The 72089-nt window shown below is 45.9% G+C and overlaps 4 protein-coding genes across 6 annotated transcripts; 3 read left to right on the top strand and 1 right to left on the bottom strand.

Moving 5' to 3' along the window:
• The first annotated feature begins 14721 nt into the window (after positions 1-14721).
• On the top strand, positions 14722-20441 carry LOC144480863 (uncharacterized). The gene is made up of 2 exons (XM_078200483.1): positions 14722-14822; positions 18740-20441. The coding sequence occupies exon 2, from the start codon at positions 19086-19088 to the stop codon at positions 19758-19760; it is 675 nt and encodes a 224-aa protein (XP_078056609.1). The 5' UTR covers positions 14722-14822; positions 18740-19085; the 3' UTR covers positions 19761-20441.
• A 16923-nt stretch (positions 20442-37364) lies between these two features.
• Positions 37365-39023, bottom strand: LOC144480901 (uncharacterized). The gene has a single exon (XM_078200529.1). The coding sequence runs from the start codon at positions 39021-39023 to the stop codon at positions 38433-38435; it is 591 nt and encodes a 196-aa protein (XP_078056655.1). The 3' UTR covers positions 37365-38432.
• Positions 39024-40117: 1094 nt separating this feature from the next.
• On the top strand, positions 40118-48497 carry LOC144480773 (uncharacterized). Of its 3 annotated transcripts, none has more exons than XM_078200355.1 (2): positions 40118-40307; positions 44313-45906. In XM_078200355.1, exon 2 carries the CDS (start codon positions 44495-44497, stop codon positions 45698-45700), a length of 1206 nt encoding a protein of 401 aa, XP_078056481.1. In that variant the 5' UTR covers positions 40118-40307; positions 44313-44494; the 3' UTR covers positions 45701-45906. The 3 variants fall into 3 exon arrangements, with proteins under 3 accessions (XP_078056481.1, XP_078056480.1, XP_078056479.1); XM_078200354.1 differs by having other exon boundaries at positions 40238-40406; positions 44313-48497; XM_078200353.1 differs by having other exon boundaries at positions 40248-40523; positions 44313-46583.
• A 3565-nt stretch (positions 48498-52062) lies between these two features.
• Positions 52063-57896, top strand: LOC144480837 (uncharacterized). The gene is made up of 3 exons (XM_078200458.1): positions 52063-52159; positions 53443-53547; positions 56561-57896. The coding sequence occupies exon 3, from the start codon at positions 56908-56910 to the stop codon at positions 57496-57498; it is 591 nt and encodes a 196-aa protein (XP_078056584.1). The 5' UTR covers positions 52063-52159; positions 53443-53547; positions 56561-56907; the 3' UTR covers positions 57499-57896.
• Positions 57897-72089: the final 14193 nt, after the last annotated feature.

The raw sequence follows: 72089 nt of genomic DNA, 5'->3' as shown, positions 1-72089 counted from the left end.
ATCTGCAATGGTGACCCCAGATATAGGTTCATCCTGTGCTTCCAGGGTAGAGGCCATGTGCTGGCTGACCTCTTGCTCAAAACCGGCATAGAATGTATTGAGATCATCAGGGAGAGGTGCGTTGGAGCCGGCGATTGAACATGCCTTCATCTTGTAGCCTGTTATGTCTTGCAGACAAGCGGGGCTCCGTGTGGCTAGCCTAGGACTCTAGCTTGGTCCGGTACTGTCTTTTGGCATCTTTGATGGATCTCTTTAGATCGTATCTGGCTTTCTTGTATAGGTCAGTGTCGCTTGACTTGAATGCCTCAGACCTGGACTTCAGCAAGCAGTGGATATCCCTGTTAATCCATTGTTTCCGGTTGGAAACACACGATTTGCTTCGTTGGCACATTGCCTTCTACACACTTATTAATGATGTCAGTTCCTGTCGTGGCGTACTCTTTCAGGCGGGTTACAGAGTTTTTAAATACTAACCTCAGACTAACATTGCACGACTTTCTTTGATGGATTCTCCCGCTTCAGTTCTTGCTAGTAAGCCGAAGCAAGAGTACTGTCCTGTGGTTTGATTGGCAAAAGTCTGGGCAACGATAGAGCATGTTTGATATTTGTGCAGCAGTGGTTTAGGATGTTTGGGCCTCTGTTGGAATAGGAAACGTGTTGGTGGTATCTTGGTAGTATGCTCTTGAGTTTGGCCTGATTGAAGTCCACAGCAACGATGAACAAAGCCTCGTCTCAAGGCTAATCGTAGTGATGTATATTTCGTCTGGCGTAATCTTCACGTGTGCATTGGGTGGAAGGTGAACTACCATCAGGATAACGGCGGTGAACTCCCGCGGAAGGGAGTAGGGGTGGCATTTTAGCATGAGATATTCCAGGTCTGGGGAGCAGAAAGTTGCTGTGTCGCTACGCCTAGGCACCACAAGGTGTTGATAAAGAAGCAGGCCCACCACCCCTAGCCATGGCTAAGGCCGCTGTACGGTCTATTCGATGGATTGAGAAGCCCACTGGTTTTAGGGCACTGTCCGGTGAAGCAAGAGTCTCTGTGAAACAGAGTACACAGCAATCCCTCAGTTCCCTTTGGAAAGTGAGTCTCGTTCTAAGTTCGTCTAGCTTGTTTTCCAGAGACTGGAGATTTGTAAGGAATAAGCTGGGGGTGGGGGCCTTGGGGCCGCGTTGTTTCACTCTCACTTACACTTTTTCCACGCTTCCTGGAGTGTCTGCCTTTTTCGAGCCTGGGAGACGGTGAGAATGTTTTGCGGTTTTAAGGGTATGGTTTTGTCCAATGAGGTTCTTCACTCTGGTCGGTGTGCGGATGGAGGATTTGTTGCCTTGCTTGCCGTTCCTGTGTCGTGAGCAGTTTTCTCCCGATCGTCTCTCCGAAGAACCCGAATGAATTTTTGACATTTGACAAATATTTCGACACGTTTCTCCAATCAACCCTCGTAAGCGAATTACTCCATTCATGGAAACATCAACACCAATATTTTCCATACCCGTTGAAATGTCATCAGACTCCACTAATTGGTTGATTTCGGAAATAGAAACTTTATTAATTCATTACCGTGCACGGTAAAATGTAATGGTAATTGAGAAGTCAATGCTTGATAAACAGATAATCCATTTTGATGATTAAGAATATACTTCTTCCATCCGTGATGTCTGCCTCCATCTAACGTCCATCTTCATATTATTAAATCAGCTGTTGTTTCTTCAGACCCAGAAAATCGCTTCAGATGCAGAAAATAAGAGTCCATGCATTTTGGTCAATGTGATGATATTATTGTGGTTTTTGCATGTAAGTTAATTCTCCTTCTGTTTAATGCAGCTAATTTAGTGGCGATTGTGATCCTGTCAAGAGGAAAATGTGGTCTTTCGAGATGTATCACTCGATACCTTATCTCCATGAATGTGACAGATCTACTGGTCATTATCACCGCTGTGATATTAAATCGTATCAGTGCCATTTATTTTCCAGGCAGCTTCTTGTCCATCACCCCGCTGTGTAGTGTGAGCACAGTCGTAACTTACGCAGCCAGAGTGAGTGCTGTCTGGTTAACAGTCACGTTTACCTTTGATCGCTTTGTGGCAATATGCTGCCAGAAATTGAAAATAAAATACTGCACCGAGAAAACTGCGGCTGTTGTGATAGGAACAGTCTGTGCCCTGGGCTTTTTAACCAATATCCCCTGGTACTTTATTCACGAGCCTATTTACATGGTTGACAATGTGCCCTGGTATTGCAAACTGAAGGATATCCGGTATACTTCACTGCTATGGACAGCATATGACTGGTTTGATTGTATATTGACCCCGTGTGCTCCGTTCCTTCTAATTCTCCTGTTCAACGCTCTGACCGTCAGACATATTCTAGCAGCCAGTAGAGCCAGGAGGAGACTTCGTACAGACAATGACGGAAAGAATCAGACTGACCCTGAGATGGAGAGCCGGAGAAAGTCCATCATTTTACTCTTCACAATCTCTGGCAGTTTCATCCTGTTGTGGATGACATATGTTATACAGTTCTTGAATGTGCGAATCACAAACGATTATAACATTAAAAGCTTCAGTGATCCCAAATTCATTCTCCAGGAATCTGGGAACATGCTGCAGCTTCTTAGTTCCTGCACCAACACCTTTATTTACGCAGCCATCCAGAAGAAATTCAGAGAAGAATTGAAAAATGCTCTCCAATGTCCACTGAACCGAATTAGTAAACTAACTATTCCGAGAAAATAATGCAGTCCAATAGTTATAATTCTTTACTAAAATTAGTCAATTGTTTCACCTCTTAACAGCACAGGCTTGAAAATAAAAATGGATACTCTCTAATTCATGTCAATGTCTGAGAATTATTATCTCTAATGTAATCACAACCTTTCAAAGTTCATCAGGTGATCGCAAGTTTCTTGATGTGGAGATGTTGTCGTTGGACTGGGGTGGGCACAGTAAGAACTCTCACAACACCAGCTTAAAGTCCAACAGATCTTTTGTTTGCACGAGGTTTCGGAGCTCTGATCCTTCAACAGGTGAGAGGCTGATGAAGGAGCAGTGCTCCGAAAGCTCGTGCTACCAAATAATCATGTTCTACGTTAACCTGGTGTTGTGAGAATTCTTACTGTGCCCACAAGTTTCTTTTTTATAACATAGGTATAAGGACCCCAAGTCTCTAACAAGTGTCCTTCTTCTATTAATGAGGCTAGCCTTCCACGTTGAAGACTATTCGTCCTTTACTTTAGTTCCAACTATCCCAATTTTCTGATGGGTCTCTTCCTCGTACCCATGTTACAAACATCCCAATATAATGACAGCTGTCCTTAATGTGACTATGAATTAAGTAGTATCATTTGCTGGCAGGTCAGTTTCAATTTTACCGTCACTGTCCAGGAATTTCAGCTTTGAGTTCTCCCGCTAATAACATTATAGCGTCAACTCCACTTCTGTTCTACTTCATCAATCAAGTGTCCTGCGACCATGCAAAGTTTGTGGTTATCTTTCTTTCCACGAGCGACCTCGTAACTCTTACTGAATGTCGATTGCTTGTGATTACTGTGATACTCGGTTGTCTATGTCAAAATTGGTCCCTGGGATGAGAGTTTTCTCCTGGGATTGGAGGCTGTGTAAATTGGGCTGAAATTCCCTGGAGTTAATAAAAATGAGAGGCGATCTCACTGAAACCAGCAGTATTCTCAGGTATTGTTTCCACTGGTCGGGAAATCTAAAAGACTGGGGTCCAATCTCAGGATGAGGACCCCCTCGGAGGACTGACACACAACCACATTCAGCCAACGTTCTTATTTGATTGGATTTCTTAACATTAACAGCATATTTGAAATAAACATATTATTGCATGTAATATGTATGAATGAATATTCATTAGCTAAATAATGTTGGTAAGACCAGATATCAGTCGAGCCGGTAACACTTGAGAAACATTTTTATTGTTGCCCAAGGACCCAAGCGAAACTGTGCGACAATCAACGGTAATTGTTTTTAAAAAGTGAAACGCCTTGTGTGGATGGTTTTGAACGACCACTTTTTCGGTGAACAGCCAAACGCACTGACAAATTAGGCCACAGAGAATAACATAACTCGAACCCACCCTATATCAGCGTATCAGCGGGTGCTGTTTATATCCAGCGCCTATTCTCTTCTCGTAAAACATAATCCAGAACTCCCGCATGACTACACAAAATCTAAATAAGCTCCTTTGCCTATTGCACCACCACAATTTTGCTGTGGTGTCGTGGTTATTCCCCTTCTCCTAATATGGAAAAAAAGACCATTTGATCGGGCAGATAGGGACAAACTCTTTCCACTGACTGAAGTCAATAACCGAAGATTGGGATTGAAGATCGTTAAAGAAAGACTGACTTCCATTTACATAGCGCTTTTCCCAATCATTGTACGTCACAACGCGCTTTCCAGGCAACGAAAGGAACGAAAACGTGGGAAAAAAGTGGCAATAAATGAATGAATGGGTCATGCGGATTTGAAACATAGAACATCGAACATTACAGCGCAGTACAGGCCCTTCGGCCCTCGATGTTGCGCCGACCAGTGGTACCAATCTAAAGCCCCTCTAATCTACACTATTCCAATATCATCCATATGTTTATCCAATAACCACTTGAACGCTCTCAAAGTTGACGAGTCCACCACTGCTGCAGGCAGGGCATTCCACGCCCTTACTACTGTCTGAGTAAAGAACCTACCTCTAACATCTGTCCTATATCTCTCACCCCTCAATTTAAAGCTATGTCCCCTCGTGCTAGCGAACACCATCCGAGGAAAAAGGCTCTCACTATCCACCCTATCTAATCCTTTGATCATCTTGTATGCCTCCATTAAGTCACCTCTTAACCTTCTTCTCTCTAACGAAAACAACCTCAAGCCCCTCAGCCTTTCCTCATACGATCTTCCCACCATACCAGGCAACATCCTGGTAAATCTCTTCTGCACCCTTTCCAACACTTCCACATCTTTCCTATAATACGGCGATCAGAACTGTATGCAATACTCCAAAAGCGGCCGCACCAAAGTTTTGTACAGTTGCAGCATGCGCTCCTGGCTCCGAAACTCAATCCCTCTACCAATAAAAGCTAACACACCGTACGCCTTCTTAACAACCCTATCAACCTGGGTGCCAACTTTCAGGGATCTATGCACGTGGACACCCAGCTCCCTCTGTTCATCCACACTACCAAGTATGTTACCATTACCATTACCAAACGGGGATCGCTTGATCGTCAGTCAGATGTTCGACCACTGGGCTCTTAGTTAAGAGTCTAAGGCCCCTCAGTTAGCAGTCTGCGCTTAGGTCCGTCATGTTCTTGGTCCACCGTGGAGGAAGCTCGAGGGGATAGTTTCTATCCCGCATTCTCTCACAATTACTGGTTTCTCTATGGAGTCGGAGAGTTTAGTGTTTCATTCACCGAGAAGTTTTCTTATCATTTGGCTGAGACTTGAATCCACATCTAGGTGATAATTAAGGAAGAACAAGGTGATATTTAAGGAAGAACAAAGAAAACTAGAGGACAGGAACAGTCTCTTCGGCCTTTCAAGCCTACCAACAATGCTGCCCGTCTGAACTAAAGCCCCCTGCCCTTCTGGGGAACATATCCCTCTATTCCCATGCTATTCATGTGTTTGTCAAGGCATCCCTTAAAAGTCACTAGCGTATCTGCTTCCGCTACCTCCCCCGGTGGCAAGTTCCAGACAACCACCACCCTCTCTATTTGTGAGTTTGCACCATTGCCACCCAGATTTTTCCAAGCATTACCATCTTTACCATCAGCTTTTTGAAGTCTATAACTGTCCTTCTCTTTCCCTGCTTGTTAATGACCTGTGTCCCAAGTGGCGAAATGCCACTCAGACACAGAACTACAAATCTCACATCACTGATTCGGGCAGAGCTGTTTTCACTCAGGAACCAATTCACTTTTGATTAACAGGTTATCCAAAACATTAAATCTTAGTATATCGAAGCCAATCTTTGACCCTGAAAGCACTGAACCCTAATCATTAGACCAGCAGAATCTCATCTTCCTGATTCTCCAAGACACTGATTACAGGAACGTGCACAGTGCCAATTATACACAATCACACACTCCTTCCAGTCTTGTGCACGTTGTTACAATTTGATCTTGTTCATCTTTTGACATTACGTCCAGTGTGACGAAAACAGAGAAGTGAAAATCTAATGTTGTTCAACAGATGCATCACAATAAGCTTTCCAACAGGTTGATGCTAACATTGCTCCTTGAATATGGTCAGCTCCAGTTACAGTTAATGCAGCAGAAGGCAACATACTTATTTTGAAAGGAGGAAGCAACAAGGACAATAGCAATATGAATTGCTGTGGGTAATTGAGAAATGGGGCTAACTTTTCTCCCTGCTGTTCAAACTAGCACAAAGATCTCTCCTGGTATCGATCGGATGTAATTCCAGCTCTTCTAAATTCCTGTGCTGCATGAGAGCAGTCAATTGTTAGTCCCTGACTGGGAATCGAACGCGGGCCTCGGGTCTGGCGATTATTGAGCCAATGTGTGTTTGTATGTATGGATGTATTTTGCGAGAAAGATCTTGTTGCCCTGTTCCTGACCTCCATCAGTTCCATGATGTAACGGTGAGATCGCTGCACATTGATTGCAGGCAGTGTTGTTCTCGTCTTCGCACCTCTTGTTTAAATTGGAATAGACGAGTGATTGAAAGACAGCTGTAAGAGGACCCACTGCCATCTGTGGCTTCTCTACCTCTGAGCATTTTTAACGAATTAGCCATTGTCCTCTTGGGCTGATGCAGAGATGCCAGGAGAGTCATTAGCTGCATCGCCTGCAATGTGATTCACAGATTCACGGAATCACAGAGTATTACAGTGTCGAAGTGGCCTTTCGGCTCATCGAGTCTGCAGCGACGCATGAAAGGCCCTGACCTGCCCACCTAATCCCATTTGCCAGCAATTGTCCCATAGACTTGGATGTTTTGGCTTGCCAAGAAAAAAAAAATCCAGCTCTTTTTAAAGGATGTGAGGGATCCCACCTCTACCACCCTCCCAGGCAGTGCATTCCACACTGTTACCACACTCTGAATTAAAAAAATGTTTTTCCTCACATCCCTCCCCCCAAACCTCCCGCTCCTCACTTTTAGATTGTATCCCCTCATTACTGACCCTTCAACAAAGGGGAACAGCTGCTCCCTATCCATCCTGCCCATGCCCCTCATAATCGTGAACATCCCAATCAGGTCGCCCATATTCTCTGCTCCACTGAAAACAATCCAAACCGATCCGACCTTCTTTTGAACTTAAATGTTCCATCCCAGACAACATTCTGGTGAATCTACTGCACACCTTCCAGTGCGTTCACGTCCTTCGTATAATGTAGCGACCAGAACAGCAGATGGTACTCCAGATGTGGCCTCGCCAAAGCTCTATACAACTCCATCATGACCTCTCTGCTTTTGTAATCGAAACCCCGACTGATAAAGGCGAGTGTGTCTCCTACTTTTTCGCCACCTATTAACCTGCCTTTCTGCCTTCAGAGATCTATGGACAAACACGCCAAGGTCCCTTTGTTCTTCCGAACTCCCTGGCGGCATTTCTTTCATAGCATACTTCCTTGTCAAATCACTCCTCCCAAAGTATATCACCTTACACTTTTCAGTGTTAAATTCCATCTTCCACTTATCTGAGCATTTGACCACCTCGTCTATATCTTCCTGTAACTCAAGACACTCAAACACACTGTTAATCACTGGCCAAATCTTTCTGTAATCGGCAAACCGACTGATTCTACGCGTACCGCTGTCCCCCCCCCCCCCCCCCCCCGCCCCCCCGACCACATCACATAGTCATCTATGTCATTTCGATAAATGACGAACAATAGAGGAATTTCCTGAAGTTTCCTGAGTGCTTATATTTCTACTTTCTGAGGATTAAAAAAAACCTTTAGCAAACAAATTTAGCAAAGAAAACCAAAGTTGAATGGGAATTTGAAGTCGGATCGTTGGATTCCGAGGTAAGACTGCTTACCAATTCACCGCAGAACCCAAAACGCAGGAGTCAGCTGGAAATGGGGAATCAAACAATTTGACCTCTTTCATTCAATGTTGCAGCAACAGCAAGTGCGGCAACATGTTGTTATGCGCCACCATTGACATGCGCAAAAAACTCTCAAGAAACTGCCCCCCAAATCCACAGCAAAACATTTCTTCCCAAGCCGTATCGGGAGATATCAGAAGAAATAGCCATGTCTCAAAGGGTCAAATGCCCTGCATTAGTGTCATACAGATGCGGCCCATCGGCCCTTCGCGTCTGCACCGGCCAAGCAACCAGCTCGCCAATATTTGTATCATCTGCAAACTTACTGATGAAGCCTCCTACAATAAAAATCTAAACCATTCATATAACTCACAGATGCAAGGGCCCCAGCAGTCATCCCTTTGTGACCATCTGGACATTGGCTTCCAGTCTGAAAAACTGCCCTGGAATATCACCCTCTGTTCCCTGTCACTCAACCAATTTAGGATCAATCATAGCAAAATTCTTGGGATCCATCAATGTTGTCACACTTACTGTTTCTGCCACATTGAATGAAAGAGGTAAAATGCTTTGAGTGGTCATTTGCTGTTGGGTTCTGTGATGTAACTGTGAGCATTCTGAACTTTGAATCTAGTGATCCGTGTTTAAGTCTCCGCGGAACCTTGTTTTTTTTTTGCCAATGTTGATGTCTGATTTGCTGATGAAGATTTCGTCAAATTTTCTCACACAGTACAAATAGAGAGGACAATTTGTCAGCCAGTTCAATTGCCTTTACAATTTACATTGCTGAGCCTCTGGTGCCAGATAACTGCAATATCAATGATTCTCCAACTTTTCACTACACGTTAACCCCTCTGTTGAAAGAAAGAAGCAGTTGGTGTCAAACAACAACAACCACTCGACAGGAGCCTGGCTATAATTGAGCAAGTGTGCGTGTGTGTGTGTGTGTGTGTGTGTGTGCATGTTTTGGGAGAAATGCCTCGTGGTTTAGGCACGGGCCATGTCGATTCCATTCTGTGACGGTTAGCACTCTGCACTTTGTATCCAGCAATCCGAGTTTGAATCTCGGTGGAACTAGGGTTATTATCGTCCCAACTCGTGTTTAAATTGGGAAATGTGACTCAGTGAATGACACCAGTAGGGTCAACTCCCACCCTCTCTAGCTTTTCTGGCATTGTGGCACAATGGTTAGCATTGCTGCCTCACAGTGTCAGGCACCGCGGTTCAATTCTGGTTTCGGGTGAAACCACTATCCTCATCGTTCCATCGCTTATTGAGATTGGGACACCAGTAGGGGACCCCTGCTCTCTGTGGTTTCTCTGCCGTGGAGCTCTTTTATTCTTGAGCAATCATCCTCCAGAACCGTACAGTGCAGGAAGAGGCCATTTGGCCCATCGAGTCTGCACCGACCACAATCCCACCCAGGCCCGACCCCCATAAATTTACCCACTAACCCCTCTAACCTACGCATCTCAGGACACTAAGGGGCAATTTTAGAATGGCAAATCAACCTAACCCGCACACTGTGGGCGGCACGGTAGCACAGTGGTTAGCACTGCTGCTTCACAGCTCCAGGTTCCCGGGTTCGATTCCCGGCTCGGGTCACTGTCTGTGTGGAGTTTGCACATTCTCCTCGTGTCTGCGTGGGTTTCCTCCGGGTGCTCCGGTTTCCTCCCACAGTCCAAAGATGTGCGGGTTAGGTTGATTGGCCATGCTAAAAAATTGCCCCTTAGTGTCCTGAGATGCATAGGTTAGAGGGATTAGCGGGTAATATGTGTAGGAACATGGGAGTAGGGCCAGGGTGGGATTGTGGTCGGTGCAGACTCGATGGGCCGAATGGCCTCCTTCTGCACTGTAGGGTTTCTATGATTTCTTCTATGATCTTTGGACTGTGGGAGGAAACCGGAGCACCCGGAAGAAATAACGCCAGGAGAGTCATTCGCTGCATCGTCTGCAATGTTATTGGAGTGGAATTTGCTGAAATTTCCTCAGTTTAAAATTCCACTTCCTGAGAATTTTACATAAATGGCCTTCAGCAAATCAATCATCAGCTTTAACAAGGAAAATAAAATGTTTCACTGAGATCTGAACTTCGAGCATAGGATTCGGATTCCCGAGTGCTCACCATTACACCACAGAACAAAGAACACTGCAGCCAATGCATGTGATCTCTTTCATTCAATGTGGCAGCAACAACAAGTGAGTCAATTGATTTGTGTGACCATTTGCAGGTGGTTGCTATGTTCCAGGTTCTTTGGTCGAATGATGAGCTCTCTGAACCCAGCGAACCGAGTTTAAATTTAGGCAGATCCTTGCTTTTTCTTGCTTTTGCTGAGGATTGATTTGTTGAAGGACATTTTGTTTACATTGCTCACAGAGTACGAATCGGGAGGACAATCTTTCAGCCAGTTCAACTGCTATTACAATTCACATTGCTGAGCCTCTGGCGACAGATCCTTGCAACATCAATGCTTTTCTTCAGCTTGTCGCTACTCTTTAACTCCCCTTTTGAAAGAAGGGAGAAGTTGTTGTCACAAAACAACAACTATTCGACTGGAGGCTGGCAATTATCGAGCAGTTGTGTACGTGTGTTTTGTTGTGGGGAAAGGTATAATGTCTTAGGTTAGAGTGCTGTCAGTTCTATGGTGCAACGGTTCACACTGTATTCCCGCTGTCCCAACTCTTGTTTAAAGTGGGACAGATGAGTGAGTGAATGACACCAGTTGGTGGACTCCCTTCCATCTCTGGGCTCTCTGCCTCTGAGCGCTTTGTATTATTGAGCAATTGTTCCTTGGGCTGATGCAATGACGCCAGGAGCATCATTTGTTGCATCGTCTGCAATGCGATTGTGGTGAAATTTGCTGAAATTTCCTCAGACTTTAATATTCCACTTTCTGAGAATTTTAAATTAAATGTCCTTCAGCAAACCAACCTTCGGGTTTAGCAAATAAAAGCAAGATTATGGAAAAGACTAATCATGAACAATCTTGTGCGGATAACACATGAGCTAAACCGTAACAAAATAGTTCAATTACCATTAATCACAATCAACAAGGTGCCACCTCCACAGTGCTCGGGGTTCATGAGCCATGAATTTGTACACGGTCTGCAGCAACGCGCGCCACTGTCTTCAACTTTTAGATTCTTGATACGCAAAGAAAATACATGTTCTCTTTTTTTGACCGATTCCACACTGCTCCGGCCAATCGATATGACCTCCCGGCCTTTTGAGCCCGGCGGTGTCCAAGACGCAGAGGTGCAGTAGAGTGGCTTGGAACTAGCATTAAAGACATTGGGCCCGATCTCACCATTTATAGACGAAGTGCCGGGTGCAAGCGTCAAATAAACCCGAGCCCGGAGACCGCGCTCCAGCGCGCCCATGCGCATTTTTCCGGCGCCGGTCCAGTGGGCGGGGATTAGCACCGCCGGAACGATAGGCGCTTGCGCAGTTCGGAAAAATCTGACAGAACGCGCCTGGGCGCGAAGAAAATGCAGAGATGGTGAGAGCCTCTCTGCCGTTCATCCTCTGGTGGGGCGGGGGGGGGGGGGTAGGAGGGGAGGCGGGGAGGGGGTGTGAAGTATCATCCAATGGGGAGGGCGGGAGGGGAGGGGGTGTGACATCATCCCCTGGGGTGGTGGGAGGGGAGGGGGTGTGACGTCTCATTCCCTGGGGTGCGGGGGGGGAGGGGAGGGGGTGTGTGACGTCTGATCCTCTGGTGGGGTGGGAGGGGAGGGAGTATGACTTATCATCCCCTGGGGATTGGGAGGGGAGGGGGTGTGACGTACGATCCCCTGGGGGGGGGGGGGGGGGGGAGGTGTGACGTATCATCCTCTGGTCGCGGGCGGGGTGGGGGGGGGGGGGGGTGCTCCGCTGCCTGTCTGCAGCCGATCCCTCCTGGCACTATCACTGGTGCACTACCAGCCACAGATTACTCTTCCCTGCAGGTGCGAGAGAGCGGGAGAAATGGCTGTGGCTGGTAGTCTACCAGTGATGGTGCCAGGAGGGATCGGCCGCCCCCCCCCCTCCCCCCGCCCCGACCAGAGGATGATACGTCACACCCCCACTCCACACCCCCTGGGGATGATACGTCACATCCCCTCCACCCCCACCACCCAGAGGATGAGACGTCACACCCCCTCCCCTCCCACCCCCCCAGAGGATGAGACGCCACATCCACTCCCCCCAACACCCAGATGATGAGACTTCACACCCCCTCCCCTCCCACCTCCCCCCCGAGAGGATGAGACGTCACACCCCCTCCCACCCACCACCCAGAGGATGAGACATCGCACCCCCTCCTACTTCCCCCCCCACAAGAGGATGAGACGTCACACCTCCTCCCCCCCCAACCACCCAGGGGATGAGACGTCACACCGCCTCCACTCCCACCAGCCCCCCCCCCCCCCCCCGCCCAAGAGGGCGACGTGGGCCTCTCCTCATCCCACTCCCTCTCCTCATCCCACCCTCCCCACCAGGGTTCCAAATGGGCCCGCCCCCCCCTCCTCCGGCAGACGCCAGCGGACCTGTGTGAAGCCCGTTCACTACAGCCGTGGCTCGAAGTTAGTGTCCAGGAACGTGCTGCAGGCTGTCGAAGGACTGAAGGCGAGCGGGAAGGATGGTGGAGGGAGACCACGATCGAGGTAGGTTAGGGGTGTGCTCTGCCGGGGGACCTGCCTGCCAGAGGGGTCCGATGGGGGAGGGGGCGGGGCTGCCTCCCAGGGATCCGAACCCGGGGGGGGGGGGGGGGGGCGTCTGCCGGGGTGGTTTGAGGGCGTGTCCGCGAAGTGTGGGCCTCTGTATTGCTTGTTTCTTCTGTTTCTCAACTTTTATTTTTGGCCACCTCATCTTTCTGCTTTTTAAAATCTTTCTCAATTTTTCTCTCAGTCTTTCTGTCTCTCCCTTCCTCTGTATCTTTCTCAGGCTCTGTGTGTTCCTATTTAATCGAGATGTTCAAAATCAGGGAGAGTTTCTGATTGATTATAGAAGGAAAAACAGGGAGAAAAGCAGAAAAACCCGGCAGGTCCGGCTGCATCTGTTCAGAGAGTTAACATTTTGAGTCCATATAATTCTTCAGGGCAAGAAAAACATGGGTTATCCATCTTAGATTAGGGAATGTGATGGGGAGATTTAATAGAGGTGTTTAAAATGACAAATGATTTATGATAGTGTCAATGGAGAGAAATTATCTCCCAGCAGGAGGAGGGTCTGTCGATGGAGAGAATCGATTTCCTCGGTGCAGGAGGGTCTGTAAGCAGAGGACACAGAGATTTAATATAATTGACAACAGAATTGGAGGGGGTGATAAGGAGAATTTTTTGCACAATAACTTGATATGATCTGGAATGCACAAACTGATAAGTGCTCGAAGCAGGTTTAATAGTAGCTTTCAAAGGGAATTGGATAAATACTTGCAGAAGGTAAATTGGCAGAGTTATGGTGAATGGGATTAATTGGACAGTTCACTCATCTTTGTGACATTCTGAATGTTTATCCCCTAAGGTTTTAATATTTGATCTTTTCAGTCACAATATGTCTCAAACAGATTAAAACATTGGGTTTGATGAGCTATCACACCTGTTTCCTGTGTGTCTCTGTAACTTAAGAACTGCAGATAACAATGAGAAGGAACTGATTATTTTTAGTTCCTCTAACAGATACACCTCAGATATCAGAAATCCCTGGAGTTCGCCATGTCCTCATTATTCTCGCCTCGACTATAACAGCTCTCAGTCAGGCCGCGTCAGTCACATGTATCTGTCGTGATGTTTCCACTTCTATTTTATCACTCACCTCCCAGTGACACACTGACATAGACACCTTAAAATATCATTGCTCCTTTACAGCTTGTCCTCCTATCATAATCAAATGTTTGTTGGGCCTCTTGTCTCCCTTAATGTCAGATTACCTGCAGTTAAAATGTCCTCAGAGACATTGGAACCGACCTTTGTGATTATTATTAGACGAGATTCCAATCAATCCCAGGAGTTGCAGTTGTAAAATACAGCAGAATTGGAATAACAGACAGGTTATTGTCTGATAATGACAGTGGCAGAGTAACACACACCGGAATCTAAATACATTATATCAATAGACCATGACTCACTCACACTATCAAATGAAACCTAAACTCTGGTTATGGTGCACTAGATACTGACTGTATTACCATTACATTGGATCCAATGCTGTGTTCACTAACATACTGCAACATGACTCTTATTATTTGAACAAACGTTGTATTTGTTACACTCAGAGTAAGTCAGTGCTTTGCTGTGTTGTCTCTGTGTTCCATCCCCACTCTGATTGTATTGGAGCCTGTGTGTGTCATTGTTACACTCGAGTAAGTCAGTGCTTTGCTGTGTTGTCTCTGTGCTCCATCCCCACTCTGATTGTATTGGAGCCTGTGTGTGTCATTGTTACACTCAGAGTAAGTCAGTGCTTTGCTGTGTTGTCTCTGTGCTCCATCCCCACTCTGATTGGATTGGAGCCTGTGTGTGTCATTGTTACACTCAGACTCTGTAACTGTTATTATTGGACAAGCAGCAAGTCACCGTCACAATGCCCGGCTGATTGACAGCTGCGCGGACCAATGGGAAGAGGGGGTAGTGCTGGAGGACCGATCGGGAGCGGTCGGTCCTCCAAGCAATAGGAGCGAATGAGGGGCGGGGCCAGCTTTGACTGGAGCATGCGCAGTGTGAGTAATGGCGATGGGAAACGGCTTTTGTTTTGGGCTCGGAAATCTGTTAGCGGTGATTAGCGGTACGGAGAGAGCAATGGATCGCCCAGGTGGGTGGAAACGCTGCGTAAGCATGTTGTGTAAGCCGCAAACCGCGGAAGAGAACTTCCCGGACCCAGTTTGTACCGAGCAGGGCTGCAGCTCCTCATGTTCGTCCCGGGTTAACGTTCGCCATCTTTATTGGGGGCAATATGCAGCAGTGCGCACGTGCGGCCGCCATGTTTGTAGAGGGCAATGTTGTCAATCAGTGGGAGGAGCTTGTTCCCCAGTGTTCAGAATGGAGACAACTTGTCCATCAAACTGCATCAACCCTCTGAGTCCCAATGTCTTATTGATGAGACAGAGCAGTGACAGAGAAGGAAAAAGAAAGGGAAAGTAAAACAGTAAATGCTGGAAAATCTCAGCAGATCTGACAGCATCTGTGGAGAGAGAATAGAACCAACGTTTTGAGACTGGATGACCCAGAGTCAGAGCTTGTACACGTGTAAACAGAGCATGAAAACCTTGACACCTCCATGTACCCTTGTACACCTCAATCAATCTACTTTGCTCCAAGGAGAACAACCCCAAGTTATCCAGCCTAACATTGTAACTATAATTCCTCATCTCTGGAACCATTTTGATAAATCTCCTCTGCACCCTGTCAAGGAGCCTCACATCCTCCATAATGTGTGTGGTGATCACTGGTTTGCACAGACCCAGGTATTCTTACAATTACTTACAATTGCACAGTGACATCACCCCCACTCCCCGGGGATTTCCTCAACTGGGAGATTTTTCTCTGAAGCCAATGCTTCTGATATCTATCCAGATGCAGGCTCTCGCAGGAGATTTTAATATTAAAATCAGTTAAATTGTTTCAGAGGTGAGTGTTTGTGACCATTCACAGGGGCGGGTTCGCGTCATAAACCAGCTGGTCGCCTCCATGCTGTGGTATCGGCTGGTCCCTTTGACCCCTCCTCCTGGCTTTGTCGCCGATATCCAGAGAACCCTCCTGCGGTTCTTCTGGGGCAATCGACTACACTGAGTCCCTGCTGCGGTTCTGCATCTCCCGCTTGAGGAGGGCGGACAAGGTCTGGTGTGCCTCCGCACTCAGATAGCGACCTTCCGCCTCCAGGCCCTGCAGAGGTACCTTTACGTTGAGTCCCCTCCACAGTGGTGTGCCATGGCGACGTATTTCTTCCGCCAGTGGCACGGCCTCAATTATGATGTGCAGCTCCTGCATATCGAATTGGGGCGTGCTTCGACCGCCCTGCAGGAGTTGCCCGTCTTTTACCAGGACCTCCTCACTGTCTGGAACACGGTCGCCTCGTGACGCAGCTCCCCCCCGTCAGGAGTAGCGGCTCTCGTGCGAGAGCCGCTGCTCAGGAATCCGCTCCTCCAGCCGTATGACTTCAGGTGGCTGGCGGAGAGGAGGGCTGTGGACGCCAGGGTGACCAGGATCGGGGACGTGCTCGATGGCGGAGGGGCAGGCTGGATGAGTCCCCGCGTGCTGGCTGAGCGCGCGGGGACGACCGTCCGGCGCGCGACCAAAGCCATCCTAGACCTTAGGACGGTCGTGCTCGGCCCCGAAACTGCACGCAAACTCGATGCGACGCAGGCGTGCGGTGGGATCCCGCCCGAGCGTTCCCCTGTTTGGGCGGAATTCCACATTGGCCCAAAGCCTCAGCCCCCCTCCTCGGGTGAGGTGCCCCACAGCCTGAGCCGCCTCGCGGAAATGTCCTCCGTGCCTTTTTCTACCACGCGGAGGCGTTTCCTGTGCGGGCTGCTGCTGCACACCTTCCACTACCGCCTCCTCGCCTGTCGCCTGGATACACCTTGGCGGGCCTTGTTGCCGCCGGGCGGCGGAGGTCCCCGCTGGAGGTCCCTCTACGGAGGGATCTCCCCCAATTACGTCGGGGACCTGGGGTGGAGGGTGATGCATGCAGCAGTTCCGCACAACCGTAGGATTCACTGGTTCACGGGCTCCGAAGACTGCCCTTTCTGTGGCCTTGTGGAGTCCGTGGACCATGTCTATATTTTGTGTCTTAGGCTGCACTCCCTTTATGTTTTCTTAAAGAACCTTTTATTGATGTTTTGTTTGCACTTCAGTCCCACGCTCCTGATATACGGACACCCGGTGTGGAGAGGGTCGGGTCGGGATGGCGACCTCCTCGTGAACCTGCTCCTGGGCCTGGCGAAACGCGCCATTTACCGGTCCAGGCAGCGGGCGATCGAGGGGGCCGTCCATCCTGACTGTCTGCCCCTCTACCGCGGCTACGTTCGCGGCCAGGTGTCCCTGGAGAGGGAGCATGCGGTGTCCACGGGCGAGGTTGACGCTTTCCGCGCCCGCTGGGCACCGCAGGGGTTGGGGTGCATTATCGACCCTGACAATCACATTATGATTTGATGTTTTTAAGTTTCCTTTGTACTTTGATTTTTGTTCGGGCTGTTCTCCCCCTCCTTTTGGGGAGCTGCCCCTTTTACTTTGTCCTGATTTAACTTGAGTTTGTTTGTTTGGTTTGCCCTTAAAAGAGGCCAACATCTGTGAGTAAAACACTTTCTTTTATCCCCCTTTCCATTTCTTTTCTCATTCTGGGATTCAATTTATAACTTCCAGTTCACCACTCGCTGCCTAAATAAAAGTTCTCCTCACATTCTTCATGAATCTGTAACCAGGTCATGCAGTGTATTACACACATCATCAGGCTGCTCATTTATGTCCAAATGTAAAACTTTCACGTGGCTGTGAGATGGAAGATTTTCAGCTCTCTGTGTCCAGGAAAGGATGATGTGGAGATGCCGGCGTTGGACTGGGGTGAACACAGTAAGAAGTCTCACAACACCAGGTTAAAGTCCAACAAGTTTATTTGGTAGCAAACACCACTAGCTTTCGAAGCGCTGCTCCTTCGTCAGGTGAGTGGAAGTTGTGTTCACAAACAGGGCATATATAGACACAAACTCAATTTACAAAATAAATATTTACATGAACCCCCACGACTTGCCTGGGCTTGCAAAATCTCACTAACTGTCCTGGCTGGAGACAATACACATCTCTTTAACCTGTGCTTCACCCTCTCTCCACTCACATTGTCTGTTCCTTTAAGACTTGATTACCTGTAAAGACTCGCATTCCAACCATTATCTTGTAAATTGAGTTTGTGTCTATATATGCCCTGTTTGTGAACACAACTCCCACTCACCTGATGAAGGGGCAGCGCTCCGAAAGCTCGTGGCGTTTGCTACCAAATAAACCTGTTGGATTTTAACCTGGTGTTGTGAGACTTCTTACTGTCCAGGAAAAGAAGCAGTGAGCATGGATCTGTCAATCATGTCAATTATATATTTTCAGTCATTCATCTCGTGCTTATTCGAGTCACTGGTCTTTGGATTTGTCTTCCACAGGGATCAATGGAAGCTGAGGGTTATTGAATATATTCGAGGATGAGTAAGACAGATTTTACATTGATAAAGGAGTCAAGCATTACGGAGAACAGTGGGAAAATGGAGTGAAAGTTAAGATGAGAAGGGATTTCCTCACTCAAGGATGTGGTGAAATGTTTGAATTCTGCATCCCAGAGGACTGTGGAGCCTCAGCCATCAAGTATTTTCAAGAGAGAGATTGATAACTTTTGAGGCATTGAGCAACCTGGGGGATAGTGCGAGAAATAGTGCTGAGGTAGATCAGCTAATTCTCAATCGATGGGCTGAATGGCCAACTGCAGCTCCTGTTTCTTATGATTTGTGTGTGGTGGACAGGAAGCAGTGAGCATGGATCTGTCAATCAGCCTCAATCAGCACCTTCAGGAGAATTGGGAGGGTGAATATTAGATACAGCAGAGTGAGAATGGAGGGAGAGTGTGTGGAACGGAGATTTACAGCTTTTGGGGAATGAGAGAGGAAAGAATGTTCCATAGAAACTAGGATTGTCTGTTCTGAATTTATATCCTGTCCTGACACTGATGACTTTTGTAAACTCGTTTTACAGGATATTGAAAGAGGAATCACAGACCGAAATCTCAAACGTCACGTCTAGATCTGACAGAGTCATATTCCTTGGGAGCTGAATATCATCGGCCTTTGAATCCAGAAGGAGAAATGTTTGGCCAGTCTGTCAATTTGAAAAAATTTCAAACATCAGTGTGAAAAACACCAACACACTGCCACACTCGAGTGAGAGTGTTCCAATGCACTGACTAAAGAGCTTTAACCAGTTACACAGTCTGAATAAATATCACACCATTCACAGCAGGGAGCGACCGTAGTCGTGTTCTGTGTGTGGACAAGGCTTCAACTGATTGTCCACCCAAGAGAGAGGCAAGGACACCTGCACCATGGAGAAACCATGGAAATGTGCGGATTGTGGGAAGAGATACAAAGTCCCATCTCTGCTGGAAGCTCATCGGCGCAGCCACACTGGGGAGAGGCCATTCACCTGCTCTCAGTGTGGGAAGGGATTCACTCTATTATCTATCCTGCAGAAACACCAGCGAGTTCACACTGGAGAGAGGCCATTCACCTGCTCTCAGTGTGGGGAGGGATTCACTCAGCTATCCAGCCTGCGGACACACGAGCGAGTTCACACTGGGGAGAGGCTGTTCACTTGCTCTCAGTGTGGGAAGGGATTCTCTCGGTTATTCTGCCTGCGGACACACCAGCGAGTTCACACTGGGGAGAGGCCGTTCACTTGCTCTCAGTGTGGGAAGGGATTCAGTCGGTTATCCCACCTGCAGACACACCAGCGAGTTCACACTGGGGAGAGGCCGTTCACCTGCTCTCAGTGTGGGAAGCGGTTCAGTGATTCATCCAGCCAGCAGAGACACCAACGAGTTCACACTGGGGAGAAACCGTTCACTTGCTCTGTGTGTGGAAAGGGATTCTCTCGGTTATCCAGCCTGCAGACACACCAGGGAATTCACACTGGGGAGAGGCCGTTCAGCTGCTCTGTGTGTGAGAAGAGATTCAGTCTTTCATCCCAGCTGTTGAGACACCAGCGAATTCACGAGTGATTCCAGGTGTTGGATTCTGCTGTTATTGTTTCTGCTCTCAATTACATCCAGGACTGCATTTTGTTCATTCTCACAGTTGGTCAATGGGGAGGGTCGGAGGGTTTCTTTCTGCTGGACTGGCCGGTCTCATGACTTTGCCCCCAGTGGGCTGATGCTCTTTGAGTCTTGTTGCGAATACCTGGTTTCAAATTTCACAAGGATCACAGAGTGACAGGGTGTGAGGAAGTTCAGAGATATTTAGTCAGCATTTCTGTTTGAAACCCCCCACATGCCCATCCAATTTCCTTTGTAATTGTTTATTGTCTCCACTTCCTCCACTCTCGTAGGCAGCGAGTTCCAGGTCATTACCATTCGCTGCATCAAAATATTCTTCCTCACATCCCCCCCTGCATCTCTGACCCAAAACCATAAATCTGTGTCCCCCTCATCCCTGTTCCATCAGCTAATGGGAACAGCTTTTCTTTGTCCACCTTATCTAACCCTGTCAGAATCTTGTCCACCTCTATCAAATCTCCCCTCAACCTCCTTTCCTCCATGGGGAACAACCCCAGCCTGACATTGACAATAAAGAACAAACTAACAGAATATGTTAATACCTGAAATCAAATGGGAATGTTTAATTTCTGTTTTAAAGATATTGTGAATATATTGTCCTGGACAATAAAGGAATTGGAATAACTCACCTTGGGTGCAGTTAATGAAATATATCACCTGGGAACCCGCTTACATTCTAGTGAAAGTGTGGAATGTGTAGCTGGAAATCCCTTCCTAACAGCACTGTGGGTGTACTTACACCTCAGGCATAGTAACAGTTCAGGAAGGCAGTGTTGGGGTTGACCATGGCCAAGGCAGCTACATACAGCCACATATTCTGTTATAATTGAAGGACAACAGATTGAATGTGAGGCATTATGGGACTGGACTATCTTGACCACATTCCTGTGACTGCTCAGTTTCTGCAATCACGGACCATTAAAGCTGCTTAGCAGGGCCCCAACAGAGGACCTGGTGAGAATATTTACTCAGAATGAGTGAGAATTAAACTTATTCCAGGACCGGCTGGTGTTCAGCGTCCGAGATACCTGAATCCACAAAGAGGGGTCTGACCAATCAACAAACAGTGATAGATCGTTGGTTAAGAAGTTAAGAAGCATTTTCAGGCATTGTTTAAATTGTTTTATCACAAATTTGTGATGAGAACTGTGAGGGACTTGTGACCTGATAGTCACTGAAGTGACGGTATACTCCAAATAGCACTGGACTGAAAACCAGACCTCTGAGAATAGATTTTAATGAATGGTTATAATCCTACCCAAGCATGGCCAGTGAAAAATCAGAGCTCGAGTGATCAAGAATAATAATGTGATAAGGTGCGAAGGAATAAGATCTCACCGTGTAAAAATCAATTTGGGATGACATTTGTATCACATAGGAGTCAATGAATGGAATACATTGGGTATTGCACATCCCCGAACCTGGCCTGATTGAACACATGAATGGGCTATTGAAACAATGAATCAAGCTTTTGACCAGTGACCACACACTCAAAGAGTGGCACAGGCCTTATATAATTTGAATAATAGCCACAAAAAGGAGGGGTATCACGGTGACACAGTGGTTAGCACTGCTGCCTCACAGCACCAGGGTCCTGGCTTGTGTCACTGTTTGTGTGGAGTTTGTACATTCTCCCCGTGCCTGCGTGGGTTTCGTCCAAGTGCTCCGGTTTCCTTCCACACTCCAAAGATGCGGGTTAAGTTGATTGGCCGTGATAAATTGCCCTTCAGTGTCAGGGTGTTATAGGTTATGGGATCCGGAGAGCAGGATTTGCATCCTTTCCTTGTAATATTGCCACTTTGCCTGATCAATTAAACATCTGGCTCTGTGTAAACCAGGGTCAGATTACCCGGGTCAGAGGTTTGATGGACAAGTTGGCTCCATTCTGAACAATGGGGAACAAGCTCCTCCCACTCATTGACACCTTTGCCCCTTACAAAGATGGCGGAAGGCATGAGCCCTGCTGCTCATTGCCCCCAATAAAGATGGCGGTCGTTAACCCGAGCCGAATACTGGACTTTGCGGCCCCGCTCGGCGCGAAACATAAAATCCTTTTTTGGGGTTGGGCCTGAACAACATGTTTACAAAAACTGTTCACCCACCCGCCAGATCCACTGTTCCCACGTTCCGCAATTTTCCTTTTACCGTTTGTGGATTCGATGAAAAACCGTCCGTCCGTCGCCATTACTGCGCTACTGCGCATGCTTAAGATCTCGCCCCTCTTTCACTCCGATTGGTTGGAGGACCAGCCGCTCCGCTCGGTCCTCCAGCCCCGCCCCCTTTCCCTATTGGTCTGGAGCTGCCGTCAATCAGTCCCCAGGCATTGTGACGCTGAGCATGCGCAGTGCGGCTCATGTCCCAAGGACAGGCGCTTGTTTGTCTGATCTTCAGGCGGGAAGGAGGCGGATAAGCGGAGGCAGCGTTAGGGGCAGTGGGTGGGAGGGGAGGCTCCACACACCCAGTGGAGGCTTCAACACCCGCAATAAGGAACTAGCGGCACCGCCTCAACACCCAACACAACGGCAGCTGCAGCGCTTTCTCCCGGGGCCAGGCCCCAGTGGACAAATGTGGCTTCAGGAAGGAAATGCAGCAATGGGTTTGTTAATGAGAATCATCTTTAACTCACTTTACTGACCCTGGAGCAGGAGGAGAGAATGGGGGGAATTTCTGTCCTGCACTCACACTGATGGATTTTGGAACCTCCTTTTACAGGGAGTTCAAAGGGGAGGATTTACACACAGAAAACTGAAATCTAACAAGACATCAAGATCTGAGAGAGTCACTTGATCAATCAGAACCTGGATATTACGGACCCTTGAGTGGAACCATTCAGCTCTGGGTCATTCCTATTCTCCATTGGGGTGCACTACACCAGTAATCCAGAGGACAAGAATAATGTTCTGGGGATAATGGTTAAAAACATACCAGGATAGCTGGTGGAATTTAAATTCAGTTAATAATCCGGAATTCAATGCGAGTCTCAGTATTGGTAACTGTGAAGCCATTGTGATGAGTTGAGGGAAAGTGCGTGGAATTGGAATTTGCAGCTTTGGGAAACAAGAGAGAAATAAGTATTCCCCACGAACTAGAATGATCTGTTCTGAATTGGACTGACCTGTATGAACTGGATTTACAGGGTTACAAGTAGAGGATCGACAGACAGGAAACTCAAATCAAGCATCACTTCAAGACCTGACAATGACTCAATTCATCAGGATCTGAATACCATCGGCTTCTGAATGTGGAGGGAGAAATGTTTGTGTGTTCTGTCTGTGGGGAAAAAAATCAAACATCAGCATAACTGGAAAAGCACCAATCCCCCCCCCCCCCCCCCCACCGCCCGCCCGCCCGCCCCACACACACACACACAGTGTTCCAGTGCAGGGACTGTGGGAATTGTGTGGAAATTCACTGACGCACTCACACTGGGGAAAGACTGTTCACCTGCACCATGTGTGGGATGGGATTTTCTCATTTATCCAATCTGTAGACACCAGCGGAGTCACACTGATGTGAGATCTTTAAATTTTATAACTATGAGAATAGCTTTGAAAGCAACAATATTCTGCAGGAACACCAGCACACTCATGCTGGAGTGAAGCCATTCACTTGCCCTATGTGTGGGAAAAGATTCATTCATTAACCAGTGAGTTCTTATTGGTGAGAGACCATTCACGTGCCCTGTACATGGGAAAGGGTGTACTCAGTCATCTCATGTTTAAAGTTTATCTATTAGTCACAAGTAAGGCTTACATTAACATTGCAATGGAGTTACTGTGAAATCTGAGACACCAGTTAGATCACAGGTGACTGTAGATATTTTACTGGGGATTAGAAGGAAAGGATTTGCAGACAGGAAATTATCTGCTGATTTTACAGTCACTTAATTCATCAGGACTTGAATTTGAATGTGGAAGGAGAGATGTTTGTTCTGTTTGTTGGAAAAGATTTTGAACATCAGTGTGACTGGAAAAGTACCGAGACACACACACACACCCGAGTGAGAGTGTTCCAGTGAACTGACTGTGGAAAGAGTTTTAACCACTTACACAGCCTGAAAAAACATCACATCATTCGCAGCGAGGAGAAACCATACACGTGTTCTGTGTGTGGATGAGGCTTCAACTGATTATCCAACCTGGAGAGACACAAGGACACCTGCACCATGGAGAAACAGTTGAAATGTGGGGACTGTGGAAAGGGATTCAGTTACCCTTCTGAACTGGAAACTCATCAACGCAGTCACACTGGGGAGAGGCCGTTCACTTGTTCTGAATGTGGGAAGGGATTCACTCGACTAACCCACTTCACTGCACACCAACTTGTTCACACTGACATGAGACCTTTTAAATGTTCTGACTGTGAGAAGAGTTTTAAAACCAAATACAATTTTTTGGCACACCATCGAGTTCACACTGGGGAGAGATGGTTCGCCTGTGCTGAGTGCGGGAAGGGATTCACTCAGTTATCCAGCCTGCAGGCACACCGGCGAATTCACACTGGAGAGAAACCATTCATGTGCACTGAGTGTGGGAAGAGATTCACTCAGTTATCCCACCTTCTGACACACCGGCGAGTTCACACTGGAGAGAAACCATTCACCTGTCCTGAGTGCGGGACGGCATTCGCTCAGTTATGCAAAATGTTGGATCACCAGCGAGTTCACACTGGGGAGAGACCATTCACCTGCTCTGTGTGTGGGAAGGGATTCACTCAGTCATCCAGCTTGCTGAGACACAAGCGCATTCACACTGGTGTGAGACCATTCACCTGCTCCGAGTGTGGGAAGGGATTCACCCAGTCTGCCCAACTCACTTCACACCAACGTGTTCACTCTGACACGAGACCTTTTAAATGTTCAGACTGTGAGAAGAGCTTCAAAGGCAAAATGGATCTGCTGATTCACCAGCGAGTTCACACTGGAGAGAGACCGTTTATCTGCTGTGTGTGTGGGAAGCGATTCACTCAGCATTCCCTCCGGCTGAAACACCAGCACAGTCACACCAGGGAGACATTATTCATCTGCTCAGTGTGTGGGAAAGGATTCACCCGTGCGAACACCCTGCAGAAACACCAGCGAGTTCACAAATGATTACAGGAGTTGGTTTCTGCTTTTATTGCTGCTGTTAATCACAAGACTGAACCATGCTCATTCTGACAGTTAGAGGTTGTTTCGGTTGAAGTTGAAGTTAATAATCCTTGTAACTACACTGGAGTTTAAGATTCTGGCTATAGATTAAATCAACTTTGTGTCAATCACACATGTTTGCGTCCTTGATTTCTCTAAGGTAAGAGGAGACTGATTGATGTCCTGTTGCCGACTGTTCCATTGTTGGTTCTTTTCTGATACGTTTTGGAAGATATGGCAAACGAAAGAGTAAGGAATGAGAGAAAGGTAAGAATTTGGGAAATGATAAACAGACTGTGACAGGAAGATAATGAAAGAGCAAATTATAGATTACATCAGTAGATGTGGTTAGACGCTACAAAAATATTAAAGGGACAAAACTAAAGGCTCTGCATCTAAACACACGTAGCTTTTGAAACACAACTGATGAACTGACTGCAGCACAAATATAAGGAAAGAATTATGAGTTGATAACCATTAGAGAGACATAGAGTGGGGCCTGAATTTGTTCCTATTCATTCATGGGATGTAGGAGTCGCCGGCTCACCCAGCATTTATTGCCCACCACTAATTGCCCCTGAGAAGTCACTGGTGAGCTAAATATGTGTATGTGACATTTAGGAGGGACAGGAGTCTGGGAAAAGGTGGAAGGGTGTCTCTGTTGATTATTGGCAGTATTAGCACATTAGAGAGGGATGACCTAAGTTCAGAAACCAGGATGATGGAGTGGTTTGGTTTGAGATGGGGAAATGGTAAAGGCAAAATTCACTTGTGGGAGTGAGTGATGGACAGGCTTTCTAACTGTAACGACACGGTAGGACAGAGTACAAAGGAAAAGGTAATGGCAGTTTGTGGTAAAGCTACGGCAATAATCAAGAGGGATTTTAATCTATAAACTGGGAAAGTCAGCTGGACAAAGGTCATGTAGATGAGGAGTTCATAGAATGTTTTGGGGATAGTTTCTGGGAAGAGTATGTTTGAAAGCAGGCTTCACTCGCACTGGTATTATACAACAAGACGGGATTAATTGATGACTTCACAGTGAAAGCATCTCTAAGTAGCAGTGATCTTAATATGAATCGCTGGCTATGGGCGAAGTGCTGATAGATGTGATTAGATGGGAGTTCAGGTGTTTCTCGTGTGTTGGTGCAGACTCGATGGGCTGAAGGGCCTCTTCTGCACTCTATGATTCTATGAATGTATTGGAGATGAGGTAATGCTGCTTAAAGAGTTAAAGGTCTGTTTCAAGAACCATCTTGTGTTTACAAGTTGAGCTCTATTCGTGGAGATACTGAGTTCCCCTGGGGCAGGATTTTGGGAAGTTACTGTTAGTTCAGGAACCTCAGGAACATTCACACTTTTACCTGGGGTGATCCCCCAATTGAGGTGGTGAAACTTCCTCGTGTATTTCACAGGTAAATCTTTTTCTTTTAAATAAACATTGTTATTATTTGCCATTTCAGAGTCCTGTCTTGCCTGATGGTAAACTCTCTTTTGAACTGAAGTGTTTTAGAGTCAGTCTGGAACTGAGTAATTAGGCTCAAGCAACCAAGTTAAACTGAATCTAAATTTTAATTGTCTGCCCATTAAACTTGACAGAGAATCTCGAGATGATGCAAGAAAGTTCACAAGAATTATACCAGAACTGAGAGTGTTTTCAAGTTAATGGAGAGATTAAACAAGTTGGGGATGTTTTCATAGAATCATCGATCCCAACAGTGCAGAAGGAGTCCCATTGAGTCTGCACTGACTCTCCGATGATGCATCTACCTCATGCCCTATCCCCGTAACCCCATGTATTCACCCTGCTAATCCCCTAATCTACACATCTTTGGACACTAAGGGGCAATTCACTATGGCCAATTCAACTAACCTACACATCTTTGGACTGTGGAAGAAAATTGGAGACCTGGAGGAAACCCACACAGGCAGGCAAGAGACAAATGTGCATATCCCACAGACAGTCACCCAAGGCCTGGGTTCCTGGTGCTGTGAGGTAGTAATGCTAGCCACTGTGCCACCATGCCGCCCTATTCTCTGGAAAAGCCAAGGCTGAGTGCTGACCTGATCGAGATTATGAATGGATGCGACAGGGTTGAAGTTATCAAGTCATCACTGTCAGTACAGGATAAAAATTCAGAACTGACAATTCTGGTTATCATTAGGCATGTTTCTCCCACCCAAACTATAAATCTCTGTCCCCTCACACACACCTTCCTCTCTGTTGATTCATCCACTAATTCATCCTTTTCTATTCCTCCTGCTTTTTTTTTCAATTCCCTTCCCTGCTGCCATCAGATTTTTGAATGGACCTACCAGACATTAAATTAATCTTTCTCAAAACCCCAGCAATGACTGTAACATTACGTTCTGCACCCTCTCCTTTCCTTCTCCCTATGTACTCTGAATGGTGTTGTCAGTATAGCGTGCAAGAAACAATACTTTTCACTATCCTAATACGTGTGACAATAATGAATCAAATCAATTCTTCTCCGCTTTATGTGCTAATTCTCAGTTTAAATTTCAGCCTACCTCTTGCCCTCCCTAGTTTGTTACCCAAAAATGTCAATCTATATGCCTGAAGGTGAACTGTTTTGCTAAGTAGGCGTCAATATATAAGCTTGTGACTACCCACTTGTGCCTTGTGTCAGGGTGCAGTCACTGCCACCGCCACCTTTTATCCCAATCCCAGGAGTTTGGAGACTGTGGTCTGGTACAGTAATGGCGGCTGCATCGCCCACAATGCCCCGCGTTGGGGAAGTCGCTCTATCAACCGGGCGGCTCGAATCTGCGCATGTCCAAGGGATCAATCTGCGCACATGCAGAAATGTTTCTGAACCCTGCTGAGGTGTTGACCAATGGAAGGGCTTGGAGGACCAAAAGGCCGCTGGTCATCCAGCCAACCAGAGCGCGCGCTTTGTGATAATGAGGTTTGAGTTTCAGACCGACTGAAACTTCCATCTGTCGCCACAACCGCGGCTACGTTCGCGGCCGGGTGTCCCTGGAGAGGGAGCATGCGGTGTCCACGGGCGCAGTTGACACCTTCCGCGCCCGCTGGGCACCGCAGGGGTTGGGGTGCGTTATCAACCCTAATAATCACATTTTAATTTGATGTTTTTAAGTTTCCTTTGTACTTTGATTTTTGTTCGGGCTGTTCCCCCTCCTTTTGGGGAGCTGCCCCTTTTACTTTGTCCTGACTTAACTTGAGTTTGTTTATTTGGTTTGACCTTAAAAGAGGCCAACATCTGTGAGTAAAACACTTTCTTTTCTCCCCCTTTCCATTTCTTTTCTCATTCTGGGGGAAATTGGGGACTTGCAGCAACTGAAGGGAAAGGAAGTGAATCCAGGGAGGCTGCAGACTCTGGAAAGGTTGGCCCAGGTCTCTCTCTCTCTTAAAGATATTGACATTCTTTAACTCCCTCAGCTTCACACATTTATTTGTCTGGCTAAAACGGTGGCATCTTTCCCAATGTTCACAATTAAAGGCTGGTTTCCCCAGGAGATGGTTGACATTTAAGGGGACAATGTAATAAGGTATGACAGATATGGGTATGTTTGGTGTAATCTGGTGTAAATTTATGATTCTTTGTGGGGCAGTAATTTTATGTGGGACAGAGTTATGTCTAATTTTGCTATTAGATGCATATTAGATATATTATTTATGGTTCTGTGATAAATTTCATTTATTGTTATTTCAAGTTTGTAATATAGCACTGTCGTGACATACCTTTCCAGTCATTGATCCATTACAGCACAGAATATGTCCATTCGAGTCCGTGCTGACCCTCTGTAGAGCAATCTAGTCAGTCCCATTCTCCCTCTGTACCCCTGTATCTCACAAGATTATTTCCTCCAATGTCCAGCCAGTTCAGTTTGAAATCTTGGATCATCTCTAATTCCACCATTCTCATAAACAGCGAGTTTGTGTTTGTGAACACTCAGCACCTCAATGAAGTTCTTAATGACCTGGTCGTGAATCTTTTTTGATTTGATTTGATTTATTATTGTCACATGTCTTAGTATACAGTGAGAAGTATTGCTTCTTGCGCACTATACAGACAAAGCATACCGTTCATAGAGAAGGAAAGGAGAGAGTGCAGAGTGTAGTGTTACAGTCATAGCTAGGGTTTAGAGAAAGATCAACCTAATGCAAGGTTGGTCCATTCAAAAGTCTGTTGACAGCAGGGAAGAAGCTGTTCTTGAATCATTTGGTACGTGACCTCAGACTTTTGTATCTTGTTCCTGATGGAAGAAAGTGGAAGGGGGAATGTCCAGGGTGCGTGAGGTCTTTAATTACGCTGACTGCTTTGCTGAGGCGGTGGGAAGTGTAGACTGAGTTAATGGATGGGAGACTGGGTTGCGTGATGGATTGGACTACATTCCCGACCTCTCTGATCAAGTCCTCTCTGACAATCTCTGATCAAGTAATGCAGCAGTGTTTATTAAACATATGTTTTCCTCCAGAATCTGTACCTCTGTGTTTGTATTTAGTCTAGCAGTCTGCAACAAGGTTTTCAGGTCTCCAGGTCAGGAAGCAGTGAGCATGGGTCTGTCAGTCAGCATCAATCAGCATCTTCAGGAGAATTGGGAGGGTGAAATCAGGTACGGCAGAGTGAGAGTAGGGGGAATGTGTGTGATTGAGATTTGCAGCTTTTGGTAAACAAGAGAGGAAACAATATTTAACTGAAAATGGAATTGTGTATTCTGAATTTCTCTCCTGTATTGACAGGGATGACTTTTGTAAATTCCTTTTACAGGTTTTGAGAAGGAGAAGATTTGCAGACAGAAATCTCAAAACCAAATCATAGAGATCATAGAATCCTACAGTGCAGAAAGAGGCCATTCAGCCCATCGAGTCTGCACCGACCACAGTCCCAGCCAGGCCCTATCCACATATCCCTACATATTTACCCACTAACCCCTCTAACCTATGCATCCCACGACACTAAGGGGCAATTTAAGAACATAAGAAATAGAAGCAGGATTAGGCCATCTAGCCCCTCGAGCCTGCCCCGCCATTCAATAAGATCATGGCTGATCTGAAGTGGATCAGTTCCACTTACCCGCCTGATCCCCATAACCCTAATTCCCTTACCAATCAGGAATCCATCTATCCGTGATTTAAACATATTCAACGAGGTAGCCTCCACCACTTCAGTGGGCAGACAATTCCAGAGATTCACCACCCTTCTGAGAGAAGAAGTTCCTCCTCAACTCTGTCCTAAACTGACCCCCCTTTGTTTTGAGGCTTTGCCCTCTAGTTCTAGCTTCCTTTCTAAGTGGAAAGAATCTCTCCACCTCTACCCTATCCAGCCCCTTCATTATCTTATAGGTCTCTATAAGATCCCCCCCTCAGCCTTCTAAATTCCAACGAGTACAAACCCAATCTGCTCAGTCTCTCCTCATAATCAACACCCCTCATCTCCGGTATCAACCTGGTGAACCTTCTCTGCACTCCCTCCAAGGCCAATATATCCTTCCGCAAATAAGGGGACCAATACTGCACACAGTACTCCAGCTGCGGCCTCACCAATGCCCTGTACAGATGCAGCAAGACATCCCTGCTTTTAGATTCTATCCCCCTTGCGATATAGGCCAACATCCCATTTGCCTTCTTGATCACCTGTTGCACCTGCAGACTGGGTTTTTGCGTCTCATGCACAAGGACCCCCAGGTCCCTTTGCACAGCAGCGTGTTGTAATTTTCTTTCCATTTAGATAATCCAATTTGCTATTATTTCCTCCAAAGTGAATAACCTCACATTTGTCAACGTTATACTCCATCTGCCAGATCCTCGCCCACTCACTCAGCCTGTCCAAATCTCTCTGCAGACCTTCTACGCCCTCCACACGATTCACTTTTCCACTTATCTTTGTGTCGTCTGCAAACTTTGTTACCCTACACTCAGTCCCCTCCTCCAGATCGTCTATATAAATGGAAAATAGTTGAGGCCCCAGTACCGATCCCTGCGGCATGCCACTAGTTACCATCCGCCAACCAGAAAAGTACCCATTTATTCCGACTCTCTGCTTCCTGTCGGATAGCCAATCCCCAATCCACGCTAACACCCAACCCCCAATTCCGTGTGACCCAATCTTCTTCAGCAACCTTTTGTGAGGCACCTTATCAAACGCCTTTTGAAAATCCAAAAACACCACATCCACCGGTTCCCCACCGTCAACCGCACTAGTCACATCTTCATAAAAATCCAACAAGTTCGTCAAGCACGACTTTCCCCTCATGAATCCATGCTGCATCTGCTTAATCGAACCATTCGTATCCAGATGGCCTGCTATTTCTTCTTTAATGATGGATTCCAGCATTTTCCCAACTACAGACATTAAGCTACCGGCCTGTAGTTACCCACCTTTTGTCTATTTCCTTTTTTAAACAGCAGCGTAACATTAGCCGTTTTCCAATCCGCCGGCACTACCCCAGAATCCAACGAATTTTGATAAATAACCACTACCGCATCCACTATTACCTCTGACATTTATTTCAGTACCCTGGGATGCATGTCACGTCAAGACCTGACAATTTCACTCCATTTAAAAGGACCTGAATATCATTGGTCTTTCAGTCTAGAATTGAACTGAAGTGTGTACAGATGGAGGAGGTTGATTGAATCATTATATGAGTGTGTATGAAGAAAGTGTGTATAAAGAAATGGTGTTCTGTCTGCTTCAGAAGGTTCTAAACAGCAGTGTGACTGGAAAAGCACCGATACACACGTATCCGAGTGACCTGACCTGACTGTGGAAAGAGCTTTAACCAGTTACACAGCCTGAAAATACATCACACCATTCACAGTGAGGAGAAACCATACACGTACATAGAACATTACAGCGCAGTACAGGCCCTTCAGCCCTCGGTGTTGCGCCGACCAATGAAACCAATCTAAAGCCCATCTAACCTACACAATCCAATATCATCCATATGTTTATCCAATGACCGTTTAAATGCCCTTAATGTTGGCGAGTCCACTACTGCTGCAGGCAGCGCATTCCACGCCCTTACTACTCTGAGTGAAGAACCTACTGATGCACTATCAATCGAGCCGAGACTAGTTGTGAGCAAGACAAATAGGCTTTTATTGGCAAGAACTTGGAGCCATCCCTGTCGGTGATCTGGTCTGAACTGAGAGCAAGGGGGGTGGAGCCACCGCCTTTATACCCAGACCAGGGGGAGGAGACTTGGGCGGAACCAACAGGGATGTGCCACATATACAGGTACTGAGAAATACTAACTACGGTGGTTAACCACTACAGATAACATATAACAGTGGTTTACCACACCTACCTCTGACATCTGTCCTATATCTATCACCCCTCAATTTAAAGCTATGTCCCCTCGTGCTAGCTATCACCATCTGAGGAAAAAGGCTCTCACTGTCCACCCTATCTAATCCTCTGATCATCTTGTATGCCTCTATTAAGTCACCTCTTAACCTTCTTCTTTCTAATGAAAACAACCTCAAGTCCCTCAGCCTTTCCTCATAAGACCTTCCCACCATACCAGGCAACATCCTGGTAAATCTGCTCTGCACCCTTTCCAATGCTTCCACATCCTTCCTATAATGTGGCGTCCAGAATTGTACGCAATACTCCAAGTACGGCTGCACCAGAGTTTTGTACAGCTGCAACATGACCTCCTGACTCCAAAACTCAATCCCTCTACCAATAAAAGCTAACACTCCATACGCCTTCTTAACAACCCGATCAACCTGGATGCCAACTTTCAGGGATCTATGCACATGGACACCGAGATCTCTCTGTTCATCCACACTACCAAGTATCTTACCATTAGCCCAGTACTCTGTAATCCTGTTACTCCTTCCAAAGTGAATCACCTCACACTTTTCCACATTGAACTCCATTTGCCACCTCTCAGCCCAGCTCTGCAGCTTATCTATGTCCCTCTGTAACCTGCAACAACCTTCCGCACTGTCCACAACTCCACCGACTTTAGTGTCATCCGCAAATTTACTAACCCATCCTTCTACGCCCTCATCCAGGTCATAGAACATAGAACATAGAACATTACAGCGCAGAACAGGCCCTTCGGCCCACGATGTTGCACCGACCAGTTAAAAAAAAAAAAAAACTGTGACCCTCCAACCTAAACCAATTTCTTTTCGTCCATGAACCTATCTACGGATCTCTTAAACGCCCCCAAACTAGGCGCATTTACTACTGATGCTGGCAGGGCATTCCAATCCCTCACCACCCTCTGGGTAAAGAACCTACCCCTGACATCGGTTCTATAACTACCCCCCCTCAATTTAAAGCCATGCCCCCTCGTGCTGGATTTCTCCATCAGAGGAAAAAGGCTATCACTATCCACCCTATCTAAACCTCTAATCATCTTATATGTTTCAATAAGATCCCCTCTTAGCCGCCGCCTTTCCAGCGAAAACAATCCCAAATCCCTCAGCCTCTCCTCATAGGATCTCCCCTCCATACCAGGCAACATCCTGGTAAACCTCCTCTGCACCCTCTCCAAAGCCTCCACATCCTTCCTGTAATGTGGGGACCAGAACTGCACACAGTACTCCAAGTGCGGCCGCACCAGAGTTGTGTACAGTTGCAACATAACGCTACGACTCCTAAATTCAATCCCCCTACCAATAAACGCCAAGACACCATATGCCTTCTTAACAACCTTATCTACTTGATTCCCAACTTTCAGGGATCTATGCACACATACACCTAGATCCCTCTGCTCCTCCACACTATTCAAAGTCCTCCCGTTAGCCCTATACTCAACACATCTGTTATTCCTACCAAAGTGAATTACCTCACACTTCTCCGCGTTAAACTCCATCCGCCACCTCTCGGCCCAACTTTGCAACCTGTCTAAGTCTTCCTGCAAACTACGACACCCTTCCTCACTGTCTACCACACCACCGACTTTGGTGTCATCAGCAAATTTGCTAATCCACCCAACTATACCCTCATCCAGATCATTAATAAATATTACAAACAGCAGTGGCCCCAAAACAGATCCCTGAGGTACACCACTTGTAACCGCACTCCATGATGAATATTTACTATCAACCACCACCCTCTGTTTCCTATCCGCTAGCCAATTCCTGATCCAATTTCCTAGATCACCCCCAATCCCATACATCTGCATTTTCTGCAGAAGCCTACCATGGTGAACCTTATCAAACGCCTTACTAAAATCCATATATACCACGTCCACTGCCTTGCCCCCATCCACCTCCTTGGTCACTTTCTCAAAAAACTCAATAAGGTTAGTAAGGCACGACCTACCTGCCACAAAACCATGCTGACTATCACCTATCAATTCATTACTCTCCAAATAACTATAAATCCTATCCCTTATAATTTTTTCCAACATCTTGCCGACAACAGAAGTGAGACTCACCGGTCTATAATTCCCGGGGAAGTCTCTGTTCCCCTTCTTAAACAATGGGACAACATTCGCTAACCTCCAATCTTCTGGTACTATACCAGAGGCCAACGACGACCTGAAGATCAGAGCCAGAGGCTCTGCAATCACTTCTCTTGCCTCCCAGAGAATCCTTGGATAAATCCCATCCGGACCAGGGGATTTATCTATTTTCAGACCCTCCAGAATATCCTGCACATCCTCCTTATCAACTGTAATACTGTCTATTCTACTCCCTTGCAACCCAGTGTCCTCCTCAGCTATATTCATGTCCCCTTGCGTGAACACCGAAGAGAAATATTGGTTCAATGCTTCACCAATCTCCTCCGGTTCCACACATAACTTCCCTCTGCCATCTATAACTGGCCCTAAACTTGCCCTAACCAACCTTCTGTTCTTGACATACCTATAGAACGCCTTAGGATTCTCTTTAACCCTATCCGCCAAAGTCTTCTCATGTCCCCTTTTAGCCCTTCTAAGCTCGCTCTTCAACTCCCTCTTAGCCAATCTAAAGCTTTCTAGTGCACTACCCGAGTGCTCACGTCTCATCCGAACATAAGCCTCCTTTTTCTTTTTAACCAACAAAGAAACTTTTTTGGTGCACCACGGTCATGGGAGCATTCTGGCCAAGTTTGCCGATGATACAAAGATAGGTGGAGGGGCAGGTAGTATTGAGGAGGTGGGGAGGCTGCAGAAAGATTTAGACAGTTTAGGAGAGTGGTCCAAGAAGTGGCTGATGAAATTCAACGTGGGCAAGTGCGAGGTCGTACACTTTGGAAAAAAGAATAGAGGCATGGACTATTTTCTAAACGGTGACAAAATTCATAATGCTAAAGTGCAAAGGGACTTGGGAGTCCTAGTCCAGGATTCTCTAAAGGTAAACTTGCAGGTTGAGTCCGTAATTAGGAAAGCAAATGTAATGTTGTCATTTATCTCAAGAGGCTTGGAATACAAAAGCAGGGATGTACTTCTGAGGCTTTATAAAGCACTGGTTAGGCCCCATTTGGAGTACTGTGAGCAATTTTGGGCCCCACACCTCAGGAAGGACATACTGGCACTGGAGCGGGTCCAGCGGAGATTCACACGGATGATCCCAGGAATGGTAGGCCTGACATACGATGAACGTCTGAGGATCGTGGGATTATATTCATTGGAGTTTAGGAGGTTGAGGGGAGATCTGATAGAAACTTACAAGATAATGAACGGCTTAGATAGGATGGACGTAGGGAAGTTGTTTCCATTAACAGGGGAGACTAGGACGCGGGGGCACAGCCTTAGAATAAAAGGGAGTCACTTTAGAACAGAGATGAGGAGAAATTTCTTCAGCCAGAGAGTGGTGGGTCTGTGGAATTCATTGCCACAGAGGGCTGTGGAGGCCGAGACGTTGAGCGTCTTCAAGACAGAAATTGATAAATTCTTGATTTCTCGAGGAATTAAGGGCTATGGGGAGAGAGCGGGTAAATGGAGTTGAAATCAACCATGATTGAATGGTGGAGTGGACTCGATGGGCCGAATGGCCTTACTTCCGCTCCTATGTCTTATGGTCTTATGGTCTTATGTATTGGATAGGCACATGGAGCACACCAGGATGATAGGGAGTGGGATAGCTTGATCTTGGTTTCAGATAAAGCTCGGCACAACATCGTGGGCCGACGGGCCTGTTCTGTGCTGTACTGTTCTATTTATAAAAATGACAAACAGCAGTGGCCCCAAAACAGATCCTTGCGATACACCACTAGTAACTGAACTCCAAGATGAACATTTCCCATCAAACACCACCCTCTGTCTTCCTACAGCTAGCCAATTCCTGATCCAAACCGCTAAATCACCCTCAATCCCATGCGTCCGCATTTTCTGCAATAGCTTACCATGGGGAACCTTACCAAACGCTTTGCTGAAATCCATATACACCACATCAACTGCTTTACCCTCATCCACCTCTTTGGTCACCTTCTCAAAGAACTCAATAAGGTTTGTGAGGCACGACCTACCCTTCACAAAACCGTGTTGACTATCCCTAATCAAATTATTCCTTTCTAGATGTTTATAAATCCTATCTCTTATAATCCTTTCCAAAACTTTGCCCACAACAGAAGTAAGGCTCACTGGTCTATAATTACCAGGGTTGTCTCTACTCCCCTTCTTGAACAAGGGGACAACATTTGTTATCCTCCAGTCTTCTGGCACTATTCCTGTAGACAATGACGACATAAAGATCAAAGCCAAAGGCTCTGCAATCTCCTCCCTAGCCTCCCAGAGAATCCTAGGATAAATCCCATCCGGCCCAGGGGTCTTATCTATTTTCACACTTTCCAGAATTGCTCACACCTCCTCCTTATTAACCTCAATCCCATCTAGTCCAATAGCCTGTATTTCAGTATTCTCCTCGACAACATTGTCTTTTTCCTGCGTGAATACTGACGAAAAATATTCATTTAACACCTCTCCTATCTCTTCAGACTCCACACACAACTTCCCACTACTGTCCTTGATTGGCCCGAATCTTACCCTAGTCATTCTTTTATTCCTGACATCCCTATATACGTGTTGTGTGTGTGTGGACGAAGCTTCAGTTGATCATCAATCTTGGAGATTCACAAGGACAGCAACACTATGGAGAAACCGTGGAAATCTTGGATAACTGAATGAATCCTTTCTCACATTCAGCGCAGGTGAATGGTCTCTCCCTGGTGTGAACTCGCTGGTGTGTCCACAGGGTAGATGAATCTTTGAATCCCTTCCCACACTCAGTGCAGGTGAATGGCCTCACCCCAATATGAACTCGCTTGTGTGTCTGCAGGTGTGATGACTGAGTGAATCTCTTCCCACATTCAAAGCAGGTAAAAGGTCTTTTCCCAGTGTGGATGTGTCGGTGAATTTCCAGTTGAAATGGGGCTTTGAATCCCTTCCCACAATTCCAACATTCTGTAATCCTTCAGTTTTTCCTCATGCCATTCAGAATGAATTTTATTAACTCTTTTAGAGGGATATCAACAACTTCTTCATTTTTGATCTTTATTTTATGAATAGATTGAATCTTCTGCACAATTTACAAACCACATCATTTTGAGGTTTTAAATGATCAACTGTGAACAGTTGATTTGATTGAACTCCTGTTGTTATATCCTATATTATCTCAGCACTGACAAGCACATTTAATTCAATGTTTAGTGTTAACAACCCTTCAAAGTCACTATGAGGCCTTAAGTCTTTTGTCTATTACTGGGGTGGATACATCAGCATTTTTATTTGAATCAATTCTTTAACTGGAATACAAATCGTTGAGGAGTTTTTACTCATGGATAACTTCTGAACAATGGTAACTGTTCCTGGTTGTGGTTTATCAGGCTGATTCCTGGGATGGCAGGTCTGTCATATGAGGAGAGATTAAGTCGGTTAGGATGATATTCATTGGGGTTTAGAAAAGTGAAAGGGGATCTCATAGAAACATATAAAATTCTAACAGGATTAGACAGGGTAGATTCAGGAAGAATGTTCCGGATGGTGGGGGAGTCCAGAACTGGACTGAGGTGAAGAGAAACATCTTCACCCAGAGGGTGGTGAATCTGTGGAATTCATTACCATAGAAAGTAGTTGAGGCCAAAACATTGTGTGATTTCAAGAAGAAATTAGATATAGCTCTTGGGGCTAAAGGGAGCAAGGGATATGGGGGGGAAGGCGGGATCAGGATATTGAAATTGATGATCAGCTATGATCGAAATGAATAGTGGAGCAGGCTCGATGGGCCGAATGGCCTACTCCTCTTTCTATTTTCTCTGTTTCTAAAGACTATACTGTGAACTACGTCATTTCCCAGTATAAAATCTACATGACTAATGGGTAACTTGGAAACAACACGAACAATAACAGATTCCTTTACCAAAGAGTCAGTGCAGATTTGATGGGCCGAAAGGCCTCCTTCTGCACCATAGGGATTCGATGGTTCAACTCATAATTTCAATTCACTCAAAACAATTACAGACACACACCTCCCATCAACATCCTGTATGAATAAACATGTTTCAGTCCTGGATGCGATTAGCAGCAGGAACAACAACAGAATCCAACTCATGCAATCACTTGTGAACTCGCCTGTGTCTCAGCAGGAGGGAGGACCAAGTAAATCTCTGCCCACAAACAGAGCAGGTGAATGGCCTCTCCCTGGTGTGAATGCGCTGGTGCTCCTGCAGGATAGATAATCTGCTGAATCCCTTCCCACATGCAGAGCAGGTGAACGGTGTCTCTCCAGTGTGAATTCGCTGGTGTATCAGCAGGTTGGATGACTGTGTGAATCTCTTCCCACACTCAAAGCAGGTGAATGACTTCTCTCCAGTGTGAACTCGCTGGTGTATTAGCAGGTTGGATGACTGAGTGAATCCCTTCCCACACTTGGAGCAAGTAAATGGTCTCTCCCTGGTGTGAACTCGATGGTGTGTCAGCAAGTTGGTTGACTGAGTGAATCCTTTCCCACACACAGAGCAGATGAATGGCCTCTCTCCAGTGTGAACTCGCAGGTGTGACTGCAGTGTGGATGACTTGCTAAATCCCTGCCCACACGTGGAACAGGTGAATGGTCTCTCCCCAGTGTGAACCCGTTGATGAGTTTCCAGGTCAGACGGGCAACGGAATCCCTTCCCACAGTCCCCACATTTCCATCTTTTCTCCATGGCGCCAGTATCCTTGTGTCTCTCCGGGTTGGACAATCAGTTCAAGATTCATCTGTACACAGAACATGTACAGTTTCACCTCACTTTGAGTGGGGTGATATTTTTTCAAGCTGTGTAACTGGTTAAAGCTCTTTCCACAGTCAGTTCACTGGAACGCGCTCACTCCGGTGTGTGCATGTGTCTCGGTGCTTTTCCAATCACACTGATGTTTGAAATCTTTTCCCAGAAAGAACAGAGAAACATTTTTCCTCCCACATTCAAAGGTTGACGGTGTTCATATGCTGATAAATTGAGCAACTGTGAAATACTAGTAAGAATTTTGATTTGAGTTTCATGTCTGTAAAACTTCCACTTCAAATATTCTGCAAAAGAAGTTTACAAAACCACTGTCATCATAGGAAAACAAATCAAAACAGATAATTATAGTTTTTCTGGAACATTTTTTTCTCTCTTGTTCCCCCAAATCTGTAAATCCCCATCCCACACACTCTCCCTCCTCCCTGGGCTGAAATCCAAACCCATCTCACCATTTCTTTCCTCCACTCCCAGTTTTCTCCCTCCCTCTCCTCTGTCTGGGTTCAGTTCTCCAGCTCCTGTCTGCAGACTGACAATAAAACCAATGGGTCTTATTGGGGGTGTTGGGGCCTCCAGCGGGTGTTTGTGAATCCTCCCCGCCCACCTCCCAGGGTTTCCTTCCTTCCCAGAGATCAGAGTCCTCATTGATTTGAGGCCAAAAATATCTTATTTATTGTCCCCCTCCCCCATCCTCTGATGTGAACCATCCTCCAGTGGCTGAGCCAGGATGGGGCCGTTAACCTGGGCCTGTTCCCGGGAGGGAGGGAGGGAGAAGCCCCGCAGCTGCAAACCAGGGAGCTGACAATGATTCTGAAGGGTTTGCGGATCCACAAAGTGTTTCCAAATCCTCCCAGCCACCGCCTAACGCTGACTCCGCTTCTCCGGGACAAACAAGCGCCAAGGACAGCAATGACACAGCGCATGCTCCACATCACAATGCCCGGGGATTGATTGACGGCAGCTCCGGACCAATAGGAAGAGGGGGCGGGGCTGGTCCCCCAACCAATCGGAGTGAATGAGGGGCGGGACTGGAGGACCGAGCCCCGGAGCGGCTGGTCCTCCAACCAATCGCACTGAATGAGGGCCCGGACCAATAGGAAGAGTTCTCTATTCTTTGCATGGGAGAGATGCACATGCGCAGTAAGCAACGGCGTTCGCAGTGCGGGTGACAGCAACTGGAGAGAAGTTCCTCTGTCTCATCAGCAGCCGGTAAGGATGCAGAAACATAGAGGGAGCAATGGAACCGGCGGATGGACGGAGAGGGTGTCTAAGTATCTGCTGAAGGCCTCAAACCTCGAATATGAGCCCGTAGGTCCCGTGTTTGCAGCTTCAGGTCTTTTTCCCGAGACGAAGCTCAGGTTAACGGCCGCCATCTTGATCCAGCGGAGAGCAGAGCGCACGCGTTGGTGGCTTGGTGACGCAACCGTGAGTGGGCGGGTCTTTGTGTTTCTGCTCCCACCGGGTCCTAATGCACCCACCGGGTCCAAATGCATACCAACAATGAACAATAGATTTTCAAACAGCTTCACCCACTCCCAGGCTGCACCTGACGTTTGCAGCCGAGAGAAGTTAATGGGTCATGTACATATTCAGTGTGAGGGGTTGCATCCCTGAGTACTTACATGAAGCGGTTACACGGCTTTTGTACTCGTTGGAGTTTAGAAGGTTGAGGAGGAAATTATTGAAACTTACAGGATACGGCGAGGCCTGGACAGAGTGGACGTGGAGAGGATGTTTCCACTGGTAGGAAAAACTAGAACCAGCGGGCACAACCTCAGACTAAGGGGATGATCCTTTAAAACAGATGAGGAGGAATTTCTTCAGCCAGAGAGTGGTCAATCTGTGGAACCCTTTGTTGCAGAAGGCTGTGGAGGCCAGGTCATTGAGTGTCTTTAAGACAGAGATAGATAGGTTGTTGATTAATAAGCAGATCAGGGGTTATGGGAAAAAGATAGGAGAATCAGCCATGATTGAATGGTGGAGCAGACTCAATGGGCCGAGTGGCCCAATTCTGCTCCTATGTCTTATAGCCTTTTCATTACACTTCAGCCCCAGGCTCCTCATGTTTACATAGAAGCGGAAGTAGACCATTCAGCTCTTTGAGCATTCCCTGCCATTCATTATAGTCATGGCTGATCCTCGAATTCAATACCGTAATCCCACCCCCCACCCCATAATATCCCTTTAGCCCCAAGAGATATATCTAATTGAAATCAGGCTCTACTTCCACTTTTGAGGAACGGAGTCACAACCCACTGAGAGAAGAACATCTCATCTCTCTCTATGGGCAGCACTGTTTTTTAAATAGTGACCCCAAGATTCTCCCATAAGAGTAACCAACAGTTCAAGCAAGTTTTTAGAAGGTATTTTGAGAGACAGAATCTACAGGCATTTAGAGACACAAGGACTGATTAGAGACAGTCATGTGAGTGGCATTTAGAGACAACATGGCTTTGGAGTGGAAAATCATATCTCACAAATTTGATTGAGTTTTTTGAATGGGTAACCAAGAAGGTAGATGAGGGCAGTGCAGTTGATGTTCTCTACATGACCTTTAGCAAGGCCTTTGACAAGATACCACATGGTAAATTGTTGCATAAGGTTAAATCTCACAGGATCCAGGGTGAGGTAGCAAATCGGTACAAAATTGGCTTGATGACAGAAAAAGTCTCACAACACCAGGTTAAAGTCCAACAGGTTTATTTGGTAGCACAAGCCACAAGCTTTCAGAGCACTGCCCCTTCATGACAGAAGACAGGATGGTTGTAGAGGATTGTTTTTCAAACTGGAGGCCTGTGACCAGTGGTGTGCCTCAGGGATTGGTGTTGCGTCCACTGTTATTTATCATTTATATGAATGATGTGGATGAGAATTTAGGAGGCATGGTTAGTACGTTTGCAGACACCAGGATTGTGGCATAGTGGACAGTGAAGAAAATTATCTCTGATTGCAATGGAATCTTGATCAATTGGGCCAGTGGGCTGACGAATGCCAGATGGAGTTTAATTTAGATAAATGCGAAGTGATGCGTTTTGGTAGATCAAACCAGGGCAGGACTTACTCAGTTAATGGTAGGGCATTGGGGAGTTATAGAACAAAGAGATCTAGGAGAACAGATTCATAGCTCCTTGAAAGTGGAGTCACAGGTGGACAGAGTGGTGAAGAAGGCATTCGGCATGCTTGGTTTCATTGGTCAGAACATTGAATACAGGAGTTGGGACGTCTTGTTGAAGTTGTACAAGACATTGGTAAGGCCACACTTGGAATACTGTGTGCAGTTCTGGTCAACCTATTACAGAACGCATGGTATTAAACAAGAAAGAGTGCAGAAAAGATTTACGAGGATGCTACAGGGACTTGGTGGTTATAAGGCGAGACTGGATAGACTGGGACTTTTTTTTCTGGAGCGCAGGAGGCATAGGGGTGATCTTATAGCAGTCTATAAAATAATGAGGTAGATAGATAGATAGTCAATATCTTTTCCCAAAGGTAGGGGAGTCTAAAACTAGAGGTCATAGGTTTAAGGGGAGAGATAAAAAGAGTCGAGAGGGGCAATATTTTCATACAGAGGGTGGTGAGTGTCTTGAGCAAACTGCCAGAGGTAGTAGTAGAGGCGGGTACAATTTTGTCTTTTGAAAAGCGTTTTGACAGTTACATGGGTATGATGGGTATAGAGGGATATGGGCCAAATGCGGGCAATTGGGACTAGCTTCGGGGTTAAAAAAAGGGGCGGCATGGACAAGTTGGACTGAAGGGCCTGTTTCCACGCTGTAAACCTCTATGACTCTATGAATCTCTGCATCCAAGACCTTTCAGGATGTGAAAGGTTTAAATTAAGTTGCCTCTTACTCTTTTAAACTCGAGCAGAAGCTAAACTTGAGCAGAGACTGTCTCACTGCTCCTCATCAGACAATCCACCTATTCCAGGTGTTAGTCGACTAAACCTACTATGAACTTCTTCTAATGCACTTATATTTTTCCTTAACTAAGGAAATCGAAATGTAGACATTGCTCCAGATACAGACTCACCGTGTGCAACTGAAACATAACTTCACTGCTTTCACTCCATTCCCCTCATAACAAATAATAGCTTTCTGAATTACTTGTACCTGGATTTTCTATCGTGATGAATTTTGGATATTTTTTGTTAAGGGGGTGAGAAAGGGAGGATTTACACACAACAAACTCAAACCAAGAGAAAATGTTGTCTCTTCTGATATGGGCTTTCTGAATGGGATAAGTAGGTAGATGTGAATGGAATGTTTTCACTTGTTGGTTTTTCCATTACTGGGAACCATGAACAGACAACAAATAAATCAAACAGGAAAATAGAAGATGTTTCTTTCTTCAGACAGTTGTTAGAATATGGAACTCACTGCGACTCGAAGTGGTTGACACAAATACTTTAGATGCTTTCAAAAGGAAAATATACGAGCCTATGGGAGAAAAGGGATTGGAAATTTCAACTGAAAAGCTGAGATGTGGTGATCAGAATGAGAGGAGACTCATGTGGAGTATAAACTCCAGTACAGACTCAATAAACCGAATGGCCTGTTTGTGTATTGTCACAGACAGAACAAACAATTCTCCTTCCCTGTTCAAAGACAATAACAATCAGCTCCTAATGATCCGAGTGACTGTCAGATCTCAACGTGATGTTTGGTTTGTGTTTTCTTGCTGTAAATCCTCCTTTCCAATATCCTGTAAAGGGAGTTTACAAAAGTCACCACTGTCAGTCCAGGATAGATATATTCATAGAATTCCACAGTTCGGAAGGAGGCTATTTGGCCCATCAAGTCAACTCTCTGACAGAGCATCCCACCAAGGCCCCAACAACATAACCCAACTTATTTACCCCACTAATCTCCCTAACCTACACACCCTGGGGAAAAATGGATAATTTAGCATGAAATCCACCTAACCTGAATATCTTTGGACTGTGGGAGAAAACTGGAGCACCCGGAGGAAACCCACGCAGACAAGTAGAGAATGTGCAAACTCCACACAGCAGCGCTCCGAAAGCTGGTGGCTTTTGCGACCAAATAAACCTGTTGGACTTTAACCTGGTGTTGTTAGACTCCTTACTGTGTAAACTCCACACAGACAGGTAACCAAGGCCGGAATCGAACCCAGGTCCCTGGCGCTGTGAGGCAGGAGGACTAACCACTGTGCCACCGTGCCAGCCACGTAATTCTTTGTAAACTTATTTTGCAGGAAATAGAAGAGGAGGATTTGCAGTCTGGACAATCAAATCTCACGTCAGACAGAGTCAATCAATTCATTGGGATTTGAAGATTTGTACATCTGAAGGGATTTAATTGACCATCTCAGTTGGAAACTGGTGAGAATCTGTTTCCTTGCTCCTCCTGTGGGAAGGGATTGATCAGCTGGAAAACATGCTGACACGACAGCGAACTCGCAATAGTGAGAGTTCATTCACCTGCTCCGTGTGTGGGAAGAAATTCATGTGTTCGTCCAACCTGCTGGCTCACCAACTCGATCACATTATTCAGAAGCCTCTTCAAAGCTCTGACTCTGGGCAAAGCATTGAAACTTCTGAGGAACAGGCCCAACACCAGCTCCTTCACACTGACGAGAGACCGTTCAGCTGCTCCCACTGCGGGAAGAGGTTCAGCCAGTCCTCCCGCCTTGCAGAGCACCAGCTCCTTCACACACACGAGAGACCGTTCAGCTGCTCTCACTGTGGGGAGTCATTCAGCGACTCAGTGCATCTCACTGAGCACCAACAAGTTCACACCAAGGACAGGCCATTCAGCTGCTCTCAGTGTGGGAAGAGATTCACTCAGTCCTCCCACTGCACCGTTCACCAACAGATTCATTTTCAGAAGAGACATTTTAAATGCTTTAAATGTGAGAAGACCTTCAAAAGAAGGATTAGTCTGCTGAGACACCAGGGCACTCACACTGGGGAGAGGCCATACGTTTGCCCTGTTTGTGGGAAAGCATTTACTTGTTTGCAGCATCTGCTAAGTCACCGGCCTATTCACACCGGGGAGAAGGCATTCAGCTGCTCTGTGTGTGGGAAGGCTTTCACGGAGTCATCCAGCCTCTGGAGACACCGCCGCATTCACACAGGGGAGAAGCCGTTCTCCTGCTCCATTTGCGGCAAAAGATTTGCTCAGTTTTCCTCCTGCAATCAACACCAACACATTCACTCTGATAAGAGACCTTTTCAATGCTCAGAATGCAATAAGACCTTTAAAAGAAGTGATGATCTGCTGAAACACAAACGCATTCACACCGGGGAGAGGCCGTTCCTGTGCTCTGTGTGTGGAAAGGGATTCGCTCAGTCGTCTGGCCTGCTGAGACACCAACGCATTCACACCGGGGAGAAGCCGTTCACCTGCTCTGTGTGTGGGAAGGGATTCACTGATTCATCCTATATGCTGAAACACCAGCGAGCTCACACTGCGACAGAACCGTTCACCTGCTCCCTGTGTGGGAAGGGATTCACTGATCCATCCCGCCTGCAGAGACACCAGCGAGTTCACACTGGGGCAAAACCTTTCAACTGCTCCATGTGTGGGAAGGGATTTAATCAGTATTACAGCCTGCTGAAACATAGACGACTTCATGTGTGACCGGCAAAGTTGGATTCTGTTGTTTCTGCGCCCTGAGATAAACAATAACAATTGGATGAATAGGGGAGGCAGCGGCACAGTGGAATTATCACTGGACTCAGGGTAAGGCTCTGGGGACCCAGGTTCGAATCCCACCACAGTCGATGGTGAAATTTGTATTCAATTAAAATCTTCAATTAAAAGTCTAATGACAAACCTCAACCTTTAATCAATTGTCGTAAAAACCCATTTGATTCAGTAACGCCCTTTAGAAAAGGAAACCTGCCGTCCTTCCTTGGTCAGGCCTACATGTGACTCCAGACCAGCAATGTGGTTGACTCTCAAATGCCCTCTGAAATGGAGGGCAGTTAGGGATGGGAAAGAAATGCTGGCCCAGCAAGTGACGCCTACATTCCGTAAAAATGAATTTTAAAAAGTTCCTCAGTATCTCAGTAACCTCCTCCAGCCCCACAACACTCTGTGTAAATACAAGTTGTTGATGATTATGCCCTGAGATAGATAACGTGAACCCGATTCCCCTCGTCCGCCAACTCGGCAACTTCTTCACAAAAAGTAAAGCACATGGGATTGGGGCTGTTGTACTGAGATGGGGAGAAAACTGATTGGCAGACAGGAGACAAAGAGTAGGATTAAACGGGTCTTTTTCCAACTGGCAGGCAGTGACTATTTGGGTAACGCAGGATCAGTGCTGGGGCCTCAGTTACTCACCTGCCATAGGTCTTGTTTTTTTTTCCCCTGTTTATTATGCATCATTTTTAAATTGTTGCTTCCTAATAATCTAATTTAAAACCATGGATAAGCTCAAACCACTTTTGGAAAATCTGTGACTCTTTAATCAAGAATCTTCCTGACTACTGCATACCATTCTGGTCACCGTATTATTAAAAAAATATCCAGGCACTGGAAAGGGTGGAGAAGATTTTAATGATGAGATTTTAATGTAGAAGGCAGCTCACCACCACCTTCTCAAGGGCAATCAGGGATTAGCCATAAATGCTGGCCAAGCCAGCAATGCCCACATCCCATAAATGATTTTCAAAACGTGTGTGGTTTTTTTATCAGGAAAGGATTGACAGGCTAGTTCTTCTTTCTTGAGAAATGAAGGCTGAGGGGTAACCTGAGCAGAGGTCCTCAAAATTATAAAGGGTTTAGATACAGAAATAGTGTTTCCTCTTGAGGGGAAGAGCAAAAAGTAAAGTTTTTATTTATTCGTCACAAGTAGGCTTAGATTAACACTGCAATGAAGTTACTGGGAAACTGGAGACAATCAATATAAAACAGTCACTAAGAAACCCAATAGGAAATCCAGGATAAATTTCTCTACACAAAGAGTGGCGAGAATATGGAAATCACAACTACAGGGAGTGAAATGAACAGTATAGATGTCTTTCAGGGGAATCTCAACAAGTACTTATGTATGATTTTATAGTTCATTCAGGATTTATTTCAAAAAGACTAAAAACAATAAAGTGACAGGAGAAAATTTGCAGGGTGTGAGACTCTGTGTGTGAGGGTGTCTGTGAGTCCGTGTGTTGCTTTTCATTGGTGTCACAGAAACCTTCCTCTTTCTGAGCAGACAATCTGGCCCCTGAATGATGTGAATTGTACAACTCAGAGATTCTCCATTCAGAATGACCATGTGCTGTGTAAAACCTGACATCTCCACAACCAGATGCCACTTCTCCTGGAACAACGTGAAGTGACTACAATTTTCTAGATTGATTTCTTTGCTCTCACATATTTTCTCAGTTCATAAATTCCATCACGACCTTTAAACACACCGATGGTCTCCACTTTAAATACTTCCCTCAGTCTTACCAACATATAGCAATTGGATTGCTGATATTACAGGAATCCATTCTGAAATTCTGTAAATCTGATTCCCACCTAACACCAACCCATATCCCCATCTGAGTTCCAGATTTTAATGAGATTTCTTAAAACACAGGCAGCCTGGCAGCACAGTGGTTAGCATTGCTGCCTCACAGCGCCAGGAACCCGGGTTCAATTCGTGCCTCAGCTGACTGTGTGGAGTCTGCACATTCTCCCTGTATCTGTGTGGGTTTCCTCCGGGTGCTCTTATTTACTCCCACACTCCAAAAATGTGCAGATTAGATTGATTGGCCATGCTAAATTGGCCCTTAGTGTCGGGGATTAGCAGGATAACTACATGGGTGACGGGGATAGGGCTGGGGGTGAGATCGTTGTTGGTATAGGCTCAGTGACCTCCTTCTGCACTGTAGGGATTCTATACTGTCTGCCCTATCATTACATTGGATCCAATACTGTGTTCACTGACACACTGCAGCCTGACTTATATTTGGAATAAACACTATGTTTGTTAAATCCAGAGTAAGTAAACTAAGCCAATCCATGACGAAGGGTCATTCAGACTCGAAATGTTGGCTAGAATCTCTTTGTAAGTCTCACAAACTCCCCAGCCTTCAGGAGAACAGTGACCACGACACCACACAACCCTGCCACAGCAACCTCTGCAAGACGTGCCGGATCATCAACACGGCTGCCATCATCTCACGTGAGAACACCATCCACCAGGTACACGGTACATACACTTGCAACTCAGCCAACGTTGTCTGCCTGATACGTTGCAGGAAAGGATGTCCCGAGGCATGGTACATTGGGGAGACTATGCAGACGAGACGACCACGGATGAATGAACAGCGCTCGACAATCACCAGGCAAGAGTGTTCTCTTCCTGTTGGGGAACACTTCAACAGTCACAGGCATTCATAGAATTCGGCCTCTGATCTTCGGGTAAGCGTTCTCCAAGACGGCCTTCATGACACACAACAACGCAGAGTCGCTGAGCAGGGACTGATAGCTAAGTTCCGCACACATGAGGACGGCCTCAACCAGGATCTTGGGTTCATGTCACACTATCTGTAACCCCCACAACCTGCCTGGACTTGCAAAATCTCACTTTCTGTCCTGGCTGGAGGCAATACACATCTCTAACCTGTGCTTAATGCTCTCTCCACTCACATTGTCTGTACCATTAAGACTTGATTACCTGTAAAGACTTGCATTCCAACCATTATTTTGTAAATTGGGTTTGTGTCTTTATATGCCCTGTTTGTGAACAGAACTCCCACTCATCTGATGAAGGGGCAGCGCTCCGAAAGCTTATGGCTTGTGCTACCAAATAAACCTGTTGGACTTTAACCTGGTGTTGTGAGACTTCTTACTGGGCCTACCCCAGTCGAACGCCGGCATCTCCACTTCATGGAATCTCTCTCCACAGTTGCTGTCAGACTTGCTGAGGTTTTGCAGCATTTTCTGTTTTGAAGTCAGTGCTTTGCTGTGTTGTCTCTGTGCTCCATCTCCACTCTGATTGTATTGGAGCCTGTGTGTGTCATTGTTACACTGAGAGTAAGTCAGTGCTTTGCTGTGTTGTCTCTGTGCTCCATCCCCACTCTGATTGTATTGGAGCCTGTGTGTGTCATTGTAACACTGAGACTCTGTCACTTATTATTGGACAAGCAGCAAGTCACCGTCACAATGCCCGGCTGATTGACGGCAGCGTGGACCAATGGGGAGACAAGGGGCGCGGTTGGAGGTCCGAGTGGGAGAGGCTGGTCCTCCAACCAATCACAGTGAATGAGGGGCGGGGCCCGCTCTGACTGGGGCATGCGCAGTGTGGGTAATGGCGACGGAGACGGGGCTGTTTTTTCGGCTCGGAGATAGGTTAGCGGTGATTGACGGTACGGAGGGGGCGAGGGATCTCGCGGGTGGACGGAAACGCTGCGTAAGCAGGTTGTGTCAGCCGTGAACCTCGGTAAAGAGCTTCACGGACCCAGTTTGTCCTCTTTTTAGGTCAAACCAAACCAAGTAAACAAACTCAGATTAATTCAGGACAAAGTAAAAGGGGCAGCTCCCCAAAAAGGAGGGGGAACAGCCCGAACAGAAATCAAAGTACAAAGGAAACTTAAAAACATCAAATTAAAATGTGATTATTAGGGTCAATAATGCACCCCAACCCCTGCGGTGCCCAGCGGGCGCGGAAAGCGTCAACCTCGCCCGTGGACACCGCATGCTCCCTCTCCAGGGACACCTGGCCGTGAACGTAGCTGCGGTAGAGGGGAAGACAGTCAGGATGGACGGCCCCCTCGATCGCCCGCAGCCTGGACCAGTAAATGGCGCGTTTCGCCAGGCCCAGGAGCAGGTTCACAAGGAGGTCGCCATCCCGACCCTCCCCTCTCCGCACCAGGTGTCCGTAGATCAGGAGCGTGGGACTGAAATGCAGACAAAACATCAACAAAAGGCTCTTTAGGAAAACATAAAGGGAGTGCAGCCTAAGACACTCAACATAGACATAGTCCATGGACTCCACAAGGCCGCAGAAAGGGCAGTCTTCGGAGCCCGTGAACCAGTGAATCCTACGGTTGTGCGGAACTGCTGCATGCATCACCCTCCACCCCAGGTCCCCGACGTAATTGGGGGAGATCCCTCCGTAGAGGGACCTCCAACGGACCCAGTTTGTACCGAGCGGTACCGCAGCTCCTCATGTTCGGGCCGCGCTCACGGCCGCCATCTTTATTGGGGGCAATATGCAAGAAGGCGCATGCGCAGCCGTCATCCTTTTAGGGGGCAATGTTGTCATTGAGTGGGAGGAGCTTGTTCCCCATTGTTCAGAATGGAGACAACTTGTCCATCAAACTGCATCAACCCTCTGAGTCCCAATGTCTTATTGATGAGGCAGAGCGGTGGCAGAGAAGGAAAGAAAGGGAAATAGCTTTGACAAAGGGTCATCCGGCCTCAATGTCAGCTCTTTTCTCTCCTCACAGATGCTGCCAGACCTGCAGAGATTTTCCAGCATTTTCTCTTTTGGAAAGGGAAATAAATTCTGCTTTCCAGATCCCACTATATCATGAGATGTATTTCCCATTCATCTTCTGTTCCACCATCCTTTTAGGCAGCGAGTTCCAGATCATGTGCTCTCCCTACCCAAGTATAAATCTTCCTCAAATCCCTGCTCTGTCACTATTCAAATAATGTCCTGTATATTACACTTTTATCCAGTATTATAGACATCTGTCTGGCAGCCTGCATGGAGATTTTCAGCTCCCTGTGTCCAGGACAGGAAGCAGTGAGCATGGATCTGTCAATCAGCCTCAATTAGCATCTTTAGGAGAATTGGGAGGGTGAATATTAGATACAGCAGAGTGAGAATGGAGAGAGAGTGTGTGGGATGGAGATTTACAGCTTTTGGGGAATGAGAGAGGAAAGAATGTTCCATAGAAACTTGAACTGTCTGTTCTGAATTTCTATCTTGTACTGACATTGATGACTTTTGTAAATTCCTTTTACAGGATATTAGAAGGTGAGGATTTACAGACAGAAATCTCAAACCAAACGTCACATCAATATCTGACAGAGTCCTCAATTCGTCGGGACCTGAATATTATCGACCTTTGAATCCAGAATGGAAATGTTTCTCTGTTCAGTCTGCTTCAGGAGATTTTAAATTTCAGTGTGACTGGAAAAGCACCGAGACACACACCCGAGTGAGAGTGTTCCAGTGCACTGAGTGTGGAAAGAGCTTTAACCAGTTACACAGCCTGAAAATACATCGCAGCATTCACAGCGGGGAGTGGTGGGTGCCTGGAACTCGGGGGAGGTAGTGGAAGCAGGTACGGTAGTGACTTTTAAGGGGCGTCTTGACAAGTACATGAATACGATGGGAATAGAGTGATATGGTTCCCAGAAGGGTAGGGGGTTTTACTTAAATCGGGCAGCATGGTCGGTGCAGGCTTGGAGGGCCAAAGGGCCTGTTCCTGTACTGTAATTTTCTTTGTTCTTAGTACACAGGCCAATTTATCTTTCTAGGGGTGAGTGTGTCTGAGAGGTGTGCAACTGGAAAACATTTTCCATTCACCTCCTGCACTGCTGCAGTATATAGATATTGTTCTCACTCTGCCAGCAAGGCTGTGGGATTAATTGGATAGATCTTAAAGACAGCCCGATTGGGCAGGATGAGCAAAATGGTTTCCATCTGTGATGTATCATTCCATAAAACAGAATATTCAGCATCAGGGGAAAGAAAGTGAAAGAAACCAGTCTCTGTGGGATTTACCCAACCAGTATGAGCACCTTCAGGAGAGCAGAGAGGGGAAGAAACCAGTGGGAAAAGTTTTTAAAACTCGGGGTATTCCCACAGGAGAGCACTGGTTTAAATCAATTTTAGAAATGGAGAATGGCAGTGCACAAATTCCGAGGAATACATTTTTTTAAATTATTTGATCTTAATTGCACAAGATAATTTTCTATTATCGTCTTTGACAATGACGCCGTTAATTCCCAGCTGCCCCTGCGGGTGTGACAGTGTCCTATTCATTCCACAGGAGCCTATTGCGCAGGCGCAGTGCTATATCTGGAGCGTGCGCAATGTCACTTTGCTCGGAGTCTTGCGAGTGCGGGAGTTGGCACATTTTTCTGCGGGTGAGTCGGTTGGGCTGTGGGAGAAATGGAGCCGGGAGTCGGGATAGGGAGGGAGGTATGGCTTCGAAACACCCGCTGTAGGCCGCACGGCCCGAATAGACCCTGCAGGTCCCGAGTTTACAGCTCCCAGGCTTTTATCCCTGGAACAGGCCCCGGTTATCGGCCGCCATCTTGTTTCAGCGGAGACGGAGGGCGCATGCGCTGCTGTCTGTGACGGGTCATAATGGGCGTGGTTTCAGGGGTTGGTTCAGAACCTCGATCTTCAGAGGGACAATAGGTAGCAGGGCGCATGCGCAGCTATCCAAGAACAGGAGCCAGTCATTGGGCCCATCGAGCCTGCTGCATCATTCAATAAGATCATGTCTACTTTGCTACCCCCACCCCGTCCATACCCTTGGCTTTCTTGTGGATCAAAACCTCAGCTTTGAATATATTCAATGACCTGCCTCCAATACTCACTGGTGAAGACAGAGTTCCAAAGATCAACAACCCGCTGAGAGAAAAGATCTCTCTTCATCTTAAATTTGAGATCCTTTATTTTTACTTGATTTCCACACCAGAGGAAACATCCTCTCAGCATCTACCTTGTCAAGCACCTTATATCATATGAATCATAGAATCCCTACAGTGCAGAATGAGGCCATTTGGCCCATCAGGTCTGTACCGACCACAATCCCACCCAGGCCCCAGCCCCACAACCCCATGCATTTACCCTGCTAATCCCCCTGACACTAGGGTCAATTTAGCATAGCCAATCCACCTAACCCACACATCTTTGAACTGTGGGAGGAAACCAGAGCACCCGGAGGAAACCCACGCAGACATGGGGAGAATGTGCAAACTCCATACAGACAGTGACCCAAGGCCGGAATTGAACCTGGGACCCTGGTGCTGTGAGGCAGCAGTGCTAACCACTGTTCCGCCCTTAAATTCCCAGATGTTTCATTAAGATTACTTCTCAGTCTTCTGAACTCCAAAGAGTAGAGGCCCAAGCTGCTCAACCTGAAAGATAAAACTCCTCATTTCAGGAATCAACCAACTGGATCTTCTCTGAACTGCCTCCACTGCAATTTTGTCCCAGCTGAAGTAATTCTGTGCCAGGTTAAAGGAGGAGTGAATGTTTTGAATCTCTATCCTGGACAGATGCTGATGGATTTTGGAAACTCCTTTTACAGGGGATTAGAAGGGAAAGATTTACACACAGCAAACTCAGACCAAAAGAAATGTTTGTCTGTCTTGAATTTCTAACCTTGAATTACACCTATAACTTTCCTCATTTACAGGGAGAAGATTTGAAGATTGCAAAATTTTTCCCGGACATCAATCTCTCTGAGATCTTTTCAGCTGCTGCAGATTTTAAAATGTGAAAACAGTGAAATTGTTTTGAGGTGAGTGTTAGTGAGCATTAATTTAAATTTAGAGCATGCTCTGATTCCATGGATCTCGGGCTATTGTGACTCCTTTACCATGGATGGGGAGGCAATGGTGCAGTGATAGTGTTATTGGATTAGTAATACAGGGATCCAGGTCAATGCACTGTGAACCCTGGGTTCGAATCCCACAACGGCAGATGTTGAAATTTGAATTCAGTAAAAATCTAGACTTAGAAGTCCATTGATGACAATTGTTGTAAAAATCCATCCAATTTAATAATGTCCTTTAAAGAAGGAAATTACCACATCCCCCAGCAATGCAAACCACTCAGTTCAAGGGCAATGAGTTATGGGCAATAGATGCTGATGCAGCCAACACATAGAGTCATAGAGCAATATAGCACGGAAACTGGCCCTTGGGCCCAACTGATCCATGCCAACCATGGTGCCCTCCCAGCTAGTCCCAGTTGTCCATGTTTGGCTCATATCCCTCTAATGTAATGTTGTCATTTATCTCAAGAGGCTTGGAATACAAAAGCAGGGATGTACTTCTGAGGCTTTATAAAGCACTGGTTAGGCCCCATTTGGAGTACTGTGAGCAATTTTGGGCCCCACACCTCAGGAAGGACATACTGGCACTGGAGCGGGTCCAGCGGAGATTCACACGGATGATCCCAGGAATGGTAGGCCTGACATACGATGAACGTCTGAGGATCGTGGGATTATATTCATTGGAGTTTAGGAGGTTGAGGGGAGATCTGATAGAAACTTACAAGATAATGAACGGCTTAGATAGGATGGACGTAGGGAAGTTGTTTCCATTAACAGGGGAGACTAGGACGCGGGGGCACAGCCTTAGAATAAAAGGGAGTCACTTTAGAACAGAGATGAGGAGAAATTTCTTCAGCCAGAGAGTGGTGGGTCTGTGGAATTCATTGCCACAGAGGGCTGTGGAGGCCGAGACGTTGAGCGTCTTCAAGACAGAAATTGATAAATTCTTGATTTCTCGAGGAATTAAGGGCTATGGGGAGAGAGCGGGTAAATGGAGTTGAAATCAACCATGATTGAATGGTGGAGTGGACTCGATGGGCCGAATGGCCTTACTTCCGCTCCTATGTCTTATGGTCTTATGGTCTTATAATCCTTTCCAATTCATGTAATTATCCAAATGCTTTTAAAAATGTTTAAACCTGCTGTTTGAACCTGCCTCAACCATTTTCTCTGGCAGCTCATTCCATGTACACACCACCCTTTGCATGAAGAAGTTGCCCCTCAGGTTCCTTTTAATCTTTCCCCTCTCATCTTAAACCCATGCCCTCTAGTTTTCAATTCTCTTACCCTGGCAAAAAGACAATGTGGGTTCATCCTATCTATGCCCCTCATGATTTAATACACCTCAATATAGTCACCCCACATTCTCCTACATTCAAAGGAATAAAGCCCTAGCCTATCCAACCTCACACGATCATTCAGGCCCATTAGTCCCGGCAACATCCTCATAAATCTTCTTTGCACTCTTTCCAGTTTATCAATGTCTTTCCTGTAACAGGGTTACAAAAACTGTACACAGTACTCCAAGTGCAGCCTCACCAATGACTTATACAACTATAACATAATGTCCCAACTCCTATACTCAGTGCCCTGACTGATGAAGGCCAGTGTGCTAAATGCCTTCTTCACCACTCTGTTTACCTGTGCCGCCACTTTCAATGAACTATGTACTTGTATTCCTGTGTTCCTCTGTTCCTCAACACTCCCCAGTGCCTTACCATTCACTGTACAAGTCCTACCCTGGTTTGACTTTCCAAAATGCAACACTCACACTTAAGACCATAAGAGATAGGAGCAGAAATAGGCCACTCGGCCCATCGAGTTTGCTCCGCCCTTCAATCATGGCTGATATTTTTCTCATCCCCATTTTCCTGCCTTTTTCCCATAACCCCAGATCTCCTTATTAATCAAGAACCTATATATCTCTGTCTTAAAGACAGTCAATGACCTGGCCTCCACAGCCTTCTGCGGCAAAGAGTTCCACAAATTCACCACTCTCTGGCTGAAGAAATTCCTCCTTATCTCTGTTTTCAAGGATCGTCCCTATAGCCTGAGGTTGTGCCTCTGTACTCTGTATTATCTGTACTGAAATCCATTTGCCAATCATTGGCCCACTTTCCTAACCAAACAACTGATCAAGATCCCCCTGTAATTTTTGATAACCTTCTTCACTATCAGCGATTCCTCCTAATTTAGTATCGTCTGCAAACTTGCTAACCATGCTTTTTATGAATTTTTAAACGACCATCCATTTCTCTGTTTCACCTCTGCCCTCCCTGATCAGCTCTCTGCCATTGTCTACCTTCCTCTGCCTCTAATAATGGGTGTATTTTAACTATTATTTCCACAAGCTATGTCTTGATGAGGTTTTTACCACTTCACAACTCTATTCACTGCTGAGTGACCAGCTTAGTCTTACAATGTTCAGGAACTGTTTCTCTTCCACTGGAGATCATTTCCCTTCCACTTCTGAGCTTATATTAACCAACAAAATCTGATACATTTTTATTCCCTGTAATTCATTCTGCCCACCCTGAAACGTTAATCTTCTTTCTGTCTAAAAGGATGGTCTCTTTCCTAATGTTCACAATTAAAGGGCAGGAGATGGCTGATATTTAAGGGGACAGTAAATTAATATAGGACAGAGATATGTCTAGTGTTATTATATGGTACCCAGATTAGATAAATTATTTATGTTTCTGTATTTATTATTATTTCTTGCATTGTAATATAATGCTGTAGCGATGTTATACATTTCCAGTCATAAAGTCATTACAGCACAGAAGGAATACATTTGGTAACTCGAGTCCATGCTGACTCTCTGTATAACATTCCAGTCCCATTCCCACTCTATATCCCCATTCTCCTGAAAGTTTATTTCCTTCAAGTGCCCATCCACTTTCATTTTTAAATAGAATCCTGTTCTGACTTTCTATCCTGTACTGACACTGATGACTTTTGTAAACTAATTTCACAGGACATTGAAAGAGACACAGCCCGAAATCTCAAACGTCATGTCAGATCTGACAGAGTCATATTCCTTGGGAGCTCAATATCATCGGACTTTGAATCTCGAAGGAGAAATGATTGTCCGGTCTGTTGATTTGAAAAGATTTCAAACATCAGTGTGACTGGAAAAGCACCAACACACTGCCACACTCGAGTGAGAGTGTTCCAGCGCACTGACTAAAGAGCTTTAACCAGTTACACAGCCTGAATAAATATCACATCATTCACAGCAGCGAGAGACTGTACCCGTGTTCTGTGTGTGGACGAGGCTTCAACGGATTGTCCACACAAGAGAGAGGCAAGGACACCTGCACCATGGAGAAACCATGGAAATGTGCAGACTGTGGGAAGAGATACAGATACCCAAATGAGCTGGAAGCTCATCGGCGCAACCACACTGGGGAGAGACCATTCATGTGCTCTCAGTGTGGGGAGGGATTCACTCAGTCATTCAACCTGCAGAGACACCAGCGAGTTCACACTGGGGAGAGACCGTTCATGTGTTCTCAGTGTGGGAAGGGATTCATTCAGTCATTCAACCTGCTGACACACCAGCGAGTTCACACTGGGGAGAGGCTGTTCACGTGTTTTCAGTGTGGGGAGGGATTCAGTCATTTATCCAGCCTGCGGAGGCACCAGCGAGTTCACACTGGGGAGAAGCCATTCACCTGCTCTCAGTGTGGGAAGGGATTCACTCGGTCATCTGACCTGCGGATACACCAGCGAGTTCACACTGGGGAGAGGCCATTCATCTGCTCTCAGTGTGGGAAGGGATTCGCTTGTTCATCCAACCTGCGGGCACATGAGCACATTCATACTGGGGAGAGGCCATTCACCTGCCCTCAGTGTGGGAAGGGATTCGCTCAGTCATCCCACCTGTTGAGACACCAGCGAGTTCACGAGTGATTTCAGAGGTTGGATTCTGCTGTTATTGTTTCTGCTCTCAATTACACCCAGGACTGCATTTTGTTCATTCTCACAGTTGGTCAATGGGGAGGGTCGAAGGGTGACCCCCCTGCATCTCTGACCCAAAACCATAAATCTGTGTCCCCCTCATCCTTGTCCCATCAGCTAATGGGAACAGCTTTTCTTTGTCCACCTTATCTAAACCTGTCAGAATCTTGTCCACCTCTATCAAATCTCCCCTCAACCTCCTTTGCTCCAAGGGAACAACCCCAGCCTGACATTGACAATAAAGAACAAACTAACAGAATATGTTAATACCTGAAATCAAATGGGAATGTTTAATTTCTGTTTTAAAGATATTGTGAATATATTGTCCTGGACAATAAAGGAATTGGAATAACTCATCTTGGGTGTGGTTGAATGGAATATATCAATCTGATATCCACCTACAGTCTAGTGAAAGTCTGGAATGTGTAGCTGGAAATCCCTCCCTAACAGCACTGTGGGTGTACTTACACCTCAGGCATTGTAGCAGTTCAGGAAGGCAGTGTTGGGGTTGACCACGGCCGAGGCAGCTACATACAGCCACATATTCTGTTATAATTGAAGGACTGCAGATTGAATGTGAGGCATTATGGGACTGGACTATCTTGACCACATTCCTGTGACTGCTCAGCTTCTGCAATCACGGACCATTAAAGCTGCTCAGCAGGGCCCCAACAGAGGACCTGGTGAGAATATTTACTCAGAATGAGTTAGAATTAAACTGGGGTGGCACGTGGCACAGTGGTTAGCACTGCTGCCTCACAGCGCAAGGAACCCGGGTTCGATTCCCAGCTTGGGTCACAGTCTGTGTGGAGTTTGCACATTCTCCCCGTGTCTGTGTAGGTTTCCTCCAGGTGCTCCGGTTTCCTCCCACAGTCCAAAGAAGTGCAGGTTAGATGGATTGGCCATGCTAAATTGCCCCTTAGTGTCAGGGGGACTAGCTAGGGTAAATGAATGGGATTATGGGGATAGGGTTGGTGGGACTGTGGTTGGTGCAAACTTGATGGGCCGAATGGCCTCCTTCTGCACTGTCGAGATTCTATGAGATTATTGCGGGACCGGCTGGTGTTCAGCAGCTGAGATCCTGGAATCTGTAAAAAAGGGGGCTGACTAATCAATAAACAGTGGTAGGTAGCTAAGAAGTGAAGCGTTTTCAGGCATGTTTACATTATTTTATCATAAATTTGTGATAAGAACTGTGAAGGTCTTGTGACCCGGTAGTCGGTGAAGTGACGGTACACTCCAAGTAGCACTGGACTGAAAAGTGGACCTCTAAGAGTGGATTCTAATGGTTATAATCTTACCCAAGCATGGCCAGTGACAAATCAGAGCTCGAGTGGGCACCAGACAGATTTCTTACCTGTCTTTTGGAAACTAAGAACAAGAAACTTAACGATAAAACGATTTGAGAATAGAGCCAACATTTTGAGTCGAGGTGACACTTCATAGGAGCTCTGATGAAGGGTCTTCCAGACTTGAAACGTTGGCTCGATTCTCTCCCTACAGATACTGTCAGATCTGCTGGGATTTTCCAGCATTTTCTGTTTTTGTTTTACTTTTATAATAAATGATTCGGTCTGATTGGAATCCCCACGATCCTCCCGCAAAACAGAGAGAAAGTGGTGGCAAAAGGAGAAAAAGGATATGGATGATAGAGTCTGGGTTCTGATTCTCCGAGCCCATGTAGAATTAACAAAATGAGTGAACCAGTTTATAAAGAACAGAAATTACCCATCCCTAACAAAAACTGATCAAATTAAAATAGGTTGAGAATATAACAAAAAAATTCATAGATGAAGTTTAAAATCAAGTTTCTTTTGTTGTTAGAGAGGGGATTTTTTACAGTAACTTCATTGCAGTGTTAATGTAAGCTTACTTGAGACTAATTATAAACTTTAAATTTTTTAAAGTTATTTTGTTAGAGGGGTTCAGAATACCTTGAGATTAAAAACTAATAAAGGCTATTGAAACAGGGTGGACTGACTTAGACTAATGTAGAATAAGGACCACAATGTGCCTTATTTATATTATACAAAGGTACTGTCTGCATAGAGACACATATAACCACTGGTAGAGAATTTAAACATGTATTTCAGATTTAAATATACTTTTTGTACTAAAATGTATACCTTGGCCAAACTGCAGACTGCCCTAAAGCATAATGGGATAAAAGCTGAGTGAGACAGGCCACATTCTTTCAGAACGGTGAAGCCACAGAACACAGTTTTTATCAGTATGAGTTATAGAAAATACTTGCTTCCCAGACATTAGAATGAATAGAATTATTCATTTTTTACTGATAAGGGATGGCTCAGCAGACAGTGGAAAGGAACTTTTGAACCCTATAAGCTCTGTAATAGAAGTTATCACAGAGTTACAGAATCCTACAGTGCAGAAGGAGGCCATTTGGCCCATCAAATCTGCACCAACCAGAATCCCACCCAGGCCCTATCCCCATTTACCCTAGCTAGTCCGCCTGACACTAAGGGGCAATTTAGCATGTCTAATCCACTTAACCGGCACATCTTTGGATTGTGGGAGAAAACCTGAGCACCCAGAGGAAACCCACGCAGACACGGGGAGAATGTGCAAACTCCACACAGACAGTGACCCAAGCCGGGAATCGAACTCGGGTCCCTGACGCTGTGAGGCAGCAGTGCTAACCACTGTGCCACTGTGTCGCCCGTGCTGAGAGTCAGTTAGAAAGCAACCTTTGAACCCTCTGGACCTACGTAAGTGAATGTTGCAAAGTAACAGTGGGCAGGAACTTTCAGATTCTACAGACCAATGAATTCCCATTCTTCCAGAAGATAGGATGTTATTGGCCAAGGTAAATATTGTGCATGAACATGATTGGAGCATCCAGTTAGGATGGCAGAGTGGGAGGATGAAATGAACTTTCAAAATAGTATAACTACATGGCCAATGTATTGTAACTTTAGAAAGGAATTGGACTGCCCAGCTGCCTTTCTCAATAAGTAATGCCTTTAACCAGTATACTGTCTTTTGCAAATCTTTGTATTAACTGGGTTCAGCTCAATACTTAGCCTCCGAGAAAAACCCCCATCATATGTAAAGTGAAGTAATTGTGGGCCAAGTTTTTTCTGCTCACTCCCGACCCCTTTAGGTTCTGTAGAAAAGTTAACCCTTTCAGCAGACAGTTCATTTCTTTGTAAATCACCTGGAAACTCATGTGTCTATTTTAGTTTTTGATTGAGGATTTATGGGAACCAGTGAAACGTGGAAATTTTAAGCGGAGCCTGGAGGAATTTGGAAGAACTGTGAGGATTTTATCGTGTTGTCACCTCAACCCCAGATAAAGAACAAAGATTTTGCAGCTGGCAACATGTTTGGGATTTTAAATCAACAAAGACTTGATGTTTCCGATAAAATCAGGCCTTGGAAGTTGGCTAAAAAAAAGTTTAAGTTATAATGAAGGGGAATGAAGGATCTTGTGTCTTATTTTAATCAAGGAGTTGTGAACTTAGACCATAAGACATAGGAGCAGAAATAGGCCACCAGACCCATCGAGTCTTCTCCGCTATTCAATCATGGCTGATATTTTTCTCATCCCCATTCTCCTGCCTTTTCCCCATAACCCCTGATCCCCTTATTAATCAAGAACCTATCTATCTCTGTCTTACAGACACTCAACGAACTGACCTTCACAGCCTTCTGCGGCAAAGAGTTCCAAAGATTCACCACTCTCTGGCTGAAGAAACTCCTCCTCATCTCTGTTTTAAAGGATCATCCCTTTAGCCTGAGGTTGTGCCCTCTAGTTCTAGTTTTTTCCTACTAAGTTTCAATAAGATCTCCCCTCATCCTTCTAAACTCCAATGAGTGCAGGCCCGGAGTCCTCAACCATTCTTCATACGACAAGCTCTTCATTCCAGAGATCATTCTTGTGAAGCTCCTCCAGATCCTTTCCAAGACCAGCATATCCTTCCTTAGATGTGGGGCTCAAAACTGCTCACAATACTCCAAATGGGGTCTGACCAGAGCCTTATACAGCCTCAGAAGTACATTCCTACTCTTGTATTCTAACCCTCTTGACATGAATGCTAACATTGCATCTGCCTTCCGAACTGCCAACTAAACCTGCACGTTAACTTTAAGAGAATCTTGAACAATGACTCCCAAGTCCCTTTGTGCTTCTGATTGCCGAAGCATTTCCCCATTTAGAAAATAGTCGATGACTCCATTCCTCCTACCCAAGTGCATAATCTCACACTTTTCCACATTGTATTCCATCTGCCACTTTGCCCACTCTCCGAGCCCATCAAAGTCCTTCTGCAGCCCCCCTGCTCCCTCAATACTACCTGTCCCTCCACATATCTTTGTATCATCTGCAAACTTAGCAACAGTGCCTTCAGTTCCATCTTCCAAATCATTAATGTATATTGTGAAACGTTTGTAGTGCTCTGTCGCTTCAAGAAGCTATAGCTGTGAGAGAGAATGCTGAGGATTCATTGTTTGAAATTTACGAGCTGTGAGAACCTGTGTGTTTCATTTGTTTTATGTGGATGTTTGTAGATGTGTTTTATCATTGTTTTGGGCTACATTTGTTAAGGTTTATCTTTCTGGGGAATTAACCTTATCTTGAGTCTTTAATTGAAGGCATTTCTGGAAGTTTCGAAACAGAACCACAAGAACGCTTAAGGAATTAATTTTGGTCGTCGTTGTTGTAAAGCACATGCTAAGTTTCTCTGCTTGTGCATGGATGATATTTGTGGGTTGAATGCTTCAAGCTTTCAGGTTTTCTGTCTGTGATTTAAATCAAACAGATTACAGGGATAGGGCAGGGGAGAGGGCCTGGGTAAGGTGCTCTGTTAGAGAGATGGTGCAGACTCGATGGTCCGAATGGTCCCTTCTGCACTGGAGGGATTCTATGATTCAATGAACACAGGAATGGTCAGAATTATTTCACATGTCCCAAATTTTAAATAACCATTACAATTAAAACTCTCTCATACTCACATGTCAAACAGATTTAAATCAAGGACGTGTAATTAATAAAGCTTTTTTTCACAAAAGTTGTGAACCTAGAGCCACATTTACTGGCCAGAGACATGATTCCAGGATACTTTGCTAAACATGTGGGAATTTTAATCCGGATTCAAACTCACACATGTGAGTATGAGAGAGTTTTAATTGTAATGGTTATTTAAAATTTGGGACATGTGAAATAATTCTGACCATTCCTGTGTTCATTGAATCATAGAATACCTCCAGTGCAGAAGGGACCATTCGGACCATCGAGTCTGCACCATCTCTCTAACAGAGCACCTTACCCAGGCCCTCTCCCCTGCCCTATCTCTGTAATCTCACACATTTACCATGGCTAACCTATCTAACCCACACAGCTTGGGAGACGAAGAGGGAATTCAACATTGCAAATCCACTGAACCTGGGCATCTTTGGTCTGTGGGTGGAAACTGGAGCACCCGGAGGAAGCCCACGCAGACACAGGGAGAACATGCGAACTCCACACAGACATTCACCCAAGGCTGGAATTAAATGGGTCCCTGGCGCTGTGAGGCAGCAGTGCTAACCACTGTGCCACCATGTCACCCTATAGTTGAGGCCAAAACATTGTCTGATTTCAAGAAGATATGAGATATACTCTTGGGGCTAACGGGATCAAGGGATATGGGAGGCGGGTGGGGGGGCGGTGGAATCAGGAAATTGAATTCGATGATCAGCCATGATGAAGATGAATGGTGGAGCAGGCTCAAGGGGCCGAATGGCCTTCTCCTGCTTCTAGTTTCTATGTATCTCTCCACTGTGCCAGCATTCCATCCAGTGGCACAGTGGTTAGCACTGCTGCCTCAAAAAAACAAATACAGCAATGGCTTTGGCATCTGCTACAATGTGACTGACAGATTGACAACGGAGTCAAGGGCATCAGGAGCAAAAGATACCCTGGGAGGTGGAGAAGAATGTGACGGAGATTACGAGCGGGTCCTTGATAGGTTTTCTAAAGAGATTCAGAAAGGAAATAGCGAGTTGGAAAAAGTCCAGAATAAATTAATTTCCAGTTACATTGGAAACCTGTTGCCTCACAGCTGAGTACAAAATATAAAGAGTTGAGGGAACTGGTGGATAAGCTGCAGAATGGAGCTGATTGCTGGCAGGAGAGCACGTCTGACCTGGACAATCAGTTACATTGGGAACAGGGGGCAGATGATAGGGTGAGTGGAGCTCAGAAAAATCTACTGCTGTTCGGCCAAACTCTGGAACAAGATATTGATTTACAGTCAGAAAATATCAGATCAAGTGAAGAGTTAGAAAATGCCGTGGGGACTTTGAGAAAGGTAATTCAGCCACAAAGTGACACCTCCCTGAGACAGACCACTCCCCATGTTTAGCTAACATCAAACAACCTGAGACACAAATCAGACACCAGTGAGCAGATGTAGTTGTTTTCTCCAAAAAAAAGAATCACTGAAAGCACTCCTCCCTCTCCTCTGCCTCTCCTGTGTGATAAGGGAATGCAGGTGTATGAGGTTAGCCATGACTTCTGCACCGTCATGATCCACAACGCTTACTCCAAGTTGGTTTGCTCAGTTGAAGGAATACTGTACATTTGAGTCATAATTGTTGAAGCAGGGTGTTGTTTGAAAGCATCATAGATTCGAAGAATTAGTTTGGAAAGGGAATAAAAATTAATTTAATTTGAACTGCCGTGTGTTTCTGTTTGAAATAAATTCAGAGTGTACTAAAATGTGAAAGGAATGTATTTGGGTTTGAAATTAAGTTGTTCAAGGTTAGAATTGTGAAGGCCAATTTGCTCCCAAAACACAAAGATAAGGCTGCAGTTTGGCAGCAAACCAGTTCCAACTTTCCAAAACATCGGAGTTAAAATTGTTGAGATTTGGTTAACAACATATTTCACAAAGTATTTCTTTCAACTTCGATTAAGTAGCAAATATTGAAAATTGAAATTGGTGTTCAAAAAAGGATGGATAAAAGAGATGAAATTTGAACAAAATTGAAGAAAATAACACGAGAGAAGTTTTTTAAATTATGTAAGTTGATGCAATTGCCAAGTTTCCTCTGCCCACTCCCCGCCTCGCTCGGTTCCACAGAGAAGTTAACCCTTTCAGCAGACAGTTGATTTTTATAAATCTCCACACAGCCTTTGTTTTTTAATGTAACCTGTGATTGGACATATTAACTCACTGGGATCCTGGCCAGAGCCAGATGGATTGTTTATGGGGTTTTTTTAAACAGGTGATGACGGTTTCACTCACAAATAATCCGAGTGAAGGCAGCAGTTTTGAGAATTAAAGCAGAGAATAAAAGACTTTACCTTTCAGAAAGCCAACAAGCCTGCTTTTGATATTGGAATTGATAAATATCTGACATGGGTTGCTATTTCAAGCATTTAAAATGGAAATTTACCTGATGTTTAAGGGAAAGAACAAAATTGATAATGCCTGGAATCAAACAGAAATGTTCGGTTTCTGTTAAAAGATATTATGAGAATACTTCATGATTTATTTGACTTCAAAGATTCTCCAGAACTCCTGAAAGTGTAGTTTAAAGCAATCCATACATTTGGGTGTTTATGAAGATTTGAGTGAAAGGGAAGTCCAGATGAGATGAATGAGGTGACAGTTTTCTCTTGGAGATATTTGTTTCTTTGTCTATGAACTATTTGAGAGAACTGAATTTGATAATCTGGCCACCACCTGACACAATGGGACTGTACAGGAGGAAATAAGCAAAGACATTGAGATGAAGAACCCCTTTGACTCTGACTTTTGACTTTCTTCTGAAGATTCTGACAGAATTATTTAATGGTGCTTCTTTTGTAAGAAAGTGGAATCCAGGATGATGAAACTGATTGGTAAAAAACACAGCACAATCCCAAAAGACCTGATAAACCTTCCACAAATGTAAAACAATGATTTGTTTGAGGGGGAAAAGAGATGCCAACAAACATGACAAAAGAACACTGTCTGGTTAAAAATAAAATGAGAGGCAACGTTTAACAGGGAGGGACATGTGTGAAGATGGCTTATGAGCGCGAGACTCCAACAGAGGGTTAAAGAAGGAGTTGGAACACCGATGTGAGATTGCAGAGGTGGTTTGTAAATTGTGAAGGAACTGACATCCGACAGTACACGGTGGAACTGCACTGAAGAATATAAAGGTTGGCATGGTGGCACAGTGGTTAGCACTGCTGCCTCACAGCGCCAAGGACTCGGGTTCAATTCTGGCCTTGGGTGACTGTCTGTGTGGAGTTTGCACATTTTCCCCATGTCTGTGTGGGTTTCCTCCGGGTGCTCCAGTTTCTTCCCTCAGTCCAAGATTGGCAGGTTAGGTTGATTGGCCATAGCAAATTGTCCCTTCATGTCAGCGGAACGAGCAGGGTAAATAAGTGGTGTTATGGGGATAGGGCCTGATGGGATTGTGGTCTGGGGAAATGCTTAGGAAATCAGAAGCACAAAGGGACTTGTAAGTTCTGGTCCAGGACTCTCTTAAGGTTAACATGCAGGTTCAGTTGACAGTTTGGAAGGCAAATGCAATGTTAGCATTCATGTCGAGAGGGCTAGAATACAAGAGCAGGGATGTACTTCTGAGGCTGTATAAGGCTCTGGTCAGACTCCATTTGGAGTATTGTGAGCAGTTTTGGGCCCCTTATCTAAGGAAGGATGTGCTGGCCTGAGAAGGGGTCCAGAGGAGGTTCACAAGAATGATCCCTGGAATGAAGAGCTTGTCATATGAGGAACGGTTGAGGACTCTGGGTCTGTACTCATTGGAGTTTGGAAGGATGAGGGGGGGGGGGATCTAATTGAAACTTACAGAATACTGAGAGACCTGGAGAGAGTGGACGTGGAGAGGATGTTTCCACTAGTGGGAGAGTCGAGAACTCGAGGGCACAACCTCAAAGTGAAGGGATTATCCTTTAAAACAGATGAGGAGGAATTTCTTCAGCCAGAGTGGTGAATCTTTGGAAGGAGAGCTGTGAAGACCAGGTCATTGAGTGTCTTTAAGACAGAGATAGGCAGGTTCTTGATTAATAGCTGGATCAAGGGTTACGGGGAGAAGACAGGAGAATGGGGACAAGAATCAGATCAGCCATGATTGAATGGCAGAGCAGATTTGACGGGCCAAATGGCCTAATTCTGCTCCTATATCTTATGGTCTTATGATTACATTAGAACGGTCTGGGTATTCTGTATCTGAGACCATCAATATAATTTCTCCCATTGATCACTGGTTTTTAATAAAGTTTTACCTTTATACTGTGACATTGGTTTCCGGAGTATAATTGCCACCTTGTCGGAGCAACCCACTAACAAATGGTGTGGAAGGGGTTCTGGGTTAATTAGCAGAATGACAGGCAGAGTCTGAGGTTTAGCAACAGCTGGGGAGGAAAGAGTTACAGGGATTTCCTGTACTGCCAGGGGTGGTGGTGGAGGCAGATACAATAGGGGCTTTTAGATAAGCACATGAATTTGTAAGGAATAGAGGAATATGGACCAAGGGCAGGCAGAAAGGAATAGTTTAATTTGGCATCATGTTCGACACAACATCGTGGGCTGAAGGGTCTGTTCCTGTGCTGTACTGTTCTATGTTCTATTTGTGATCTCCATTTAGAAAAAGGAAACAGAGGCACTGGAGAATGGGCAAGAAAGATTCACAAGAATAATCCCAGAACTGTAATCACTTGTGAACTCGCTGGTGTTTCACCAAGTTTGCTGACTGAGTGAATCCCTTCCCAGTCAGAGCAGGTGACCAACCTCTGCCCAGTGTGAACTCACTGAAGTACCCATGGGTTGGATGACTGAGTGAATCCCTTCCCACACTGAGAGCAGCTCCCCAGTGTGAACTCGCTGGTGTTTCAGCAGTGCTGAAGATATTCTAAACCTCTTTGAGCAGTGAGAGCAGCTGAACGGTCTCTCCTCAGTGTGAATGCGCTGGTGGGACATCAGCTCGTCAGAGCTTTTGAAGTCACTTCCACAGTCAGAGCATTTGAAAGGCCTCAGATTGGTGTGAGTGACTTTGTGTCTGAGCAGGCTGGATGACTGAGTGAATCCCTTCCCACACAAAGAGCAGGTGAATGGTCTCTCCCCAGTGTGAACTCGCTGGTGGGACACCAGTTCTCCAGAGCTTTTGAATCTGCTCCCACAGTCAGAGCATTTAAAGGGTCTCATTGGTGTGAGTGAGATTATGACTCAGCAGGTGGGAGAACTGAGTGAATCCCTTCCCACAGTCAGAACGGGTGAACGGTCTCTCCCCAGTGTGAACTCGCTGGTGTCTCTGCAGATTGGATGAGCTTTTAAACCTCTTTCTGCAGTGAGAGCAGCTGAACGGTCTCTCCTCAGTGTGACACCTGGTGGGACACTGGTTCTCCAGAGGTTTTGAAGCCAATCCTACAGTCAGAGCATTTAAAGGATCCCTCATTGGTGTGTGAGATTGTGTCTCTGCAGGCTGGATAACTGAGTGAATCTCTTCCCGCACACAGAGCAGGTGAATGGCCGCTCCCCAGTGTGAATGTGTCGATGAGATTCCAGCCGTGATGGGACCCTGAATCGCCTCCCACAGTCCCCACATTTCCACGGTTTCCCCCTGGTGCGGGTGTACTTGTGACTCTCCAGGTTAAACAATCAGTTAAATCTCACACAGAACACGGGTACAGTCTCTCCCGCTGTGAATGCTGCGATGTATTTTCAGGCTGTGTAACTGGTTAAATCTCTTCCCACACACAGTACACTGGAACACACTCACTCGGGTGTATCTGTGTCTCAGTGATTTTTCAGTTACATTTATGTTAAAAAATAATTCTGAAGCAGACAGAACAGAAAAAGATTTCTCCTTTTAGATTCAAAGGCCAATGATATTCAGGTCCTGATCAAATGAATAACTCTGTCAGGTCTTGATGTGTTGTTTGATTTGAAATTTCTGCCTGTAAATCCTCATCTTCTGCAAATCTATCCTGTAAAAGGAGTTTATAACATTCATCAGTGTTAGTACAGGATAGAAATTCAGAACAGACAATTCTCGTTTCTATGGAACATTCTTTCCTCTGTCATTCCCCAAAAGCTGTAAATCTCCATCCCACACACTCTCCCTCCATTCTCACTCTGCTGTATCTAATATTCACCCTACCAATTCTTCGAAAGGTGCTGATTCAGGCTGATTGACAGATCCATACTCACTGCTTCCTGTCCTGGATGTGAAGATGTCGGCGTTGGACTGGGGTAGACACCCAGTCTAAGTAAGAAGTTTCACAACACCAGGTTAAAGTCCAACAGGTTTATTAGTAGCAGGAGCTTTCGGAGCACTGCTCCTTCATCAGCTGTGTGCAGGATTTGGTTCGCAAACAGGGCATATATAGACACAAACTCCATTATAATAGTTGGAATGCGAGTCTTAACAGGTAATCAAGTCTTTCCAGGTACAATGTGAGTGGAGAGAGGGTTAAGCACAGGTTAAAGAGGTGTGAATTGTCTCAATGTTGTCTCAATTGTCTCACGTTGTTTGTATCTTAAAGACTTGATTAGTTGTAAGTATTCACATTCCAACCATTATTCCTGTAAATTGAGTCTGTGTCTTTATATGCCCTGTTTGTGAACAGAATTCCCACTCACCTGAAGAAGGGGCTTAGAGCTCCGAAAGCTTGTGTGGCTTTTGTGACCAAATAAACCTGTTGGACTTTAACCTGGTGTTGTTAAACTTCTTACTGAATTGTCTCAAGCCAGGACAGTTAGTGAGATTTCGCAAGCCCAGCAAGTTGTGGGGGTTACAGATAGTGTGACATGAACCCAAGATCCTGGTTGAGACCGTCCTCATGTGTGCGGAACTTGGCTATCAGTTTCTGCTCAGCGATTCTGCACTGTCATGAGTCTTGAAGGCCGCCTTGGAGAACATTTACCCGAAGATCAAGGGCATTCAGCCTCTGATCTTCGGGTAAGTGTTCGCCAAGGCGGTTTATAGTTTAGTTTTGATTGATTATTAATTAGTGTCACAAGGAGGCTTACATTAACACTGCAATGAAGTCACTTGAAAATCATGAAAAAAGTGCAAACAATCTATGAAGTTACTGTGAGAGTCAGCATGGACTAGAGTTGTCCAATGGACTCCTTCTGTGCTGTAATGACTCTATAACTGGAAATATATAATGTAGCTACAGTACAATATGACAAGATTGGAATGATAAATGCATTTATTGCAGGACCAGGAATAAACCTGGCTGACATAACAACACTGGACATATCTCTGTCCTATATTAATTTACTGTCCCCTTAAATGTCAGCCATCTCCTGGGGAAACCAGCCCTTTAATTGTGAACATTGGGAAAGAGACCATCCTTATAGCCAGACAAATAAATGGGTCAAGCTGAGGGAGCAAAGGATGTCAATGTCTTTAAGAGAGAGAGACCTGGGCCAACCTTTCCAGAGTCTGCAGCCTCCCTGGATTCACTTCCTTTCCCTTCAGTTGCTGCAAGTCCCCAATTTCCCCCAGAATGAGAAAAGAAATGGAAAGGGGGAGAAAAGAAAGTGTTTTACTCTCTGATGTTGGTTTCTTTTTGTTTATCACAAATACGTTAATACAAAACAATTACAAATACACAAAGAACAAATGTGAAAAAAATACATTACCAATGGCTAACGCCATCCATTTATCAGTTACTATCTTCTATTTCGGAAGGGTTCACTAACGGTCATATTTTTCCAGGGCATTGCCCTCTCAATACACCTCCAATTACAAATCATAATCTACAAAGTGACAAACATTAGTACAACATAACAAGAATAAACATTGCAGCATATCCGCCGCCCTCCAGGGCACCGCCTCCTGGGTTTTTCCCCTGCCGGGGGATGCAACCCTCCAGAGGTACTCAGGTCCGGGGGTTCCACCTGACGGATATTCGGCTGGAGGCGGAGGGACAGGAAAACCACCCCGAACCTACTCAATCCGGACTGCCTTCCGGATTTTCGGCTGGGGCGGTGGGAAAAGCTCTCCGGGATACTCAATTCGGCCTGCCTTCCCAATTTTTCTCCCGGAGAACAAAACCCCCCCCGGTGTTACCCCTCTGGGTGCCCCGGACACTTTCCCCAACTGGATGTCACACCCCCTGGGGGTCACTCTATCCGGGGGGGGGGGGGGGGGGGATACCCCCCAGGCCACAAACAATGCAAAGATTTTCCGTTGGTTAGTACAAACACGATATTACAAAACAATTACAAATGAACAAAGAACAAATCTGAAAAATACATTACCGATGGCTAACACCATCCATTTATCAATTACTACCTTCCATTTCGGAAGGGTTCATCATCAATTACAGTTTTCCAGGGCATTGCCCTCAAAATACACCTCCATTTACAAATCATAATCTACAAATCTACAAACATTAACACAACACTACAACTGTACACAACAAAAAATAAACACTGAAGCATAAGGGCACCGTCCCCTGGGTTTGTCCACCTGCCGGGGGATGCAACCCTCCAGTGGTACTCATATCCGGGGGTTACACCTTACGGATGTTCAGCCGGAGGGGGGAAATGGGGAAACCACCCCGAACCTACTCAATCCGGAATCCGTTCCGGATTTTCAGCCGGGGCGGTGGGAGAGTCTCTCCAGGGTACTCAGTTCGGGCCTGCCTTCCCAATTTTTCTCCCGGAGAATAAAATCCCTCTGGTGTTACTATGTCCGGGGCTTCACCACCCAGAACTTTCCCCAAGTGGATGTCACACCCCCCGGGGGTGACTTTATCCAGGGGGGATGCCCCCCAGGCCACAAATAACGCAAGAAAATAGACGGGGGCCGGAACAAACCACCAACTTTCTTAACAGGAAAACCACATATTACAATAACAAACAATCCATGAACAACCATACAATTGTGAAACATTTCGGAGGCATCGCCTTCCAGAGCTTCGCCCATCAACATTCCACCGTCCGAAGTCGACAACGCTCAACTACAGTCCTCCAAAGTCCACCACTCCGGGCCAGATCTTCCAAAATCACACCCACTGGGGCTGCACCGTCTGGGGTCACACCTTCCGCGGCTGAAACTTCCGAAACCATAGTTCCCAAATGGCTCCTCCCTGGCTTGGGTCTTCCGAGATTGCATCTACCTGGGCCACGCCTTTCAAGGCACAGGAATCCCAGCGAGAGCAGCATTCAACAAGCCCCAGCCGAAACAAAAAGTTCTTGCACAAGTCACGAACCCAAGCACTTGAAACAGAAACTTCACGCCGACCAAGGCGTTCCTCCCAGCGGCCACATTTCCAAAAGCTCACCGCAAGGCGCGCATTAAGCCCGCCTTGAACTCCTTATCCTCTGCCCGCCCCCTGCCTGGAGCACACTATACTGGCCAACACGCAAAGCGAACGGCCAATATGGTGGACTGGCTGGACAATCCAATCTTTCCCACTCACAGATGTTGGTTTCTTTTTGTTTATTACAAATACGTTAATGCAAAACAGTTACAAATACACAAAGAACAAATGTGAAAAAAATACATTACCAATGGCTAACGCCATCCATTTATCAGTTACTACCTTCCATTTCGGAAGGGTTCAT

This window comes from Mustelus asterias, chromosome 30 (genome assembly GCF_964213995.1).
Source record: "Mustelus asterias chromosome 30, sMusAst1.hap1.1, whole genome shotgun sequence".
NCBI lineage: Eukaryota > Metazoa > Chordata > Chondrichthyes > Carcharhiniformes > Triakidae > Mustelus > Mustelus asterias.
This window is presented reverse-complemented; position numbering and strand designations above follow the sequence as displayed.

Coding starts and splice junctions, on each gene's coding strand:
- LOC144480863 (XM_078200483.1), top strand. CDS start 19,086: ATGGAGAAACCATGGAAATGTGCGGATTGTGGGAAGAGATACAAAGTC.
- LOC144480901 (XM_078200529.1), bottom strand. CDS start 39,023: ATGGAGAAAAGATGGAAATGTGGGGACTGTGGGAAGGGATTCCGTTGC.
- LOC144480773 (XM_078200354.1), top strand. CDS start 44,495: ATGCTGACACGACAGCGAACTCGCAATAGTGAGAGTTCATTCACCTGC.
- LOC144480837 (XM_078200458.1), top strand. CDS start 56,908: ATGGAGAAACCATGGAAATGTGCAGACTGTGGGAAGAGATACAGATAC.